Here is a 59,827-nt window from a genome sequence, read left to right as displayed (position 1 = left end):
CATTGTCATTGTAAATTACATTGATAATTTAGCTGAAGAAAAATGCAATGTCATGTATATCTAAATGCATGTATTGCTTCAGTAATCTTTTCCTAGCATGTTTGTTGATGAAATGATATCTCTATACATTGTTTGCCTTAAAGTCAGTAAAATATGACAGTTTTTATCTCAACTGAGCTTTTCTGATCACTTGTTATCCGTCCGTCTATCCATAAACGTCACACATTTTTATACCCCCCCCCCCCCCCGGCAACAAGTTGTGGGGGGGGGGGTATACTGGAATCGGGTTGTCCGTCTGTCTGTCCGTCCGTCTGTAGACGCAATGGTTTCCGGGCTCTAAAGCATTATCCTTTCCACCTACCGTCACCATATCATATATATGGACTACCCATGGGATGAAGATGTTCCCTATCGATTTTGGAGTCAAAGGTCAAGCGCACTGGACATCGAAGTAGCAATATGGTTTCCGGACTCTAAAGCGTTATCCTTTCCACCTACAGTCACCATATCATACATATGGACTGCCCATGGGATGAAGATGTTCCCTATCGATTTTGGGGTCAAAAGGTCAAGTGCACTGGACATTGAAGTAGCAATATGGTTTCTGGGCTCTAAAGCGTTATCCTTTCCACCTACCGTCACCATATCATACATATGGACTACCCATGGGATGAAGATGTTCCCTGTCGATTTTGGGGTCAAAAGGTCAAAGGTCACGCGCACTGGACATCGACATTTCATATGAAGTAGCAATATGGTTTCCATTTAAATTCTTTAATGGCTTTTTTCATCGCATGGAGATGCTGTGTTCCTAGATAATCCATTTCTCCCTACAAACGAGAATACCCAAGGTTTGTCATGCCATTTGTTTTTTACACTCAGAAAAGAGGTAGTTTATACCTATTACCAACACCCTTTGGGAGATTGGGGTAAGCGGGGGTATTCTTAGTGAGCATTGCTCACAGTACCTCTTGTTCACTTCCTCTTCAGAATCACTGAAATAGAGTGCGATGCGTTTCCTTCACGATTGATTTCCTTACTGGTGGGTAAAGGATTGAATGTCAACCTGATGCAATACAAAAATTCATGAGTGTGACCTTGTATTGATGCCCGACACTGCTGAGCAGGCCGGGGCTTACATTTGAGAAAAGTAGTTGCTCTTGCTTTCTAACAGTTCACTTGGCCGTAAATGAAACATTATTTATCTAATTTAACCCTTCACCCCCACATTAGGACTTTGAACATCGGATAAAACATCTTGGTTTGTTTGGGATTTTGTTTTATTTTATTGCTATTTTCGTTCATCTTTTTAAATTATTATTTTAAATGCCAAGAAATTTTGAAGAATCCAATTTTCTATTTTTTTCTTCCTGTTGTACCCCCACCCCCCATGAAAAATGACGATACATGTCAGGTTATTACATGCTTTTCAACACATGCATGCATACTAATTGTATGATGTAGAATTGCACCCTTTACCAAGTTTTCCTTCATTTACACAGTGTAAGGAATGGTAAAACAAAATCACAAAACAAAATGCATAAAGGCCAAGATAGTTTTAAGCGTAGGAACTTCATTCACGAATACATAAATACATGTATTCAGAAAAATCGCATGCATGCATTGCAGCACTATAGCACATGTGTGTTTTAACGTTTCTGTAACATGCCATAATGATTATTTTCATTTCGTAGATCTGGCGCAATGGATATATTCTGAAAATAGACATACATGTACCGCTGTACGTCGAAATTTCAAATTCAAATGTATTCGATAAGATGTTAGTATTCATAAATCAGTAAAATTCGTGTTAAGGTTTTATTTGATATGATACAGTGTCAATCTACTGTAATGCATTAGTAGGATATGCAAAAGGCAAGAGTATAAACATTTTCTAGTATCGATATCTATATGATCACAAAAAACATTATATAATTTATATCCGGATTCATATGCCGATTTAGATATCAATGAAAACAAAGCTGCATAGTTTGGGGGAGGGGTTCTGATGAGTCTGATGAAATTAAAAGAAGGAACCCCACATTTGCATTCAAACTAGATGTACTTCAATATGAATTCATTTCTGCTCTGACTGAATTCTAAATTCGGGAACGAATCTTGCATACAAAATCATTAATAGGGGAACACATCAATTCGAGCTCCTTTGGAATTTGATCTAGATATGCACCTTTCTTTCAACACGAATTGATATGTTGTTTCAGGCACGTATACAGGGGGTTGGGGTGGGCAGGGAGGTTGGGCTGGTCTGCTCTCCCCACTTTTTTGACAATTTACTTTTTTTCCCATGTTTTAACATACAAAGTCAGTATTTTCTACATGCACAGTTTAAACTAATATTTTTTTTTTAAACGTTTGTAATGAATTCAATTATAAGCTTCAACTCCTGTAAGTTATCAATATATTGTCAATCACAAATTTTTGATTAGCTGGAAATTTTTAATGTTTGTAAGCTTACCATTATATCAGTGATCAATTTTCTTTCCTTCTGTGAAATGTTATATTGTACATCGAAGTAGGACAGTCTCTCTCTCTCTCTCTCTCTCTCTCTCTCTCTCCTGTTCAATCAATGAATATGGACATACAGAGACCGTAAATAATTATGTGGTTCCCAAAGAGACAGTAAAACTATATTTTTGTTTATACATTTCCTTTTATATGTGTCTTTGTGTAATCAACTGTTTATTATGGATTGCAAATGTAATACCCGCATTTTCAAACAGATGTATATTTTCGATCAGTATTCCCTTATTTGTATATCCAAGTTTGTATATGATCATCGATAAATTTTGAATTGAGCACGCAATATATCCAACCAGATGCTCAGTGTATATGATTAGATTCCCGATTTCTATAAACTGCAAAACCTCGACCAGACAAGCATTCAATACAAGAAAAATTTTCGACTCTGACATCTCCCCAGATTGAAGACACCCTGTTTGGCACGGGTGAAGTGTGTCACAGTCTGTATAATGGAATGACAACTTGTTGTAAAGTTCTAACGAGATACAAATGGAGCTTATCATTTTGTTTCGTGGATTTATCAGAATAAAGAGAATCTAATATTTTCGGTAAGTGTACATCTCCGATACATGTTGAATTGACGTCCATATTTGATTTTTTTTTTTTTTTTTTTTTTTTTTTTGGCGAATATGGCATGTGCATTACATATCAAGCATATGGCATGGACCTGTATTTTGCAAGAATTGATATAATATATTTTATGCTCTTTGCTTATTCCATTCTATCAGTATGTAATTGGCAAATGATTTCTCCGCATTTATTTCATAAGAAACTTCAAATACTTTCATGCAGTTGCAAGTATGCAAGAAAAGCTTTTTTGCATTTGTTTCTAAATTATCTAAACTTTCGGAATGTTAAATTGGTATACAATAAATATTTTGTAATTTTGAGCAAAGCATAATGTTTTAAAATGTGATTTTATTTGTTTCGCATTCCCTATATATTACCATCGGAGATGTGCACTGGTCGAGTCCACCTAGAAAAATCACCCGGGTGTGACAATCACATTTAGGGTATATACGGGTAGAGTACATTAGGCTATTTGAGAGAAATATCCCGGATAAGATGAGAAAGGTGTACGTATTTATTGATTCATGTCAGCTTTAAGCAAGACGAGCGTGTTCAAACCGCTGCACGTTACAAAATGGTGACAGTGTAGTGACTCTGGTGTTTGGCTGTCCAGAGGTTGGAACTCTGCAACATTGTGCCCATGCACGCACGTGGTTTCGTCCTGGGACGACGGCGGTTATCGTCGTGAACGGCAGATGATTTTGCTGAAGATGTGCCAAAAATCAGAGAGGACCCAAGCTAAGCTTCGCATGACGCTTCCCTGAGCGGGGGATGTGTAGCAGACAGAATGTAGGGAATTTTTACTACATCGCTAGTGAGCTAGCTTTTCTAGTGATAAGGTATAGTCTCTCTCAAAGCAACGGCGTGCGTATCCAGATCGCTGCACGTTACAATACTATTACAGTAGGCCTGTTAAAGAAGCTGTCAAAATATAAAAACACAAGGCTATTGATTCATTTCATTTATGCATGCATACCTGGGTACAAAATTTTAACTTGCACAGATACCTTGATTCATTGTTTAAACTTGCCAAAAAAATCACTGCATCATGATAAATCGAATGCAAGTTTATTATGCAGGAGTTTTGCGTTTTATTTAATCATAAAAATATATGAAGTTGTTACAAAAAATGTATACAGCTTTATTCAATCAAACACACACAGGTACAACACCGAACATGATGAACGTACCTACAATTGGGAATTACGTGTGCTTCTGCACTAATGCAGATCTGTAGCCCTCTGGGGGAAATATTTAGACATACCAGAGAGCTACAAATCCACGCCTTATAAGAACCTTCGATTTACGGCGCAGGTCGCTGTATTCTTGCATCATAATATAAAAAAAAATCCTACCATATATTCCCAATATATTTCTGTCCAAACACTTATTAAAGCCGCATGTGAACGGAAAACTCGCATTTCGTTTGTAGAAATAGCCATTCAAACCCCGTTGATTTTTATCTCTATTCTATCCAATATGAAGTACGTAAATATTGAAAAGTAATCCTAGTACGTTATGAAAGCCATAAGTCTTGTCCCAGTCTCCGATTAATCGTTCATTACTGACATATAAAAACAGAGCTTGGCGGAGATGGAACTGGAATTATTTCATCTAAAATATTTAACAAACAAGAGGCCCACAGCATAGCATTGAAGAAGATATGTGGTATTCAAATGGTTTACACATAAATATTAGTACCCAGTTTGGCCCCGTCCTGGAGTCAGAACGTCTACCCCGGATATAATGAAATTTACAATTTCAGTAGAGGCCTTCTAGCTCCACATGACCAGATCTATGTTTTCAGTTTTTCTTACAGATGTAAGGAAGTTTTTTTAACATTGGTCAATGTTTGCTCCATCCTTAAGGTCCCGGGGGTGCAGAAGTCCTGAAATTTATACTTTATACCCCCTTGTCCCGTAGATGCTTCATACCAAATTTGAAAAAAATAAAATAAATGGCAGTTATTGGGAAGAAGTTAAGAATGGTCAAGCGTTCACGCACGGTGCACGACGACGGATGCTGACCAATTGCAATGGGTCAGGTAACCTAAAAAATATTTAAAGGGTTATTAGGTCACATATATACTTTACTGTTTTAGAAAGTGTATGAGTATGGAAATGAATTGGAACAACTCTATAATGTTTGGACAACTTGACCATTTCTGTACATTGCATCGGTTCATACAGATATGTCACGAAAGGTTTCCATATTATATGCTCGTGTCAAAGTCAGCCCATCTCGCAAAAGTCCAGTACTAGAAGATGAAAAATCATGTAAGCTGCCATATCGAAAGATTCCACAAGATATGTATGACTAGGTACGTCAACATGTCAAAGAAAAAGCTAGACTCTGGAGTTATCAGGTAATCAGACAGTCCATATTCATCGAATGTAGTTCTTGTTAGAAATAAAGCTGGAAGTTTGAGATTTTGTATTGATTATAGGATTCTCAATTCCAAGACACGAAAAAATGCCTACATGCTCCCAAGTTTGATGATGTAGTAGACACATTAGCAGGTTCAAAATTCTTTTCCAAACTCGATCTACGGTCAAGATACAGGCAAGTTGCAGTTGCTTAAGAGGATAAGCATAAGACAGCTTTTTCTGTTGGACATTTAGGGTTCTTTGAGTGTAATCGAATGAGTTTTGGGTTAACGAATGCACCAGATACGTTCCAGCGCTTAATGGAAAAATGTATGGGTGACATGTTTAATTTTCTTAGATGATATTTTCTAAAAGTTTTGAGGAGCATATCAACAGGTCAGAGTCTGTTTTCAGGAAATTAGCAGATCGTGGTTTAAAACTGAAACCGTCTAAGAGCGAATTTTTTTCAGGTCTCCCGTTAATTATTTAGGACATGTCGTTGGGGAGAAAGGAATATCTGCTTATCCAGAAAAACTTTCAGCAGTCAAAGACTTGAGAAGACCAGAGAACATTAGAAAACTTCGACAATTCCTGGGATTCTCAGGATATTACCGTAGGTTCATAAAGAATTATTCCCAAGTTGTTCAATCAGTAAATTCATTACTACAGGGACATTACCATAAAGAAATTAAGAAAACAGAAAAAGGAACATGTTTGGCATTGGGATGAAATACACGAGAAAGCATTCAACACCACCAAAGAACTTCTGATAAAGCATATGCAGATTACAGCAAACCTTGCATTGTACATATAGATTCTAGCAGCTATGGGCTTGGTGCAGTTCTGTATCAAAACCAGGATGGTTTAGAAAAGGTAGTGGCTTATGTCAGCAGAGGGCTACGGCCAGCAGAGGAATTATCCAGCACACAGGTTGGAATTTCTTGCATTGAAATGGTCTGTAACTGACAAATTTCTTGACTATTTATACAACAGTAGGTTTGAGGTGGTGACTAATAACAATCCATTGACGTATATCTTGACTAAAGCAAAGTTAGATGCCACAAGTCATCGTTGGGTCTCATCCTTAGCAAATTATGAATTTAGTAATACTTACTAGCCAGGAAAATACAATGCAGATGCTGACGCATTATCCTGGAAACTCCAAGAGATTTCGGATGCCATCAAGGCCATATGTATGTCTGCCACCATAACAGGTATACCAGCTGTAAAAACTTTGTCTACAACAGCTACAGTTAATGATATTGAAGCAACCAGAGATGACCAACATTGATTGGAGAAAAGAGCAGACATTGGCTAGGGATATAGAGATCTTGGAGAAGAGAAAGGATAGTAAGAAGGAAACAACCCTGGTTCAGAAGTATTTAAGGGAACGCAAGAAACTACTGTTTCTTAATGGCATCCTTTATCGAAACTCAGTTCTGGATGGAGGAAAGGTATTTCCGTTATGTCTGCCAGATCATTTTAAGGATGTTGTATTTGTAGGGATTCATTCAGAAGTTGGACACTTTTTGACATTGTAATTATTTTCATACATTAGTCGAATACTAATGACTTACTTTTTTAACCATAGTTCATGCTACCTTTTGGCCTTTTCCCATCAGTATATGAAATAAAAGTAGCCATTTTCTCCAGGCAGGGGAATATGTGACCAGGTTCATATATTGTTTGGTAGCTAGTGTCTATCATAGTTTCTGGTTTGTATGTCATGTGATTGAGAGAGAGATGTATGAGATAGATAGAGAGAGAGCTGTATTCACTAACTCGCACATGCATGCCATCCCATAATATCCAGTCATTCTCTACACGACCGTCAAAGTGTTAGCAGTATTTATAGAGATTCATTTATTGATCAGACTTATTACATTTACTATAGACTGGTAAGCATTTTTATACATATATTAATTATGCGTGAATTTAAGTAATAGTTATATTATACTTTACATATTATGCTGTAAAGTTATAACATTGTACTTTGTGAATTACAGCTAGGGTAAATGTTATGTTCAAATGTGTATGTATGTTGCAGGTTTGGGTTTAGATTTAAATACATATATCAACAAACCAACCCCAGAATTCTAGTTTTACCTACATGGGTTACATAAATTTTAAATACATCGGCAATTGGTTTGACGTTAATATTTGGTCACGACGCGTGAGGTATATCCGCCATTTTTATAGATTTTGTTTAATATTTACTAAATTAGTTTTGTATAATCATAAATGACTTGAAACGTTTGTTCATCGAGGTTGTTTATTCAAGTGGCGGAAAAAATAATATGTACAATGTATATACGGTTTGACTATTTCACTAAAGAGCAAAATAATGGCGACGCCCATACGGTTCACAAAAAAATTCATATAGAGATGTATATTTCCTGTTGGCGATTTCGACTTTTACATGCGCGTTAGCTTTAGAGCCTTGCTTTGTTGATGGGCCTGTGGTTCGTCTGAGCTTTGTTCGGTGTGTAATGCAGAATAGGGAAGAAGCAGGTGAATTCAGAATTCGAGGCGGGTCAAGTTGAGCGCTGTAGGCGTGATTATGCTTTAATATAAGGTATATTAAATCTGGTAACAAATGTGCAGAAGACACCGGAGATGATGCTTAATTCTAAAACATTTTATAAATTGTATAGTGGTTTATTGAAGCTAACTTGAGACATTGTGATATTAAAGTTTTATGAAAGCCATACATAAAATGTAACTACATTGGATATCATAGATATGATCAAATATATTAATGATTTATCAAAATTTTTATTGTTCTTCATAATTGAATTTTTTCAAAAAGAAAGTGACAGCTTCTTACTTAACCCCTAACTTACACCTCCTTGCAAAATATTGATGCTTGAGATGGCTGAACGTGTTTCTCTATTTACATCCATAACGTCTATCATTCAGAATACAACGGATGTAAATCCATGCGTAAAGCAACCATACATATGTATGGCAAGCATTTGTTTATAATAGAACTAGAAAACCTGCATATGACCCAGAATGAATGTCAGACACTTCACCAAAGATGTTATCTGGGGTTACGCAAAGACACCTGACAAACTGCACAGTGTTTGTTCAACAAACGGCACGTATAGCCAGGTTTACAATGTACTTTAATAGTACCGATTATACATAGTTACAACAGTCACATAATCGTAATGAGGAAATAAAAGAAAAGAAAAGAAAGGAATCGGTTGATGTTGTGTCGTTATTTTATAATTTTAACTGTCAGTGACAATAATGTACTTGTACTGTAAATTTGCTGAAACGCAAAATATTTATATGAAAGAAGGCCCCCAAAAAATTGCTCAAAGTGTCTCGGGCCAAAAGTTGGTCAAATGTCTTTGGACCGAAGCGTCTCAAAATGTTAGACCGAAACGTCTGACTACCGCCAGAATAGCATAGGATTTCATTGATTAAATAAACAACAAGTGATTTGATTAGAACATATCTTAATCTATTGTTATAGTGTGATTGACAACCATATTGTGCATCACGTTAGGGGAAATTTTTCAGTCAGTGATTTCAGTCGTTCAAAGCAGCAACATTTCGCTGGGTGCCAGTGCTTATTGAAAACCCTGAGAATGTATAAAATGGTAGATTCATTAAATGCTATTGTTCTTCTTTATTGATTAAATGATCTGTAGGACTGAATGATAGTTGAGAATCATATGCTTGATACACAATGCACTTGTTTAAAACACATATTACCCCAATAGAGTAGATATTCAAGGATCAAGTCAAATTTGCAGGACAAGGAAATCAGTGACTGATCAATGTGTTGAATACCGTTTGCTTGACTGGAATTAAACGTGTTACATTAGTGCCCTCATAGAGCCAATGAACTCTTTAGGCTTTGGGATATAATGACAAACATAAAACTTCTTGCATATAGGATCAGTTGAGGGCCTATTCTCGAGGAGGAGAGAAGGAACTAAACATATATGATCAGTTAAGCTTGGGTAACTTTAACATAGATTTTTCAAATACCATGGATATTTGAAATTGGTATATTTTAAACTTGATATGTTGAACCATCAGATATCGCAAAGTTTTTTCTTGAGTTCAAGATAACAAGGTTGTCTTTATATGCCAGAACAAAAATTTTGTGAGTAGAAATCTTCATATAATTACTTGAAATTGTTTGTAAATAAAATTTTGATTTACAGTAGCTGAACAATAGCAAAATGGAAAATTGAATGGTGTAAATATCAAAGTGGTATTCAAGTTTACATGTTTGAAAATACTTGTTTTGAAATGTCATATAGAATCTTACAACCCCTTGCTACAAATGTTTTCATAAATGATCAAAATGGATACTAAATTTACGTTTATAATTAATAGTAAAATGGATAGATTTCATTGCATGGAGTTTCTCAATTAAAATGGAAAGACTTTGTACAACAGTGTTACAGAAAGAAAGGGGTGATATATCATAATTATTTTTATTATACCTCAGAATGATTTTGTTATATAAATGTTAGGTGAATAAATTTGCTATTTCTTCTGGATATCTTTAGTCATGAAATAGTTTCTGAACTATCTGCCCTAGGGAAATAGTCTCGAAACTATTTACCTGATACTATATTTTCTCGCGTTTTCTTTTCTGTGACGTCAAAGTCTGATAACTCTAATTAGTTTACTTCACTTTGGTGTGTCTGATACAAAAAAGTCTACTTTGGTATAATAAAACACCTTTTTACTGACTATTCGGACAATAGCAAATTTATTGTTCCCCAAGACAGCAACTATTTCCCAATTAGTTTACTTCACTTTGGTATGTCTGACACAAATAAAGTCTAATTTGGTATAATAAAACACCTTTTTACTGACTATTCGGACAATAGCAAATTTATTGTTCCCCAAGACAGCAACTATTTCCCAATTAGTTTACTTCACTTTGGTATGTCTGACACAAATAAAGTCTAATTTGGTATAATAAAACACCTTTTTACTGACTATTCGGACAATAGCAAATTTATTGTTCCCCAAGACAGCAACTATTTCCCGAGGCCGCGCCTCTGGAAATAGTTGCTGTCATGGGGGACAATAAACTTGTTATTGTCCTTATAGCCAGTAGATAGGTGTATATCATACGCCCGCATAAAAATGGGGGCGTATTATGCTATACCGCTCTATGTCAGTCTGTCCCATTAACTTTTTGTCTCCGCAACTCTCCCTAAACACTTTAGGGGATTTTGATGAACCTTGGTACATAGAAAGATCACAATGTGGAACTGTGCATATTGCAAGGGGAATGCTATCCAATGTTTTTAAAGGAGTTGTGGCCCTTGTACTTAATTTTTTTCTATTCAAAATACTTCTTCACAACTTCTAAACCCTTTGGGGAATTTTAATGAAACTTGGTACAAAGAAAAATCACAATGTGAAGATGTGCATACATGTATTACAAGGGGAATGCTGCACCACTATTTTTGAAGGAGTAAGGGCCCTTGGACTTAGATTTATTCTATGCAAGTACTTTGTCTTCGTAACTCATCTTAAACCCTTTGGGGGATTTCAATGACACTTAATACAAACGAACATCACAATGTGTAGATGTGCATATTACAAGGGGAATGCTGTCCCACTATTTTTGAAAGAGTTACAGCCCTTGGACTTGGATTTATTTAATGCAAAATACATTGTAATTGACCTGTCATACTCGTGAATCCTGGCCACGTAAAAATCAGCAACAGAGATCTGGGGGAAACTACCTCCTTCGCAACATCCAGAGTACAGAATTTGCCTTTGGGCGCTATGAATATTGCAGATATGCCTTCGGGCGCTAGAAACATTGCAGATTTGCTTTCGTGCGCTAGAAACATTGCAGATTTGCCTTCGGGTGCTATAAACATTGAAAATTTGCCTTCGGGCACTATGAACATTATAAATTTGCCATTTTGGAAATTTGCCTTCGGGTGCCAAGACATCTCATTGCACTGATAAACAGAGTGCTGATTTACCTCCATGCTCAAGTAATGCTGCAAGTTTTCATTCAAATGAATCAAATGACTGTATAAAACCAAGAGAGCGTCCAAATTTAAAACTGCAAGAATCTTTGAAAATTGTGTTTGCTTCTTAAGTCAATCTAATGAAAGGTTTCCAGAATTTTTCCGAGGTGTTCAATGTACATGCAATGCTTTAATGTCGATCATTCAAGGAAATGCATTCACAACTTATGAACTTGATGAAGTACTTTATGGAAAAGATGATTCATATATGCTTAGGGTTGGAGAATTACAATCAATCATTTGTCCAGTTTACTTAAAAAATGCTTAGTTTTGAAGAACTTCCAAAGGAAGTTTCAATAGATTATTTGAAATACAATACTATGAAATGATTTATGGAACAGTGACACATGTTCATTGTTAGGGTTCCAAAAAAGTGATGAAATTAAGTCAAGGCATCAAAATGATGTTTTCTAGCTACAAACAAGGATTAATTATAGTTGGAGGACTCTGTTTGGCAATATTTAAAGATGGAAAAAATTGTTTAGTTTTCTTTGAGACTGGGTGGTCTCTCTAGTGCTGATGGAAGAGCAGTTTAAATTGCATTTGAAGAGATTGAAAGCTTGTAAGTTTCAGTTTGTAGCATGCAAATTGGAGACATCTATGGAATGTACTGGCACTCTTAGTAAAGAAATTCATTTAATGGACAAGTATTTCCAATATCAAGAAATCATGTCAAAAAGATGTACAAATTCCAATGCCAGAGCATCAAATATACCTAGAAATGAATATATGAGAGATTACATGAGGATAAGGAGAGAATACTTGGAGAAACAAAAACAGAAAGACACACACACACACACACACACAGAGAGAGAGAGAGAGAGAGAGAGAGTACAAGTAAAAGCATGAGCAGGGCTAGACAGAGTAAAGACTTTCAAAAGAAAGAATTAGCTGCAAAAAGAAATTCTAAACAGAAACCCGAAACCAAACAAAAGAATAGAGAAAGTATTTTGAAAAGCATGAACAAAGCTAGGCAGTAGGGTTTTTTGTTTGAAAGAAGGAGAAGCTAAAACCTAAAAGAGAGATAATGTTGAACAAGTGCAGAAAGAAAGGATTGCTGAACAGGAAAGTAGACGCAAAAAAAAAAAAAGAGATAGTGAAAAAGAAACCGATAGAGTTTGTAGAGCAAAGAAAAGGTTATGTATCTATTGAAAACAAGAAAAATTTATGGCATTTCTATTGAAAACTGCATCAAAACTTTTCATGAACAAATTCAGAGAGGTCCTATATGTGTTTGTTCCTGTTGTCATCAGACTTGGTTTTTAAAGAGTGTAGTGAAGTTGGAGTCAATTAACTTGAGTTTAAGTAATAGAAATCTATACACTGGGTTGAAATCTGAAGGTCTTGAATGGTTGTGCTTATCCTGTTATCGTATGCATTGAAATATGGGGAAAATCCCATATTATCTGTTAGAAATGGAATGAAATAGCCAGCAAAGCCACAGGTTTTAAATTTGCATCCACTTGAAGAGAGATTAATATCCCAAAAGAATATCTTTCATGCAGATAAGAGAACTGCCAAGAGGTGGACAGATGTCAGTTAAAGGAAATGTAGTTAATGTTCCTGTTGATATTCAACAGTAAATGCACTCCCAAGGCAATCTCACAACTCCTATAAGCAATACAAAATAGATAGTTGGGCAAACATGTTTTACATAAAATGCTCGTCCTAACAGAGTTGTTTGTGCCTTACAATGGCTTGTGGAATACAGTAAGTTGTATAAAACCTCAGGTATTGAAATAGATCAGTCATGGCAAACTACTATTGAAAACAACAACCATGAAATATTGCAAGAGCTCAATGGAACTTCTTTGAATAGTGATGATCGTGAATTGGATGCAAATGATGATGGATTCTGTAAAATTGCATTAGATGATAATGTGCAAGGGAACACAGATACACTTGGTTGATGAAGCAGACATTGATGCAAACAAAACATATATCTTTGCACCAGGTGAAAATGCGGCCGTTAGGTTTGTGTGAAGATAAAAGATGCTGAATATTTATGTTTTCCAACCATATTTTGTGGATAGGTATAGAAAATAATGAGAGAACAATTTCAGTTTATTATAGTGATATTACAAAGTGGGAATTGCATTGTGTTGACAGGTGAGCTGCAAAATCTGTTCCAAACATTTTTTTAGATTAAAAAATAATCAAATAAAACAAGTTACTGATAAGGTTAATTTGGCCTTGAGAAGGTGCAAAACAGATGGAAAGAAAATCACTGTAGAACAAGCTCGAAATCCAACTACTGCAAAGATTGTTAGGCTTAATGAAGGGTATTACATATCCGAACTTTGAGAAATTCTCCTGCTTACCTGTCTTCAAAAAAGAAAGATGTGTTTGCAATGATCAGACAACTAGGTCTTCCAACAAGGTTTATTTCGCTTTCACCAGCTGATACCAGATGGATTCATTTGCTGAAAACATTGTCCGCTCTCAATGGCAAAACACTCTCTGATGAAGAAATAGAAAATCTAGATTGGAATGCAAAATCAACATTGGTTAAAGAAGATCAAAGCTGATGGAATGAAACAAAGATATGAAAGGACACCAAAGCAACTATAACACTGGTGTTTAGCAGATGTTGTTTCTGAATTGGTTGGAAGTTACTTTTCCTAATAGGATGGAAAAAGAATGTCATGATGAAGAAAATATTGATAATCCAATAGAAACTTATGAAACTCTTGTCTCCGATTCAGACAATTCTGACCAAAATACTTTTTCTGATGCTGACATTGTAGTCCATTTGAAAAATGGTATAAAGATCCGAAGGAGAAGGAACAAACGTGTCATCAGATATGTTGGATACAGCCGTAGAACAAATTCTGAGGAGCATTACAGAGAGAGGATTTTTTTGTATTTGCCTTAGAGAAATGAGAAATTTGACCTTCTGGAAGGTTTTCAAACTTTTGAAGAACATTATTGACAGAAAGTCAATATCATACAAATGAAACGGAGACAATATGAACATTTTGTTGAAGAATTGGAACAAACAAGGCTTCAAGCTGAAGAAGATCTTGATAGTCTAGAACCATTAGCACCAATACAGAACATGTAGAGGCAAACGATTTAGAGATAGATCCAATTCCATCGGAGAAACTTGCTCACTTTGATCCAGATAGAGTACAACACAAAAATTATGATGTAGGACAAGATTTAGGTTTATCATCAAGGGTTTCAGAAGTAGAAATGAGTGCAGTACGCGTCCCAGATAAAGAATATCATCAATTATTACAGTGTTAATTCAATACAAAGCAAAAAGAATTTTATAACGATGTTGTATCCTGGATTCAACACAAGAATGAACCATTGTATGTTATTTTTACTGGTGGTGCAGTTGCAGAAAAATCTGTGGTCATTGATGCTATTTTTCAGTCATTACATGGAATACTACATTCCCAAGATGATGAAAATCCAGATCATATCAGAATATTGCTATGTGCATCCACAGGAAAAGCTGCATGAAAGGTGAAGATAACGAACAGTGATCAATCTCATAACTCCTATAAGCAATACAAAATTGATAGTGGGGCAAACACGGACCCCTGGACACACTAGAGTTGGGATCAGGTGCCTAGGAGGAGTAAGCATCCCCTGTCACCCGGTCACACCCGCCTTGAGCCCTATATCCTGATATGGTAAATGGAGTTATCCGTAGTCAAAATCAGTGTGCCAAGAACGGTTTAACAATCGGTAAGAAACACGTTAGACAGTATTTGACCCAATGATAGGTTGTATTGACGAACTAGATCGTTATAACAACTATAAAATTTGCGATATGCTGACTTCAATCGAGACTTGAAACCCCTGTACCATCAACTTGTTTGTCAGTAGCTTGCCTCGATTTAAAAACTGACCATAAGCAGAACACGCTCTAGTGTATCGAATCAGTTGAGATATATAAACACCATATGCAGGTGATAATGGAATATTGCTACATAAATATGGGAAGTTGACGATGGAGAAGCTGAAATCATCCCGTTTGTCATACAATTGAGTTGTCAGTTTGCCATTAATGTCTACTTTCAATAAAATATCTATAACATTAAGGGGGCTACTATTTCACAGCATTTCACATAAAAATGTACTAAAAGCAATACGATATGTGTGCTGATGAATTGAACTGTTTCAGAACAAACTACAGAAAGCTTCAAGTTGTAATTATTGATGAAATTTCAATGGTTTGAATAACATGATGACCTTGAATGAAGACTCCAGCAACTCACTGGCAGAAAACAAGATTTTGGTAGAATTAGTATCATAGCTGTAGGGGATTTATATCAGTTGGTCCCAGTGTGTGACAAATGGATATTTATCTTGCAAATCCTGGTCAAGGGTCAGCAAATAATTTATGGAAAGAACATTTTGAGATGCACGAGTTAACAGAAATAGTGAGACAGAAAGGCGATCTCAGATTCACTGAATTGTTGAATAGACTCCACGAAAACAAGTTAACATCAGAGGACTTGGAACTCATTTCTCAAAGAGTTGTAACACCAGTGTCTCCAGCATATCTCCAGTACATGTATATCCTAAAGAGCCACCACATATTTTCATCGAAAACAAATTTGTTGATGCTTTTAATACAAATCTACTCAAAAATCAGTTATCAAAGCTGACACAGACATTTTGTCTCAGATTAAACTTTCCCCAGAGATAAAATTGAAACTTATTCAAAACTTGCCTGAAAACTAATATAGGACAACTTATATCTCAACTTATATACTCATCTTGTAATTTCTGTAAACTTAGATGTTTTCCCTGTAATAGCTCTAAAGCTTCATTGTCATTTCGGATTTCAAACATTTCGGTTGAGCATCACTGAAGAGACATTATTTGTCGAAATGCGCATCTGGTGCATCAAAATTGATACCGTATAAGTTTTACATTATGACCCCTGGGTCGAGGCCTCTGCTGGTGGACTGTTAGTCCCCGAGGATCTCTACAGCCCAGTAGCTAAGTACTTCGTTACTAGCTTGAAAATACGGATGTATATTTAATTGCTGTTATAAAATTTAGAAATTCATTTCAAAATTAAGGATTGTCTCCCTCACGCATAGCTCTTATCCTTAGACGAATTTGACTCCCTTTTTTGGCACACTATTTTCCCCTGTAATAGCTCTAAAACTTCATTGTCATTTCGGATTTCAAACATTTCGGTTGAGCATCACTGAAGAGACATTATTTGTCGAAATGCGCATCTGGTGCATCAAAATTGATACCGTATAAGTTTTACATGTTGCAGATGGACTAACAAATGGAGCTACATATGTAGTAAAACACATTGAATACAGAACATCCAAGTGTAGACCTGCTATAATTTGGGTACTCCTTCAAGGTGCAAAAATTGGAATATCAAGGAGACACCAATATCGTCATTTGGTGAGCAGTGATATTGATGGGACTTGGACCCCAATATTTGAAGTGAAGAGAACATATGAGAGAGTCCAATTTCCATTACAAGCATCTGCTTTGAAAACAATTCACAACACTTAAATGCAGACACCAGCTTATCACAGGCAAAGCAACGTAAAATTCCGCACATTCAGTATGTTGCTCTATCAAGAGCAAGATCACTAGATGGTCTCTTCATTTTAGATTTCAATCAAAAGAGTCTTGACAAAGATGACAGTGTTGACCAGGAAATGGAAAGACTTACGGCAGCAAAAGATGAAGCTCTTTTACCAACCATTGTACACAGTTACCAAAGATGCCAAATTTTTATTCAATAATGCAAGATCTCTTCATAAACATTTCTGTGATGTCAAAGCAGACCCTAATGTAAAGAGTGCAGATGTCGTTGGTATTGCTGAATCTTGGCTTTGTGACTCGGACTTGGATGAAACATATTTCTTGCATGGCTTCAAAATATTTCGCAATGATGGGAAATCTTACCATTGCACAAGGTCTCACCTCGGCATTGTTTTATATTTAAAGCATGACTTGACAGTTTTGGCATATAACTCATTTTCTTCTTAACCTGTTGAATTTTCAGAAGTGTCTATTAAGATTGGCAATTGTGAGGTACAGTTTGCAGTTCTGTACAAGAAACCCTCTTGTAATCTTCAGGTACTTTGTAGTACAAAATTTTTACTACCATTAATGAACAAAGATGCAAAGTCAGTCATTATGGGGGATTTTAATTTGGATATGACCAATAAGTACCATGGAAGTTTCTTAAACTTCATGAAAGAAAAATTTCTTTGTAATCAGGTCATGAAAATAATGACAACAAAAAATAAAACTCAACTGGACCTTGTGTTTACTAATTTTCCAGATGTTCAAACAGAAGTTCTAGAAGCATATTGGTCTGACCATAACATGATTTATTGTGCAACAAACTTAAGTGAACTCTGAACTGTTAAACCCGCCAAGATGCTTTAACTGGTTATTTGTAATTATTCAGTTTCCTGTCTGGAAACTGAATATTTACAAATTGCCATGAGTGGTTTTAGAAATTCTGGGTTGCCACTCATCATTGTATTGTGTGATATTAAAGGGTGCCTTGTGTTGAGGATCACAACCCTCTTGACATGCTTGATGATTTCTCTAGTTTTTGAAAAAAGAACAGGCCCACTGTGAGCCGCTAAGACTCGAAAATTCTTTGAAACCAACCTTGAACAATATTAAACCCAAAACAATCAATTAATAATGGCGCTTGCTAATTTTAATCAATTATCTCAGTTATAAACTTTCATCTTTTTCTGAAAACTTTATACAACTTAAATGCAAAATAGCATTATTTTGTTTCCTCTTTTTGACAGCATTTAATCATTTAATCATGTCGCTACCAAAAAATTAGGAAATTAGTACATACAAGTATAATATATTGCAACAAAATGATGTAGCATTGTGTTTTCAGAACTGTTGTAACTTTTAAAGTTTTGTCGTTTTGTTATGAATGTAGTATTAAGATATACTGGTATTTCCTACCCCCATACTGTTTGGAAGTGTAGTTTGTTTAATCAAGTAATAATGATATTGAATATATTCAACTTTCACAGTGCTCGGTATTATGATATTCATTTGCATTATGATAAGTATGTAAAGTTTAGTAGTACTAGTATTTATATTACTTTGAGTATATGCATGTTGATTCTGAATTTGTCAAATCAATATTCATCCATTATATCGTATATTACCGACTGCTGATGTGATATTAATTCCAAGTGGAAACTCTGAACAGTTAACATTTTAACCTCTGTGCCAACTTCAGTGGGAACCAAAAAAGAAAGAACATAGTGAAAATGAAATAATATTGCCTGTTTAAGATGAACAGATTATTTCTTTTTTTTAAAATGAAGGAAGGATTCTTGCACAGTTTTGAATACATTAATGCTCTTTAATGTTACAAAGAAATGTACAGAGTGATACCAAAAAACTATTGCATGCATTGAAGTAGTTTTATCCTCTCAACAATAGGAAAAGTAAATGTTGAAAATATTTCTAATGTTCTCAGTATTGCTCTGGGTCTTTGCTCAAATGTACTGGCCTTGCATCTGGCTTGTATGCCAGTATCAATGTAGATTTTACTTGCTTACTTGTGCATGCAATTTCAAATGCAAATCTTTCTCCTTTTTTTGTGAACCATATATAACTATATGTCTTGGATTTTCATAATGTCTGCATCAGTTAAATTATATGAAGTTGTGTTTTAATGAAAATTTCATTTGAATGAATGTGTATTGTAATTAGTATTAGACATGTTTGTCACTTAGAATACACAATTATATAATCTCGCTTCCATCCATAGAAATTGTACATACTAGCTAGCCATGTAAACTATTTGTACAAACACTTTCACTCTTTTCTTTTCGCTTTCGGTATTGAAGAGTGAAACTATGTTGCTTCTTTTATTATATGTGTACCCTTATCTGTTCATTGTCTCCCCCATTTATATAATACTTGTTGTATATAGAAGATATGTCTTTGAATTTGCAAAGAGTTAAATTCACCTTTCATTTACTATGTACATTGAAAATTGATCGATCTATGATTAGTTTAAGCCACTGAAATCATCTTTATAAGGATTTTGAAGTGTATGTCAAAATCTACATAGGTCTAGTAAAGTAGTTAATACAATGTGCATGCATACTTTCCTAACTTTTCATAATAATGAAATTATAAATGAAATAATTGCTTCCCGTATGAATTATACAATTATCAATATCATTTTTTAAAACACACACACACACACACACACACACATGTACATTTTGATTTGTCAGTTGCTTGCCACCCCTATAAATACTGGATATTTATCATATAATAATAGAAAGAGGAGGTCACTGGCCAGCCCATAAAGGGAGGTAAACCTTGCTTCTTTCAAAATCAAAGGTACTAATGACAATCCCTATAAAACATTGTACCTATATACATGGTAACAAAGCAATTCTTGAAAAGGGATGGTGAAAAATTCACTGTCACATCATTTCATTATTGAAACACCACAAATTAAAAACCACAATTCATAAATATTACCATGTACTCCTTTCATTCATGTGATGTGTGTGTGTGTTATGATTTTATTGTTATAGAAAATGTTATCTGATTTAGTATGTACATATCTTTCTCATTTCACTGACATAATAAATTAAATGCTTTGATGAATAACTTAATTTCAGATCTTTTATCATTATACATTATGAAAATTATGTTCAATCAAAATGAAGTTGAATCTTTGCAAAAATGTGTTATTTATGCATTCATTACATTCATATAAATTGGTTATGCAGTGAACAGAATTCTACCAGTATAGTTACTACTGTTAATGGGGACTTGTTAAATTAATCAATATGTATTATGTTATATTCACGGCACTCGTTAAATCAATAAATGTACAAACTCTTTTATTGAGCAACCAGGCATAAGTATCTGAACAGGACATGTGGAGAACTAACGTAAAAGTGAAACAACATCTTAATCGTCCGAGTGGACTACCAACGGAGTGTTCAGTTACATGTAAGCCGTTGTAACACTTTGTAGACCACGTCTAATCCAAATGCTCAAATGACTTTTCCCCTAAAATCTACGTTTCTTAGCCGATCAGATTCAAGTATTTTACATGACAAATAAAATATACGAACATCACTTTTTGATGTCTTATTGATAGTCCTTTTAATATCCCTGCCTTATTATTTTTATGTTATATATATAAACAATTTGTTTGATATAGATGAAGTAATGTATCTCCTAGTCTAAATAGATGATAAAAAAAAATTAGTCAATTATAACATCAAATATGGTGAGCATACAAAAAAAGCATGCTTGTATTTTATTTTCCATCAAATGCAATTTACCTTAATATCAAAGAAAACCATAGTCGCTAACAGCAAATCGATCATTGGAGGAGCATTATGGTTTTAAAAATCTAGATTATACACGTGTGGGAGCACATGGGGATCGTGTTGGGTTACGTAGATAATTCAACTCATTGTCTTTATCCTTGATCAAATAGGTTTTGTTTATGATCGAGTCTCCCAATATATTGTAAGTTCTCATGAATGCCTTTGAATGTAATTGCATGTTACAAAGAATATATTTATACAGAGTGTTGAATGTTAGAACTGTGTTTTGATGTTGAATGTTAGAACTGTATGTTGTGATGAACTGGTGCCTTCCTCTACCCTCTAACGTCTATTTTTGTACGTGTAGTTTGTGTAATCATCTTTGTACAGTGTAATTACTAAATTGGTATGCAGTTTCGTATGTACACGTACATTCATTTGCTTTACTGAGTGGGTTATATCAGATGCGTTGAACGTTATATATTGAAGGCTAACCTTACGATACCAAGTTCTTTATTATGCTGAGTTTTAGCAGGTCGTATAAAATCTATGATATCTTTCCTTCGATTTTATGGAGAAAACTTTTTTAAACGTGCACTTCTTCAAATTAGGTTGGGGATGGGGGTGTTACAGCCGTATTTGACGTTTATTTCTGTCCAAGCTACGATACAATTGATACTGAGAATTGCAGAAGTAATCTATTAAAAATAACTACAGACACCTGGAAATAAAAGCAGTTAAAGCAAGTGATATAATCAGGCACGTATATTACAACGCTCCTCAAAAAATTACGCACTTTGAAAAATATGTTCAAAATTGTAATATTTCTGAATTTTGACCATTTCATTTAATTTCTTTTTTACATATATTTCTCTGATATATTTTTTCTAATTGATATGTTTTTTGAAGATTTTATCCATAGGTTTAAGAAATATTAGCAAATAACGTTTTCAATTTTCATGAATATTTTTTTTATTTAAAAAAACATTCGAACGTCTAAATGAGTCGTTTAGGCATGTTTTCTTAGATATTCATATTACGTCAAAATTTGAACTCTATAGTATTTTATTTGCAAACAAAGTACCTGTTTTATCAATCCGGAATAAATCACAATAAAATCATATAAAAAATCTTAAAAGACTGTATCCTTTATCAAATCATACTTCATAAGACGTGTTTTAATGAGCCATTAGTGTCATGAGCTACCTTAAGTGTCTCCATGAAAAACAAAAAATGTTTGTAAAACATGTATCCCCCTGGTGCAAAATTGAAAAGAGTTATACACCTGCATCATTTGATTGATAGTAGTGTCAAACCAATTCAAAATATTGAGCAGACATGCTATGTCCAGACTGGATTGACCATGTGACCACAACATCAATAGGGGTCATCTTCCCCTGAAGATATACCAGTGTACCAAGTTTGATGTCTGTCAAGCAAAGGGTTCTCTAAACATTGAGCGGTCAGTATATTCCTATGTCCATTTTTTACCTTTGACCATGTCTTCTAAAAATCAATAGGGGTCATCTACTCCTCATAATGTATCAGTGTACCAAGTTTAATGTCTGTCAAGGAAAGGATTCTCAAGATATTGAGCGGACTGTGTCTTCCTTTGTCCAGAATGGATTGACCTTTGACCTAAAAACAATAGGGATAATCTTCTACTCATAACCAACCCACATATGAAATATCATTATCATCAAGTGAATGGTTCTCAAGATCTACCAACCGACATACCGACCGACCGACAGGTGCAAAGCAATATGCCCCTCTTCTTTGAAAGGGGGTGGGGTGGCATAAAAATGCTGATGTACATTCCCAACGCACTTTGAAAAAAAAAATCGAAGTGCGTTGACTTGGTCCCAAATTCAACGCACTTTGAATTTTGTTTCAAGGTGCGTTGATTTGATCCTAAATTTTACGCACTTTGAATTTTTTTTCAAAGTGCGTTAAAATACAATTAGCATCGGGGTTTTTTAAAAAGAAGTTAACTTCACAATATTGCATGAAAACTCTTGACAAGCATAATAAAAGATCCAAAGCTCTAAATCTTGAAGGAGAGGGACAAAGTTTGATCTTTCAGTTCAATTCACCGGTTAAATTTTATATTTCCACTACAATTTTAGAAGAAAAATAAAAGGGAGGGAACCAGTCTATCTATAGATGGAATATGCGCGTTAAAATAGCCAACTTTGCGTGTAATAACAAAAGGGGCAGACATTTTGTGCACATTTGAGTCATTGCAGTGTAAGAAGAGATGTGCATTGTAAGTTGATTTACACAAAATTAAATTTTCAAAAGATTGAATCACACACGAAAAAACATAAGTAGTTTTGTCCTCAGTGTAAAATGGTAAGCTAATAATGTTCATGTACACATGTAATTTTGTGTTTTGGTTGTCGGAAATATTTACTTGAGTTTATAATGAAGAATTACTGACATGCTAATGAGATCCTGATCTCAAAATGTCGAGGACTAATATTTACATACGGTTTTTTTTTTACATCATGAGTTCATAACCAGGTATTGCTTGCAGAAAAAAATCACATCAGGGACACATGAATGTAATAAGTGACTAAATTATTGTTTAGTCATACTAGTTATGAATGTTGGACAACTCGCCCCCTCTAAGGACAACTCGCCCTCTCTCAGGACAAGTCGCCCCTTCTCTTGAGACAACTCGCCCCCAATATCATATATAAATATATTATCACATTTTATTTTCATTGTGTGTGTGTGTGTGTGTAATTGTACAAAAATTTACACTTAAAACCCTATAAAATTACGCTTTTTATTTCATACTTTAACACGAATGGTAAATTCTGATAGAAATTATACACATATTTAATTATTGCATTTCAGAAAACATGATATTTTTCATAATTCATTTGGCAAGGAAAATTATATTTACTGATTTTTAGTGTGTGTGTGTGTGTGTGTTTTATCGATACACTATATATACATAAGTGTAAATGTGAAGCATGGATATTCTGATATATGTAATTATCTTTTAATGCGTTTCTAAACTAATTGCCGTTGAAAAATCATAACATTCCCATGTTAGAAATTTTATAAGGGCTTTGCTATACTTATTTTTTTTTACGCAGCAATTTCAAAGTGTAAAGTACTCTGATGATGAGTACCTTAACGTTGGAAGTAAATTGATAACAGCTTGGAGGAAATCAAAAAACATTTAGATTTAACAACAGACGCAGATAATAGATAATTGTACTACGTCAGCCGTAGACCAAGCTCCCTAAATACCAAACGCTTTCTTGCTTCCGCTGAAATTATATATTTTACATGTACATATAAGTGATGATGAATTTGAACCCAAACACTGGATTTTCTCTAAAATATTTCGTTTTGCATAAAAAGACACGAAGTTTGTGTTTATGTGAACATTTCTTTTTGTCTGTGATGTATAATTACTATCTATAAGAAATTTATTAATTTTTGCTAATACATCTTGAGAGAGGGGGCGAGTTGTCCCAAAGAGGGGGCGAGTTGTGCCAAAGATGGGGCGAGTTTTCCTAATACCCTAATTCTTAGTCATTACACTTAGTTCTTTAAAAATAATTACAATCAGAAATAGTAAATTTTCTATCTATTCTGTATATTGACGCCATCAAATGAGGACCACAATGTGCTGTGCGCCCTCTCTATTCAGGGGGAAATAACTCGCGCTGCATTGTGAAAAATCTATTCCATTGAACATCTTCCTTATAACGGGTACCTGTAAAGTGCGAAACCAAATCGAATCGAAACGAAACCAAATCTACCGAAACGAAACCCACCGAAACGAAACCTACCGAAACGAAGCGGAACAGATTGTATAACCTAACACTTTTAATTAGAATAATTAAAAATGGTATATCATGCCCCTGTGAAAGTTACCACATATAAATAAAATTCGCCTCCCCTTTGATGTATGCTTTTGGATTGACTGATACAAAGTTTAAAATGTTGCATTGATTGATTGATTGTATCTTGCTTAATTAACGCCTTGCTCGAGAATTTTTCACTCATATGGAGAGGTCACTAAGACCGCTCAAAAGGGCTTCAAATTTAGGCCTATGCTCGGCGCTTACGGCCATTGAGCAGTGAGGGTTCTTTAGCGTGCCACATCTACTGTGACACAGAACATCCGTTTTTAAGGTCATCTCCGAGGACCCGTGACATTCTCACCTGATGTCGAGCGTTTGGCGATGGAACTGTCACTACCTGATTTAACGACTTAGGTCTGTTGCGGCCGGGATTCGAATCCCGGACCTTCCGCATGCGGGGCGAACGCTCTAACTTAAATGTTGGAAAGGGGGTCAGTAAACACAAAGTACATATCCGAAGTTGATTAAATCATCAATACCATGTCAATTAGTTTTGGATCCAGAAATTTCATAACGGAGGGTTACAGTCTCACAGGTCGGAGTCTGGGGAAATATACTAAACGGCGTTGGATCCGCCTTTGGCCATAAATTCATGTTTCAGTATTTTTTGCTCGAAAGACAAATCTATACATGTGGATATTGTGTATCTGTATGTAGTATATCAAACGGTGGATTCTGAGTCATCTTCACAAGTCAAGGGTTATTGATTCGTTACCTCGCACAAACATCTTCACAAGTCAAGGGTTATTGATTCGTTACCTCGCACTAACCAGTAACCCTTGACATGTGAAGATGACTCTGAGTATGTTTTCCCGTTTTCTTTGTAATTTCTGCTTCCCTTGTTCAAAATGTTGACCTCCTCCTGATACCATTGCATTAAATAATTTCCGTTTTCCGTTCCGTTTTCCATTCCCCATTTTAGCAACACCCCAAATATATAGAGTTATCTTTAGACTTACTGCATATCAATGATAATTTTGAATAATACATGTAGTTTATATATCTTGCCGAATTGCATAATTGTTTCCATTATTGAAAGTACTCGCACCTAAGCAATTAGAGATAAAATAAGAGGTTAAACGTCTTCCTGCTTTCATCTTTCTCAGACACCAGCTTCTTCAAACAATGTTTGATGCTAACTAATGGACCACTTAAAAATGTATCAGTCAACCTGAAAGACCACATCAACAGGAAAGAGAATTTAATTTATATGTGGTAATTTTCACGGGTACCCGAGATACCATTTTTGGCCGGGTTGCACGAAGTGCAAATCTGGTCTATAGTTTGTGAAATCAACTCCTCCTACAGTTTTTTATGTACAACCTTGAAACTTTGCAGAAAGTAAGTATATATATTGAAGTTATGCACTAGGTTTTTTGAAGTCTGACCTTTGTCGAATATGGGCGCTACAGCAAAAAGTTGTTACTAAAAATAGAGTTCAACTTGAAAAAGGTAAATGAGATTATCTTTTGTGGTTAAATTTAGTTGCACTACCTCTGAGGAAAAATTCAATTATATATGAATGTCAAATTTTCTGGGCATGAGTTGTAAATTTGCAATATAAATAGAGAAATTCTGTTTCTTTATCATATAATCATATACAATTCAAGTACCTGAAGTTATTGTTGATTTTAGTTATTATTACTTAATATTACATATATCAGCAGTGCTCCAAGTTGCGAGTAAATCGGTCGCATTTGCGACCAGAAAATCAATTTTGCGACTAGAGATTATAATCAAGTCGCATTTTCGCGAGTGAAGAAAATTTGGGCAACCAGTAAAATTTTAGAATCGGGATCGGAAGTCTGAATAAATATTTTTAGTCTCGGTCAAAACAATCAAGATGGCGGGAAAACGAGGTTTAGAGCACTTTGGATTTATCAATAGTAAAAAACAGAAGCCTCAGCCTTGTACATGTAACAAAGAAATTCAAGAATCACACGGGGAAAGTTCTGCATCAAAAGATGGTGTAGCAATGTCTAAAGAGAAATGCAAAAGTAAAGGAAGAACCCCAGTCCTGAAATGGCGGAGGAAATTTTCGTGATGGCAAAATGTTTTGCAGAATTTGTGAGGCCAATAACCCAGCAACGTCCACAATTTCTAGACATCCATTGTCCTATTTCGCCACGACCGAGTGTACATCTTTCAAACGTGGAAATGTGACTATTCACGGTAACAGTAAAAGACATGTCGTCCGTTATTAGCAGTAAGTCGAGCGGAGCAACAGATAACTACCACCAAATAAATCCCTACCCAAATTATTTACTCTAAATATTGCAACCCGGCCAATTGAGTCTTTGACCCATTTTTATTATAATGATTTATGATTACACAGTTCGGTTCTACAATCTGTTTCGTTTCGGTAGGTTTCGTTTCGTTTCAGCAGATTTCGTTTCGTTTCGCACTTTACAGGTACCCCTTGATAACTACCATTCCAGTTCATTTCAAATTTGGTATGAAGCATCTTTGCGACAAGGGGAACATAAATTGTAAACTTTCCTGCACACCTGAGGCCTTAGGGGCGGGACAAAAACTGCCAAAAATTTACCAGTTTTCAAAACTCTTCATCTCTATAACTGCACATCTGTAAGAAAATCTAAATGCATAGCGATGTAGATCAGGAACATCTCTACCAAACTTGCAATTCATAATCCCGGAGTAGAGGTTCTGAATCTAGGTTAGGGCAAAAATAGATGATCCCAGGAGTAAGGGTTTTGATCCCAGGGTGGGGCCAAAATTGTTATTGACTTCTGTTTTAATTAGCGGATACAGTATAAAAACCAAAGCATATTTAAGTAAAACAGAAAAGGAATTTCACAGCCCCAAGGTTTTGACTCTAGGACGGGTCCAACTTAGACAGTAATATCGTGTTAAAGTTACATAAAATGTTATGTAAAGTATTTCATCAGTGAAGGCACTTTCAGGGGAATTTAAGGTTTAAGAACACATCTTGTTTCATACTTTTGATGAATACTAGAAGATTATGGAGAACATGACATTTTTTGGTGGATTGCACACCCCTGAATTTTCAAGTCGAGCCTATATTGTATTGTTTCATGTAATTATGTCTTCTAGAACAGTCATTCAGTCAAATCTATTTTTGGATGACTCGCTTTAAGGAGGTACTCTACATCGTCATAATGGCTGACTTCCTTTTAAAACATGGATGACCATATAAATATCAGCAACATTTGTCTATTCATTTAAAACATTTTCACCTAACTGAGTGGCTCAGTATGTTAGCATGTCGACTGCTAAACTGTATATTGCGTGTTCGAGCCCAGCAGATGTTTTAATTTTTTTTTCAGATTGCTTTTAACTAAAACTGTATTTTTTTTAATTTTATTTTTTAGTGAATAAAGAAAATTTGAAATTTTTCAATTTCAAAATATTGTTGTACATGTCCTCCACTTTTCATCCATATCAAATTTCTCTGGTGTAGCATACCTCCTTAATTGAATTTGCTTTGCCCAGTTCAAAATATGAACTAATTTAACGTACGACTTACCTGGCTCACGGTGAGTGTGACCGGTCAACAGGAGATGCTTACTTCCCCTAAGTGTTTCCTACGGTTCGTGATTGTCCTTTTCTTAATTTTGTATCCTTTTTAGAATTCATGAGATCGATCACCGTTCGTTGTCGTCGCTTGTTTATTGATTAAGGACAGAGCGAGCATTACTATAAATGAAGAGAAAGACGGCATTACGCGTGGTATTCCTGTATAAATTTACACATTTTAAAGGTATGCTGCAGTGTATTGTGATGTAGACGAATTTAGTTTCGAAAACTTCATGTGGTCATGAATTTGCACTATTAGACATAATTGTACTTTTAGCAATCAGATAAAAACATCGCAGAGGATAGCATGGGAGATCCGCCGGGTTTCTCTGTAATGGCAGCGATGTGTCGAGGACGGGGTATCGGATATAAGAACAAACTCTCCTGGTGGCAGTATCCTCTCAAGTAAGATCGGTATATGTTTTGCATTGATTGAAAACCCATGGCAATATTATAAATGCAATATCGTGTATAATTAAATATATGGAAACATGCGATCATGGTCATATCGAATACATTATTGTAGAGAAAATTGAGAACAAAGATATACAGTGTATAAATTTCAATCTCCGCTTTAACGCCATGCGGGATTTTTAACCCGTCTGATAACTAATTATTCAACTGCAGTGGTAACACTATTTCAATGGCTGTTGACATTATCAAACCAATATATACTGGGTGTAATGGTAAGCTGCTTTTCTGTGGATATATCTCCAAATATGGATAACAATACAATTTAAAAATGTGGCTGTAACGATAAGATTCCGCGTCACATTGAAACATAACATGCACACTTAAAATATATATTTATGCTTCATACGTATAAACAAAAAAATGTATTATAGAAAATAGCATTATATGGAACGAAGCAAATTCTTAACCACATTATATGATGTAAAATGGATAAGAACTATGGTTCAATATTTCTTGCAAGATTCCTAATCTACTGCGTTTGTATACCGGAGATTGTTCCGGCCACTCCACAGTATTTAATTTAGAACATATTTTTCTAATATGAACCTGCAAAATATCAAACCGGTTGATTCTGTGTGAATTTTCTAAAGGTTCAAGAGGCCATCCATGACCTAATCACATGTCGTATCAATACCTTCATGTAAAATAACTACTTCATGTAAAGTGGGTAAGCAGGATTAAAAGATGCAAAATTGATAACTATTTCTCGCGTATTTACATATCAAAGTACCAAAATGCTGCACCTTTCTCGTCTTTATAGGTGGACTAGTAGTTGAGATTCTAACCAGATCGATGTTTCACGCTAAACTTTCAATTTTAAATTCTAACTTTGAAAATCGTGCTCATTCGATTTTTTTAAAAGGACCGATATTTCTTCCTCCGCAGTGTGTCCAAACATTTCTTCCCATAAAGCGGGTTTTGAACATTCTTTAATTTTTACAACAAAAAATAGTATTATTGATAACTCTTTATTTAAAGATGGCTATAAGTTAGTGTAATTTATATTGTAAATAATATATTCTGAATCAAATGTTTCTTCCCGTTTATATAGTAATTAGTCCTAATGTATAATCGCAATTCTAGATAATCTTTTTCCCAAACAAATGATAGAAAATATAAAACATTGTTAAAGAGTTCACTGGAATATGAATGATAGAAAATATAAAACATTGTTAAAGTGTTCACTGGAACATGAATGATAGAAAATATAAAACATTGTTAAAGTGTTCACTGGAACATGAATGATAGAAAATATAAAACATTGTTAAAGAGTTCACTGGAATAAGAATGATAGAAAATATAAAACATTGTTAAAGAGTTCACTGGAATATGAATGATAGAAAATATAAAACATTGTTAAAGAGTTCACTGGAATATGAATGATAGAAAATATAAAACATTGTTAAAGAGTTCACTGGAATAAGAATGATAGAAAATATAAAACATTGTTAAAGAGTTCACTGGAATATGAATGATAAAAAATATAAAAAATTGTTAAAGAGTTCACTGGAATAAGAATTATCAACCACGTTCATAACCCAGTGAACCTTTTTTTAAAGTGTTCTTTATTTCTAGAAGTACCATTGTTTATATGATGGAGTTCATTACTTACTCTCAATTACGATGTCATTTAGAGTGATGAACTATTTTATACCCAAGGACTCGCTTTTGAAATGATTCATTCCGTAGTGGATTCGAACTAGGTAGTTGTAAATATCGCCACAGAAGGCATGTTGTCCTTTCAATCGGACGTTTTAACACAATCTTGACTGGTAATCAACAACCATATCAGAGTTTAGAGATCGTTGTGGTTTTTGTGTTAAACCGCTTACATTTTTATTTTGACAATTCGTACGTTTCCTACACATGGTCTTTTTAAACTTTATTTCAGAGGAGACTACGATTATTATATGGATTGGACGTCAAGAGTGACGTCACCAGGTAAATCTTATATACTTCTCACCATTGTGTGCTTATATAACTTACACTGAAGGCTTCCTACTGTTCTCACGCTTATATAACTTACACTGAAGGTATCCTACTGTTCTCACGTTTATATAACTTACACTGAAGGCTTCCTACTGTTCTCACGCTTATATAACTTACACTGAAGGTATCCTACTGTTACCACGCTTATATAACTTACACTGAAGGCTTACTACTGTTACCACGCTTATATAACTTACACTGAAGGCTTACTACTGTTACCACGCTTATATAACTTACACTGAAGGCTTACTACTGTTCTCACGCTTATATAACTTACACTGAAGGTATCCTACTGTTCTCACGCTTATATAACTTACACTGAAGGCCTCGTACTGTTCTCACGTTTATATAACTTACACTGAAGGCTTCCTACTGTTCTCACGCTTATATAACATACACTGAAGGCTTCCTACTGTCCCAACGCTTATATAACTTACACTGAAGGCTTACTACTGTTCTCACGCTTATATAACTTACACTGAAGGCTTACTACTGTTCTCACACTTATATAACTTACACTGAAGGACTCCTACTGTTCTCACACTTATATAACTTACACTGAAGGCTTCCTACTGTTACCACACTTATATAACTTACACTGAAGGCTTACTACTGTTCTCATGCTTATATAACTTGCACTGAAGGTATCCTACTGTTCTCACGCTTATATAACTTACACTGAAGGACTCCTACTGTTCTCACGCTTATATATCTTACACTGAAGGCTTCCTACTGTTACCACACTTATATAACTTACACTGAAGGTTTCCTACTGTTCTCACGCTTATATAACTTACACTGAAGGACTCCTACTGTTCTCACGCTTATATAACTTACACTGAAGGCTTCCTACTGTTCTCACGCTTATATAACTTACACTGAAGGCTTCCTACTGTTCTCATGTTTTCGATTACGTATGGTGTCCGTCGTCCCAAAATGTATGTCATGTTCTAAGATTTGGGTCACTTTGAAATGGTTATGGTTAAATTGAACATTTCTCTGTGGAGAACTTTATTTTGGTTGTGATTTTCACTGACATTGCACTTTTCTTATTATCTTATGATTAAATTATGTTAGAACGGGGCGAAGTTGATGAAAATGACCACTTCTTAAATAATTTTACTGTAGAATCGTTGTGTGGTAGGAAGATAGAATTTGATGTACATACTGTAAAATTCTTTTGGATAATAAACGAAGAATTTTATAGTGACAAGTTATAAGTAATAACCAAGCCGTCACACTATATATGAGAGTCTGAGTACACACAAGAAATTGTCTTCAGTGTCAGCCGTGCATTTATGTTTGAATTAATTGGATCATAAATCCTTCCGACTTAACTTTTTTAAGCATTTCAAATAGTAAGCATATGTGCAGGGTCATTAAAACACCAAACAATACAGACTTCAGAAACGGATTTTCCTTCAATACATAGTTTTTGGGACATATTCAGAGTCCATATATCGACATATTCGTTTTTCTTATCAAACATTTTTATTAATGTGCAATATATATCGTGTACATCAAATAGAAATGACACGACTTGTGCTCCTATAATAACTGACCGTTTTTATATTCTGATAAGGCAGAATTTATTCCAAGAAGGAAAAGAAATATCTTGCTGTGGCCTTTATACTGACATTAAGATATATCGAGACGCTTTATTTATTAACAATACTTCTTTCAAATACGTTGATTTTACAAGGGTTTGAACAGTCTCGTTTAACCATTTCTCAGATTTTGTGGTCGTTTTAATGATCTAGCTTGTTATTGATTCGAATGCTCTAATGTATTTCATACCACTTGTTAGGCCGTTCCTTAAGTATATGTTGGTAAGCTTTTCTCGAGTACCAAGAGATATGGTGCCACGTGAAGCGAGGAACCAAATCGAGTGGCGAGAGAAAAGTTTAACAACATACCTAGTACATGTTTCACACGAGAAATGTAAACTCGGTGGTCACTATTTAATTTATCATAACCCTTCCGTACTCTTTATCCTTTAATCAAGATCATCGGCATTTATCTTGATTGGTGCAATTTTGTATTGGCTGGCTTTGATAATTTGTGCCATCAAGGGGAGTTTACCTGTATTCAACAGCCAGGTGAGGGTGCACAGTGAGTAGTTTTCAAGTATTATTAGGTTTTTTGTACACATTCAATATATTTTCATCCATGTTTCAAAAGTGTCTGTCATGCCTTTTCAAATGGATTTAAGTTAAAAACTTATTAAACTATTGATATGGACATTTTCGGGCATGATAGAAAATACTTCCATGCGTTTCCTATATATCATTTCTGAAAATGAACTTGAAAACAGACTACTTGGGTGTCCAACAAAAACCAAATAGAGAGAGAGAGAGAGATTATCTTAACTAGAATTACATCGCTCTGATCTCTTCTTTCTGTTGATCGCCCAAGCCACCCATATTTTTTTTAATATTCAAATTTCCATAACAATTCTTGTAATTGAAACACCGTATTCAGAAAGCGCGACGCCCTTCCTTGATTGTTACCAACCATTGATAATTGTTGGCCTGGGTTAATAAGTATAAATACAAGTGCACGGTTACTCAACCATGAAACTTGGACAGGGTGTACCAAGTTAGTTGCTGTAGCAGGAATGAATTTATTTGCATATCATTGATGTTTTATTTTGTATATTTACCTGTCTTTAATATTGTACAGTGTACTCCCTTCGTTTTAGTTGTTTATTTACACGTAAGTCTTATTTGACAGTTCCTGCATATGCCCACGTGTTCAATCATCAAACCAATCTTTCAACTTTCGTAACCTTGATTTTCATTGGATAATTATCCGGAAGTACATGATTTAACCTCTATGGATGGTACTAAAATACGGGTAAAGTTCAAACCCTCAATATTCTATTCAATATATTCAAAGTTGTGATTTTCTATTGTCCCAATTTCGTATAAATATCCTGATTTTCGTAAGTTGGTTGAGGGACTTAGAAAACATTAACTTGCTGTAAGTATCTCACTTTAGATTAAGGTTTATTAGGTATTTACCAGGTTGCACCAGTCTTTCTCTGATGACTCCTGTTAAATTATTTTGGACGCCAAAACCTAAACATTAGGAGGTAAATAAATAAATACAGTAAAATAGCTGTATCTCGAATATGGTTTATCTCGAATACCCCGCCTGAGTCGAAGTCGACCGCCGTTTTCCCTATATAAATTATTTTAAAAACTTCTGATATTTCGAACACGGTAATCTCGAATACTACGCTTATGTCGAAGTATTTTCAAGGTCCGATACCCTAAATCGTAATAACGATAATGAATTTAATAATACACGCTTCATCATTAAATCTAGTACAGAGAAAACACAAAAATTTATTTAATAAACATTTAAAAGTTTGGTTTTTCTTTTAATCCGTCTTTTTTGTTTCTTACGTGATAGGTTATTTCATTACAATGCAATAACTACATCCCAGTCCAGCCTGGACATCAGTAAACTTAAAGCAACCAGGCACGATCATCTTAATTTTGAAACACATTGTGAATTTAATTGGATGTTTATATATATTTAAAAAAACCGAAATGTTTGTCTTTGAAATTCCACAATATTAATTTATCAACTTGTATTAAACTATAAGAAACAGCAACGGGGTTTTTGTTTATAATCCAAATCCCATACTATGCATCAAATATCCTCCTTCAAAAAAAAATATCCAAGATCGATTTTGGATATCTCGAACCCCCGGATATCTCGAAGTTTTTTCGTGGTCCCTCGGACTTCGAGATAGAGATATTTTACTGTATACATAATTTGAATAGAAGTTTTTTTTATTTTTCTTAGACCTTTCCCCCTGTCTAAGTTAGGTATGTTAACTTGTCCCTACCATGGGTTGGGGGTTGGTTTATTATTAATATCATATTGTATAAAAAATTAAAACACTACGGTATACATGTACAAGGGAAGCTGCTTATTATTGTTCGCTCCATGTATGGTAGGATTAGAACTTGTGTAAAATCCTCTGGTCACTTTCACAATTTTTTGAAAATCACATTGGTCTATTACAAGGAGAAGTGTTGTCTCCCCTGTGTTTTTTTGTATTGTATGTGAATGACCTTGAAATTAAATTTATCAAAAAAGGTAATCATCTGACTGATTTACAGTTATAAGTCTTTATATTTTGATGTATGCTGATGACATGGTGTTGCTTGCAGAATCGGTTATTGAACTACAAAATATGTTAAATACACTGCAAAGTTATACAGATGAATGGGATTTAGTTGTTAATGTAGCAAAAACTAAAATTGTTGTATTTAGAAATGGTGGGAAGATTCGCGCAGATGAGAAATGGGTGTATAACGATGAAAGTATAGAAGTATTAGATCAATTTGTTTACTTGGGCGTTTTATTTAATTTTAATGGTAAAATTTTGGTAACGCAGAAACAGTTAGCATCACGAGGTCGCAACGCATTATTTGCCCTTAAATCAACCATAAAACAATTGTATTTAAATCATTGTACCTTATTCTCCCTTTTCGATACCTATGTCTGTAGTATTTTGAATTACGGATGTGAAGTGTGGGGATTACATAAAGGACCTGACATTGAAAAGGTTCACCTGGATTTTTTAAAATTTGCACTTGGTGTTCGTAAAAGCACTAATACAACCATGGTATATTTTGAAACAGGGCGTTTACCATTGTATCAGGTTCGTATTTTGAGAATGTTCAAGTTTTGGTTTAAACTATTGTAGTCTGAAAATTGTATACTTAATGCTGCATATAAATGTTTATACAATATCTGTGAAAATACAAAGCATACAAGTAGTAACTGGGCTACTTTTATCAAGGAACAACTTGATTGTTTGGGACTTAGTTATATGTGGCATGATCAAAATAACTTAAATAGTCATGTTTGTTTGCCAATAATACAACAAAGATTAAAGGATCATTTTATTCAAAATTTACATAGCAACATGCAGTATGAATTAAAATGCACTATTTACAAACATTTGGTTGATAATTTTTGCTTGCAATATTACCTAGAAAAATTTATCCCTAAATTGTACAAAAAGGGTATCTCCAAAATAAGGTTATCATCACATAATTTATCCGTAGAAACTGGCAGACATACAAATGTACCACATGAACAAAGGTTTTGTAAAACATGTATCACTGAAATTGAGGATGAATACCACTTTTTGTTAGTCTGTCCTGTATATTGTCAGATTAGAGCTAAATTAGTGAAAAAGTATTCCTGGAGTAAACCCTCCATGTTCAAATTTATACAAATATTAAGTGTGAACAGTGTTAAAGAAGTTTGTAACTTAGGAAAATTTATTTGTAAAGCTCAGTCCATAATATGCAATTTGTATCGTCATTCTTTTTTTTTTTAACTATCATTATACTATTGTATTTACATATGCTAGATGTCTTTGTAGGAATTGGCCGTTTATTTTCAACTTTGTTATTATTATCCATGTTCAATTTTGTTGTAATGCTATAAGATGTATGTCTTTCGCAATAAAGAATTGTATCATTATAGACTTCATAGTCAGAGACAGGATTTTTCATTATCATTTTTGTATCATTATTGAATCTTTTATTTATTTCTTCTCCTTTTTGTGTGTTGTTAAATAAACGTCTTTGTCTGTTGAACTGTGCTGTCATTACAGCTGACTCAAAGTGTGAAAACGTACTCAAAATAAGACCAAACAGAATTCGAATCCAAAAGAACCTGGAAAATAATCAAAATTAAGGTGCGGGTGACCAATTATATAAAAAATAGTGTCAAAACGGTCAAACTACCACGAGAGTTAGGTACCGAGGATTTTAATCCTATTACAGGTGGTATATGCAAAAATCTTTTGTTCGAGGTGTGAAACATGTACAAGATACTGTTTTTAACTACGGAGTACTTTGTTTACTTGATCAAGATATAGGGATCACGGAGGGTGTGATTACTGTAATATTGTAACTAAACTTCAGGTATTTGATTTTTTCGTTTTGAATTATGGCAGTGAAATTTGGGGTTTTAACCCAGGTAACGATGTTGAAAAGGTACATGCAGACTTTTGTAAGCGAATTTTACATGTAAGGAAATGCACTCCAAATTATATGTTTTACGGGGAACTTACCGTACCGTTGTTGTATAGTAGCCTTTCCCCCTAGCCATCGGAAAAATGGTCATATACGTATTTAGAATGTAAAATCAGAATAGTTCGTGCTTTTAAAACAGCACCTATTAGGCAACTCAGAATTTGTTAATTAAACGGATAAGTATTTATCGTTCGAGGAATCAAAATTGTCTCTCTCCAATTGATAAACACAAAAACTTTTCATACAGATAGTGGAGTAAACTTAAATTGTACAATTCTGATGGTTGCCTACCCCTGATTCCAAATTCCCGCTACTAAGGAATCAACTCGGGTCTTTCGTTAGACATGATTCTTTACACCTCATTAGGGGGGGGGTAGAATTTTTCAATTGAATGAGATGTTTTTGAGAGGAAACTTTACCCCCAACTGTTCTCAGGTCATTGGTGGATTAATAGATGTGAGTATGTTATCGATATAATCGTAATTATTCCAGGCGGTGCAACTCAGTTCCAACTGTACTGTCAGTACTTTGATTTATACATATTCGTTTACATAATTTCTCCATAGATGAATTTATTTGGAATCTGACAGATGGACAACGTCATCACATTTCATTCCTATACGCAGAATCTGGAAAACTTTTGCTTTTTAGTATGCATTCCTAAAACGATTTTACCTCGCTCAACTGAGCTTTTCTGATCACCTCTTGTCCGTCGTCTGTCTGTCTGTAACCTTTCCACATTTTCGTCTTCTTCTCCAGAACCACTGTTCCAATTTCAACCAAACTTGGCACAAAGCTACCTGGGGTAATGGGGATTCAAGGTTATTTAAATGAAGGGCCATAATAACAGCAATATAGGAAAAATGCATTGACGACTTTTCAAAATCTTCTTCTCCAAAACCACTGGGCCAATTTCAACTAAACTTGGCACAAAGCATTATTTATTTAGATTAAGTCTGTTTAAATGAAGGGTTATAGGGCCTCTACAGGGGGATACGATAATCAAATAATGAATTTTGTGTTACCTTTGAATTTTTTATCTGAATCAAAGTACTAGTATAATGATAGTTTTGCTCAAGCTTGTTTATTGCTAGGACCTGCTGCTCTGGTGAGCAATGTTGCTTATGGGCCTCTTGTTACTTTTTAAGTTTCATATAACAATTTTATGAAATTGTAGGATAGAATTATTCAAGTTTTAAAACTGCAGTCCTGCACATACATTCATGTGCGTTTCTCTCTGATTTGTGGATTTTATTTTGTTAATATTCTTTTACAAATAAAATGAAAAGGCGACTATTCTTGAATGTTTCAAACCCATTTCTAGAATGCAACTGGAAATCCTATAAATATTCATTTAAAGCTGAATATACGAGATTCACTAATTTCCTCCCTATTTTGTCTCCTTGTAAAATGCTAATACCTTGATACTTGAGGAACCGTTTTTGGAACATGAATTACCTAACTGTTCTCTGATACAGTTTAAAGTCTTAAATGGACTCAGTATAACATCTTATCAATACCATTTATAATAAACATTTTAGGTCACCTGGGTCACTCTGGTGATCTATTGCTATTGGTCTGCGTCAGTCGTCGTCCCTTGTCCATCGTCCGTCCAGTGTTAACAACTTCTCAAGAACTACTGGACCAATCTTTACCCAATTTGATATGTAACATCTGTAGGAGAAGGAAACCAGAAAATGTAAATTTCATGACCCACTCCTAGGCATATAACAGACTAACTGAATATATAGTAATGATGAGCCAGATAGCCTCTACCAAAATTGTAAATTTCATGACCCCCGGGGCAGGGGTTCCTGTGTTAGGGCGTGGCCATAAAAGTCATATAGTGACAATTCCTTCAAACATCGTCTCTACTACTATGCAAATAACAGACAAACTGAGCATATAGTAATGATGGGCAAGGAAACCTCTAACAAAATTGTAAATTTTATTATCTAACAAAATTGTTTATTTTGTAAACCAGATTGCAGGGTTTCAGGATGGGGGAATGGGGGGTGGTGGTCAAAGAGAGTTAATGTTTATAATGCTTAAAATCTTATGTCTACTTCTTTTGATGTTATATGAAAACTAGATAATTAAAAAGATAAATAATAAATAATAATAATACCATATTTATATAGCACCCTTTTCATACACTATGTAGGCTCAAAAGTGCTTTACAATGCATATATACCTTACAAGAGAATGTTATACACATAATACATAGAAAATAAATAAAACATTAAAAGCTGTACCTATCCTCATTGTACATATAAAACATGAAAACACAAGATAACATAAATATGCTAGAGAAGAATAAACATCAGTTTCAGGGCGTATTAAAATAATAATAATAATGAAATACACACACGCACACACAGCATATAATGTCTCAGGTATAATACATTAAAACATACATTTCCCTTTTTCTTTTATAAAACATCACAAAATGGTACTCGAAAGCTAAGACACACAGTCTTTAGTTTTCACAGTTTTTCACAGAATTTAACCTACACGAATGACTGAAATGATAGAAACTAGTCCTGGAAAACTTGATGGAAAAAAATGTGTTTTCAGTGACTTCTTCAATACACACAGTGTTCTACAGTCCCTTACATGTTCTGGAAGGGCATTCCACAGTTTTGGAGCTATTGTTCTGAAATACCGATCTCCGTGTGTTGCGGTTCGACTTTTTGGAATAACTAAAGTGACTGATGATTGTTTTATAGACCTAAGATTTCGGGTAGGCTTATATACCTCTAGTAATTGTTTGATATAAGTTGGGCACTCATTATGTAAGGCTTTGTAAGTATAAGTAAGTATCTTATATTGTGTCCTATACTGCACAGGTAACCAGTGTAGTTCTCTTAGTTTTGGAGTGATATGGTTGTAACGAGAGGTCCTGGATATGAGACGTGCGGCTCATGATGATGAGGTGATCAAGATGCTTACTACCCGAGTAATACTTTTGAAGAAAGACTTTGCTGAAAGGGGTGGTGGTGTCTGAAATTCCGTCAATTAATCTGCCAAAATATATTGAACACTGAATGCTTTTGTAAAGAAGTTACATAATACAGTCTACCAAATGTTTCGATTGTAAAGGCTTTGGGGGATTGTGCATATAAGAGCCTTTTAAACAGGTCCATGCATGGGCTCAGGTGACCGTCAAGGCCCATTGGCCTCTTGTTAATTCAAGACATTGATACAATTAAGACTGTAGAACATCATTGAACATAAAACAATATTATCAACAGATAATTCAATTTATGCCGCTTTGAGAAATTTGTAAATTTTTACACCGTCGGATAGTACGGATTTTTGAGCCAATCAAATTCTTTGTTTAGATAGCGTCCTTTTTCCAAGCGTCCTTTTCCAAACTTTACAAAGCCTGTTATTGTGCTGTGAAAATAAAACCCACCACCAACCCTTTGGCAATAGTTTCTTTTATATAGAGTTGCATATTGTTACTATCAAGGTTTGCAGGTTTGATTTTGTTTGATTTGCAATCTAAAAAAGGCGCAATTTTTTGGACGCCTCCAAGGATTAACTCATTTATTTATATATTGTATGCATGTTCCATGTACTTTATAACTTGTAATTGTACTTTCACTACATGTATTTTTCTAGTCAGTCTCAAAGGGGGATCACACTTTACCTGACACCTATGTACATGTTTCAGCAGGTATTGTTTATTCAGGTGATCACCCTTAATGGTTTGTTATACATTTTACTTAACAATTTACCTTATGTCATTCAATAAATGACATATTCGACAAAACTGCATTATAGTGTTTGGTTATTTGTGACTGCTTGGACGGGTTCTTCTCATAGGAGGCATAAAGATTTATTCTGATACATTGTAAGTGGGCTTACTCTTTGTTTTTCACAAAATGCTTTTTATGAATTTACATATAATCTCGCATGTTTTATACTTTCACATTAATACCGTTAACTATATCTCTAAAATGTATCTTTATGAAAATACATGTATCTACATTCAAACTATCGGCAACATACACTCTTCGATACTCAGATCTATGCAATATCAATATTAATTTGTTGTACAAAGCCTGATTGACTTTCCATAATCTGTTTTCTAAAATCAAAACCAAAAACGTGAGGGGAAAACCCTGCTATGGGGAAGATCTACTATATAGTCATTTTTCCGGGAGGTAAAGCTACTATGGGGGAAGGCTGCTATACAACACCGTAACCAAATATAATTCTAGTTGTCTCTCAGATGCTTTCTCATCACAAGATCGTGTATTTCTACACAAAGCTTACAAAACTCAAACGTTCAGTCGAATCTTCTACAGTTCCTGTTGTCTAATCTGAGATGGAAATGGAAACGGTTCATAATCAGTGTGTACATTGACTGGAGCCTAAATGTAAATCATAAATTCATCAAGATCATTTATTGTATTGCAGCCTATTTATAGTCCGCATTTTTCTGCTTTAATTTCAGATAAATATTGTGTAAATATTATGGGAAGAAAAACTTGGGAAACCACAGGTGAAGAAGAAAGGAATCGAAAACATGTGTTCAATATTGTAATAAGCAGGGATACTGGGTAATGGTTTATTTATGTGTGGGTCTATCTAAGTCTTAGAGCACGTGTACATGTGTACGAGATAATCATTAAGTACGGAGCTAGCGCTGCATTTAATATTTTATTGCTCGTAATATAAATTTTATCCTTTGCCTATTTATTCTATTCATTCCCTACTTCTCTAGGTTCAAATTACCCTGGAATTTAAAAAACGGGGTTTTCATTTTAATGAAAGACAGATGTACATGTATACATAGAACATAAATCTCCATAATATATGTACATTACAGTATCGCAATTAGAGCAATATCAATGTGGGTATTTTTGTATGTTTTCAGTATCACAATTAGAGCAATATTAATGTGGGTATTTTTGTATGTTTTCTGACACATTTCTAGTTCATTATTTTCCAAACAAATTTCTTTTCTTCAAAATATTGATCTGTATATATTTTAAGAAAAACATTGAAGAAAGACCCGCATGTCCATAAAATTATCAGCTCGTTTGACGATGCAGTCAGGTTCAGCCTTAGTACAGAAAACCGAGAACAATTTGAGAGTGTCTGGATATTAGGAGGCGAGAAGGTGTATGAGGTTTGTCATTTTCTGCAGTCAGATTCCAAATTTAAGACCTTAAACTAGAAACTTGAGGGAAAAAGTTTTTATTCTGAAATATACATTATTGTGTAAAACGCCAAATCTCGAATTATTTCTGGAGAAGGTCAGGTTTCCAGTGATTCCGTCAGAGTTATTATCATCATTACTCTGTTCCTTTTTCTTAATATTGATGAATATGATATTTAAAATTATTTTTCAGAATTTGTATCTATCATTCTATAGTATACATATCTCTCTCTCTCTCTCTCTCTCTCTCTCTCTCTCTCTCTCTCTCTATTATATATATATATATATATATAGGAGGCGGTCCAGCATCCTCTGTGTAGACGTATATTTCTAACCGAGATAATGGAGCACTTTCAGTCAGATACCTTCTTTCCCCAGTTTGAGGAAGAAAAATTTGAAAAAACAAGGTATACAATATTTTAAAATGCTACTATTACGGAAAAAGTACATTGTGTAAATTTTGATCAATAGTTTGCTCATATTGAGACGTCAAGTAGACGTGCCACGAATTTCTTAGTGAGGGTTCCTTATCACAACGCCAGTAACGTCATAAATTTGCGACATTCTAACGTCACTTATTTTTAAACGTAATATTTATTGCAGGACATTTTGGTTGGTTGTATATTGTTTAACGTCCCTTTCGATAATCTTTCACTCATATGGAGACGTCACCATAGCCGGTGAAGGGCTGCAAAATTAAGGCCTATGCTCAGCGCTCAAGCCTTTGAGCAGGGAGGGATTTTTATCGTGCCACACCTGCTGTGACACGGGGCCTCGGTTTTCGTGGTCTCCTCAGAAAGACCGCCCCATTTACAATCTCTACTCAGAGTTTTCTTTCCTTGCTCTCACTTACGAGGTGTCAATGCCTCAAGGGTTTTTCAAGATTTTTGTAAAATGGCACGTATGCTCAAATAAAGTATGGTTTTGACTTCAGTTACAAAAATACACGTAAATAAATAAGTACTGAGCAGATGGCAAGTCTTTCTGTGACACAAAAAGCATTGATTTGGGCATCTTCGCTAGCCAAGGGTGACGATCCATGGTGTTTTTCTATTCAATAAAGAAACACCGTGGATCGTCACCCTTGGCTAGCGAAGATGTGATTTGGGTTGAAACGTGGATATTGGGTTGTTCTATTGCACCAGGCTTATAGATACATTGTAGGTACATGAAGAATATATAGTAAAGCAAAAACATCTGCAAATAGTTTCTTGTCCTACATTTTCCCAATATTTTATAAAGTAGTTCTTAGTTTTATTAGCCGTGAAAAAAGTGGATTTACATGTGGAATAACATTGCTAATTTTGATACGTTAACAGAGGTATGTGTGAGTGTGAGGACCGATAACTCTGGGTAGAGATTGCCCCATTTAAGGTAGTGATTGCAAGGAATCACGTGGTTTATTCATGTAGTATCTAAAGAGAGAATATTTTCGTCTCTGATTCCGGAATAATGTACATCGCGCACGAGCATCAGTAATGACAGACGATGCAAACGAAGACTTGTCAGATATAACTAGACACAAGGCAAAGTGAAAATATGTTAAGGAATATACAAGTAAAAATAAAATACAAATGAAAAATTTCTTACATTTTTATGATCTTTTAAATAATAGTCATAGTTTAACATGAAGTCTCCATGTAACCCCCCTTTCTCTGTTATTTGTCAGTCTTACAAAACGTAGATGTAATTATCAAACCACAAGGCCTATTAAAAGCATAATATATAGTTATGAATTTAATAGCATGTACATACAGCGTTAGCGCTCATAATTTATGCTGCCGCATATATAGGCCTAATATACAAGGGAAGCCGAGGACACACAGCTTACATAAACGCGTGATTTTGCGTAAAAAAAAACATTCAATAATTCTTATCACTTGCTGTTAATATATTTGTCTCTATTAGTTCAGTTAATAATTATAATATCAAAAATAACAAAGGTTTGTTGTTGATAATCGCTTGGTTTGAAGAGAAAAAAAAACTCACAGGTACATGTAATACGACGTCACAATGCACAGTTTACATCGGCTGCGTTACATTTTCCGCGTTTTTAACATACGTTTACAGAGCATGAATATACAAGTAATTTCAAAAATAAAGTAATAAATACATCTCCAAAGCAATAGTACGATCATTCTTTGTGGAATAAATTCAATAATAAACATCAAAACATTTATATAGTTCTAATACGAGTTAATTAAAACAAATACATGTAAGATGCATACTTATCTATATTATCACCCGCAGCATTTATATAAGGAGGGGGGGGGGGGTAACTATAGTGCTCACAGCGCCATAGTAAACCTGAAAACCAATATTGATACTTTCAGGAAATATTCCTACTAACCTATGTTAGAACTTATGTAAAAATAAAAAAATTCATTAATCATTTATTTCTCAGGGAGTGAAAATACCCCTGCTGTGGTAAATAATTGCCATCTAAAAATAGCAAAACTGCTGATAAGCAGCCGTGCTTCTACTTCGTATGAAAGTAAATGGACATCTTAATGCAAATTATATATTAATTAAAGCTTTAACTTCAAATTGATATAAAATTTGTATCACTTACTCTTTTTGTTTCAATTTTAAACACCGTCTGAAACACCTGTGTCATTAATTACTTAAAGACTACTAAAGGGGTTACTATGACAACCGTAGCATCAAAATTCCCGTGAAAACCATATATGAGACTCTTATAATGAGTTTACAATACTGTTAACTACAAAGTATGTAAAAATAAAAAAAATCATAGATTCATTAATTTTCAGTGACCCATGCTATCACTACCTTAATTGTCTCCTACAAATAGGGTGTTGTTGGATTGTGTGCTTACATGTTTCTATAGGAACTCGTACATTTTCAGAAAGTGGCTTTCTTAGTTTAGATGGTTATTCAGAGCATAAAAGTCTTGAATATTTTATGGTGCAAAATATGATTGCAATGAATAAATGTCTAGTGTGGTAGATACAATGGGGACAATTTACATAAGAACTGAAATTAATACGAAGATTACCAAATTGTTATTGCTATAAATATTTTCAAAACTTTTTCAGCGAATCAGATGTTCACGAAGAAAATGGAATAAGATATGTGTTTAAAGTTTATAGCAGGAAGTCTGAATAAACCGATAGAAAATTGGTGTTTTCCATTTCCATCACGATTACCTGATGAGGTATAATTACGCAATCTTTGATTAACTTGCACACGTAATCACCGAATTATGTACTGGTAATTACCCGATTATTTAATTAACCGGTGTGTTATTGTGATTTTTGCTTGTTGTCCCCCTCTACTTTTAGCGAAAGCGAGGGATATTTGTTCTGTCTGTTCGTCATTCTATTTGTCTGTACAGTTTCCAGACTTTATCCTTGAAAGTCCTTATAAGCTTTTACACAACTTGAGGAAGACCCCTGTTGATTTGTAGGTCAAAACCGCGGTCAAATATCCATATTACATACAATGGTTTCCATCAATCGTCTTCTTTGTGCTCTTAAGTGAAATTATAAAATCTGAACTTTTTGAGAAAATTTCCACATCACACACATGAACTCCTGAAGAGAGCGACTTTCTGTTTGTTGGTTTTTGTTAACTCTTTCACTAATTTAACTTTTCATTAATTTCGTAAAGAATTTCCGATTAGTAGGTTCACATTATTTACTTCGTCCATTTCATTACAATGTCTATTGGCAGACTCAAACTTGTATGCTTAAATTTTAAAATTCTTTTAAAAACTTAAAGACCATCTCATGACCGTAGGGTTAGTGACAATGTAGGCGGATCCTAATCTAAACAGATGTTATTTACCTGGAGTGGCCAGGGTCTACCAAGGTGCTAATTGCTATATCCCATGGCTCTCACAGAAATACACAGAGACAGAACATGGTAGAAATCTACCTGTCCATGCTTTTTTATATATATAGTTTTGATATACACAGGACCTGTCTCAGGGACCTCTGCAGAGTTTCTGTGGTCATAGTGTTTGAATAATGGTTGTATTCCTAAGGGTAACCGACACACATTTTACACCCACCCCCTCTTTTTCTCTCTCTTTCTCTCAGTCATTGACTCAATGAATAATTTCTGTTATAAATATAGAAGTATCATAAATTGATGACATAAATTATTTCAATAAGTAACAAGTTTTAGAAATTATAGTGCAAATTATTATTTGATTTCTGATTGTGTTTGATTGTTCTGATGTTTTCCGCCACACTCAATAATTTTTCAGTTATCTGGTGGCGCCCAGTTTTTTATTGGTGGAAGAGAGAACCCAGTTACAATGTACCTGGGAAGAGACCACCGACCTTCCGAAAGTAAACTGGGAAACTTTTTTTAATATATGTATATAGAGGGGGAAAAAATTACAATTATATTGAAATTGTATTGTTCAGGGGTCTTTTTAAAAACAATTGAATTATGAGAAAAGAGCAGCTGTGGACAGGTCAATGCTATCAAAACTTAGGTATACTGGACTTCCTCAAGATCTAAAGAATGCCTGTAGGTACTGACTGTTATTGTTATCAAAACACCTCTTTGGAGTAGCTCCAGACCACAGTGTCTGCAGATGTCACTCCACCTGAGATCTATTGTTAAATGTTTGATTGACAGGCAGTTTACAATTTGGGGGTGTTAACTTAAAATTGGGTCTTTAAACCCTTGTTCGTAAAAGTAAACAGTTAGTCAGCGGATGTAATGGGGGACTACATCTAGTTTTACATTATAAAACTATTTTAGAAACACCTCATACCAATTGTTGAGGAGATTCTTGAGTGTCATTATACGAGCTTGGATAAAACTAAAGTTATCATCTGGAGTCCTGGGGATTAAAATTTACATCCCCTTGCCCCAAAGATGCTTCACACAATTCTGTTGGAGGTTTGCATGTTCTACATAACTGTGCATCTAGTTTTTCTTACAGATATGCGATTGTAGAGAAGCAGTTATTGAAAATTTGTTAACTTTTTGTGGTTTCTGTCCCATCCCTAGGGCCCTGCTTGGGGTGTAGGAGTCCTGAAATTTATAATTTATGATCTCTTGTCCCAACATGTTTCATACGAAGTTTGAAAAGAATTGGAAGGGTAGTCAGCAAAAAGACGTTAAAAATGTTGAATTGTTAAACGCATGACGCACGACAACAGACGCAGCCCAATAGAAAAAGGACACCTGAGTGATTTAATCCCCCCTATTACATTAATAAACATTTTCATCAAGTTTTAATGAAATGATGTCTACTTTATATGCATTTGTACAGGGGTGACCATGTATAGTGCTCAGGTGTGTTTTTCTGATCACACTTTATCCGTCGTCGGTCTGTCTGTCCGTCCGTCTGTAAATTTAACCATTGGACCAATTTCAATCAAATTTGGTACAAAGCATCTTTGGGTAAAGGGGATCCAACTTTGTTGTTTGTTCAAATGAAGGGCCATACGGACCCCTGGATATACCAGATGTGGGATCAGGTGCCTATGAGGAGTAACCATCCCCTGTCGACCAATCACACCCACCGTGAGCCCAATATGTTGATCAGGTAAACAGAGTTATCTGTTGTCAAAATCAGTTTGCCAAGAACAGCCTAACAATCGGCATGAAACACGTAAGACAGCATTTGACCCAATGATGGATTGTATTGGCAAACCAAATCGTTATAACGACTATAGAATTTGCGAAATGCTGATTTTAAACGAGACTGTTGGAACCACTGCACCATCAACATGTTTGTCAGTAGCCTGCTTCGATTTAAAAACTGACCATAAGCAGAGAAGCTCTTTTGTATCGAATCAGTTGAGAGGTGAAAACACCATATGCAGGTGATAATGGAATATTGCTACATAGATATGGGAAGTTGACGATGGAGAAGTTGCAATCATCCCGTTTGTTATAAAGTTGGGTTTTTAGTTTGCCGTTAATATAAAAATAACTAAGTATGAAGCAGAAGTGGACGACTCTGTAGTGTCTTTTATTTCGAGTTCACTGGGATATATTGAATCGACATATGAATGAAAATTATTGTAACGTGTATGCCCGGGTTCTTACAAGGGATGTAATATATATATATATATATATATATATATATATATATATATATATATATATATATATATATGACTCTAAAGTGCGATGGTCGCTCCAAAGTGCGATGGTCACGCCAAAGTGCGATGGTCTGCGCCAAAGTGCAATGGTTTGTTAACGTTACGGACCCCAAAGACCGATGGTGCCGAGTTCAATTACGTTTGGAGCCCCTCGATAGTAAACGTGTAGATGAACGGTGCATTCGTTTTATGCTTCGAATACGTACTTACAGACATCAGATATTCAACAGAATAGGTATTTCAACACTTTGTAGCACCAGTTTAGTGTGTACATTTTCAAGTTAAGAAAATAAGTGCAACTTTTGCTACTTTAAGGCACTTCCGGTCAAACATTTTTGTTTACCTTTATATGATCATTCAAGTGTGACAAAAACGTGTCTTGGAAAAGGCGTCACGCTCGATGGTTTGACAAATACAGGGTGTTTCCAAAGTTGATGTCAGCATGTGTTTCATCCTTTGTTCATAAATATGACTTCTTCCAAAGACTGTGAGAACGAATGTGATGAAGATAACATCTATTGTACACAAGATGTAGATGAGGTTGACAATGAAATCTTTGAAGAAATAAAAACACAATTCGGTCAATATGATAAGGAGGCTTTCATTCTTAACATAGTGGGGAAATATTGTGAAGAACCCGAACAACTAAATGATATAAGACAAAGTTTGTATGACTATGCGAAATCCAAAATAGAAGATTTCCCTCAAGGTTTTCTAACAGAAAGGCGCCAACGAGGCACCGGAAAATCAGTGACCGAAAAATACGCAAGTGATGTATACTATATATTTGCTTTTGTGGAGGGCATTGTGTCGACCTCTGAGTTCCAGAGGGAAGTCATCAGCAAGCACAAATTGAAACACGCTATGTCACAAGACTTGTCGCAGAGTATTGTTGGTAACACAAACGAAGAAAGTATGGATACATATAGTCTACCCCTACATATCATGGAAGACCTTATGCGCAAAGAACTCCTCCCTATCAGGGAATCTCTAACAGAACTGAAAGCGACCTTTGCTTGTGAACTACGGTCAAAAACTAACGACATTCGTCAATTACGTGCAGAAAACAATCGTCTACAAACAGAAATTTCAACTTGTGCGGAAGAAAAAAACAGACTGGCAGATAGTACAGCACAACTAAAATCCGAAATCAAATTCCTACGGCAAAGGCTAAAGTCCTGCGAGGACGCCAATGAATCCAACGAAGAAATATTGAGGGAATTAAGGAAAATCCAAAGGGGTCATCAGAATACAAAGGGATCTCCCAAAATGCATTCTGCTGATAAACAAACTCAAATTGTGCAGCAACAAAAGACTACACGACACAGTGAAAATGAGAACACTAACAGCACGAAAAGCGATGGGGAAGTGACGCGGATTCACAAACAAACTGATGAAAGAATATTAATGGATCGAGGTGTTCTAACTACTTTTCCGGAAGTAAATGCCTCTACGTCACGTGACAGAAAAGAATCAGAGAAAGTAGAAAACCAGAAAGAAAACTTCAATATGACAAAAACCTACGCAAATGCTCTAGCATCTTTGGAGGGGAATAGTGATAACCTTGCTGGAACCACAACATCTTTTACAAGCTATACGTTTGTTAGAAACAAGCGCCGAACCAAACGCATTGTTTTAGCAAACATTAAGGCAAGGGACACAACATACGAGGACGTCAAGGCAGACATTGAAGAATGGTGCGAAAATAAAGATGTCAACGTATCGAGCATATTTCTCCTCGCTCATCATTCAGCAAGAAGGTTCCCTACATTTGTAATTCGTGCAAACATCGCTGAAGATGACTACGAGAAAACCCAAGATCCAGATTTCTGGCCAGATACCATCTCTGACAGGGATTGGATTATCCGGAATGACAGAAACACTAAACCGGACCGCTCAGAAAAACTGTAATGTCAGTATCGCCTCTTTGTATAACCTTTATGATCCTCTCATGTTGGAACGTACATGGAGTGTTCAGCTGCCTTTCAGAGTTATCTGATGTGCTTGAATTTTCTGATGTCGTTTTCATATCTGAACACTGGCTTCCGAAAAACTGCTTATCAGTATTACGTACGTCATTCCCAGAAAATATAACATGTTTTGCTACTCCAGGAATATCCAAACATAACATCACAAGAGGAGGGATAGCATTCCTTGTTCGAAATTCTAGTGATTTTAATGTTCGAGAGGTACATATAAAGACAAATGAAAGAATCATGGCAATAGAAATCGAATATCATTCACAGAAAATGTTCATTATAGGATGTCTTCTTCCTTCAACAAACCTTAACTATGAAGAATACAAAGTCGTGATGCAAGATGTATTCGATTTGTTTGATGAATTAACTGAAATTGGTCCTGTAGGACTGTGTGGTGATTTTAACACAGACGTTCAAAATAAGTACGAAAGTCCGAAATCAAAACTTCTCATTTAAAATATACAGGATAGAAATATGTGTAGTCTATTTACATCTGGGAATCAATTTAGTTTCCAAACTAAAGATAAACAATTCAAGTCTCTACTTGACTACATCTTTGTCCCTGAATATATTTCACAAGAAGTTAAATATAAAGAAATATTTCAAGACTTTGAATATTAAGTCTCTGACCATTGTCCACTACTATGTGAAATCGATGTTCCTAATGTTTTCTCCAACCTCCCTCCAGACTTTTCAAGAAACGTTATCAAATGGAAATCTGCCGACAGTACCGACTTAACAGCATTCCAGAATACATGTACTAACGTTCTGAACTCAGTAAAAACAGAACTGTTATCGAAGGAAAACATTGATATGTTCCTTGTCAACATTACCGCATCACTTCTATCAGCTGCTGATGAACATATACCGTATGGAAAATTCAATCCACATCTTAAACCATACTGGAAAAAATCAGAACTGCAGAATGCCCATTACGAAATGCGGAACTCAAGAAGGATCTGGAAATCTGACGGATCACCAAGAGATAAACACAGGGAATCATACATAAACTACAAAAATACAAAACGTAAATTTAGAAAGCTGCATCGGCTCGCACAAACAGATTGGAATCGTACAATATTTGATGAAATTGAAAAAGCCGCCGAAATTGATATAGGAACTTTTTATAAAACTGAGTGGAAAAACAAAAAGCGTTCTAGTACAAGATTACCTACTAAATTGAAATATAAAGATCTCATCGCAGAAAACATCACGGATATGTGCAATCTATGGCAGACATACTATTCTGATCTTGCCAACGAAGAGTATCATCCTAAAAAGTTTGATGAGGAATTCAAAACCCACATAGACAAAACCGTAGAGAACATCAATAGGAATTTGAACCACCACGATACTGTTTTCGAACAACGAGACGCCATAACCGTTCAGGAGATCAAACACCAAATTGAACTACTCTCTAAAGGAAAAGCTCCTGGTCCGGATTTTCTCACAAATGAACATCTTATACACAGTGGAAAAATACTTACTGAAAAATTGTGTCTACTATTTAACGCTATAATTAAAGAAAAATACGTACCTGAAATCTTCAAAGTTGGAAAAATTATATCTATATACAAAGGTAAAAATAAGGATAAGCGTAACCCTACGAACTATAGAGGGATTACGTTGACATCTGTTGTGAGCAAATTGTTTGAAAAAATAATACTATCAAGAATTGAAGATGGTTTCATAAATAGTGGTATATCATTTCCTCATGAATTACAATTTGGATTTAGGAATGATCATGGTGCCGTTCCAGCATGTTATGTTTTAAGAGAAATCATTAGTTACTATGTAGACAAAGGTTCTCCAGTGTTTTGTGCATTTTTAAATAACGAGAAAGCCTTTGATAGAATTTGGCATAATGGTCTTTTATATAAATTGTATCACCTTAATATTGACACAAGACTATGGCAACTTATAAAAAACTGGTATGATGACAGTAAATGTTTTGTATCATGCGGTGGTATAAACTCCAAACTTTTCAAAATATCACAAGGTGTAGGACAAGGTAGAGTCCTCAGTGCATTTATGTTTCTTGTGTATATAAATGATTTGTTACACGAAATATGCAAAACTAACGATGGTCTTATATTAGGTGATATGCATATCCCAGGTATTTTATTAGCAGATGACACTGCTTTATTAAGCAATTCACCAAGGTCCTTACAATGTTTACTAAACCAGGTAGAAAAGTATACATTTACTTGGAGACTTCATTATAATCCATGTAAGAGTGTATCAATTGTATTTAACAAAACGTACAAATGTTCTGTATTTTATAGCATTACTCTTTTTGGTAATGAAATCCCTCGGTCTGATAGTACTGTTTATGCTGGTTGCCTTCTACAAGGAAATATGAAAAGTGATAAACTAGCTGAACGAGTGTGTAAAGCAGCAAGATCAAAAATTCACTCATTATATTCTATTGGTGTTAATAACTCTGACATCCATCCAGCTGTTTCATCAAAAATATGGAAACGTGTCGTGTTACCCTCTGTCCTCTACTCTTGTGAGATCTGGCCTTCATTAACACTTACGGACACACAACATCTTGAATATATACAAAGGCATTTTTCAAGAATCATTCAAGGATTTTCTAAATTTTCCCCATCACTGTCCAGCATCTCAAATATTGAACTGTGGACCATACAGGGTTATATAGACAAGTGTCGCCTATTGTTTCTAGGCAGACTTCACAGATCAGACAAAACGTCTGTACATTATAAAGTTTATAAATATCTAGTCGATGCTCAGATATCTGAAAAATATTTTTCAACCAAAATTATGTTACAAACGGCAGAAAAATATCAAGTTATTGACTTATTCAAAAACAACAGTGCCGAAGTTTTTAACAAATGTGATTTTTCCAAACTTGTTATTAAAGCAATATGGGCAACAGAAGAAAGGCAATGGCTTGCTTCTCTTTCTGTGGACACTGATATGTACTTTTTCAGGAAAATACACACAAAGCTGAGGCCTAATAGATTATGGCAAATTGTTAAGGACGACCCGTCCAAAAGATTGTTGATTAACTTTTTAGTACAAGTGTCTTCAATGAAAATTGTTTGTAAATTGTGTCCATTATGTAATAGGAATATGCATAATCTTAATATGCATCTTATGCTAAATTGTTTTAACCTCTTGGAAGACAGAGAAACTATGCTTGAAAATATTCTACAAATACTCAGTGTAGAAGAGTATGCTTTGTTTGAATATCAAGATCATGAATGGCAATTTTTATCTTTAATCGGTTGTGTTCAAGGTACAAGCTTTGAAAATATTTCTTATGCAAAATGGAAGCAAATCATGCTAACTGTTGCAAATACATTGTATAAAAATAGAGGTTTTTTTGTCATAGACTGCCGTAATCTGTAGATTATAATCATTAGTTTCAAATATGTACATACTATAAATATGTTTTTTTTCCTGTTCTGTTCAAATAAGTTTATAATTTGATTATGATATACTCTCCATTAATTTGGAGGAAATAAAGAATATCTTATCTTATCTTATCTTATATATATATATATATATATATATATATATATATATATATATATATATATATATATGTGACTCTAAAGTGCGATGGTCGCTCCAAAGTGCGATGGTCACGCCAAAGTGCGATGGTCTGCGCCAAAGTGCAATGGTTTGTTAACGTTACGGACCCCAAAGACCGATGGTGCCGAGTTCAATTACGTTTGTGACGTCACGTCATTGTGACGTCATTCTTAACATCTTTCAAAATAAAACCAAAGAAATGCAACATGGACGACAGTAATGACGAGGTTTACACTGTTGAGGATAGTGAAAACGGCAAAGTACATTCGTTGTCGAACTCTCTACTTCGCCCAGACATTCTTTAATTCATGATCATTTAAATACTTTGACGTACACGTATTAAATTCCTTGGGGTATGTTAGAATGCTAAATATTCTATACGATTTCGCGTTGGAAAATTGTGTTTAAAAACATGACAACTAAATGGTAATAAAATAAGTTCATATTCTTATTTTTTGTGCATGGATTTTGCACGGATATTTTGGTGAAAGAACATTTGGTTGGTTCAGTCTGTACCAAAACACTGTGTCGTTTACAAACCAATGGATTTCGGCGTGTCACACCATCGCACTTTGACGTATCAGACCATCGCACTTTGGCGCATGAGTGTGGACCCCTAGGTTCCTATTTATAGAGATGAGCTGGGTGTCTCAATCGTCTTCAGATTTACTACACCCAGACCTTAACATCAATTCCCTAAGATTACTTGACACTGATGCTTATAACTGTTTTGACTTTATTCTACTCTTACCCTCGACTTCTTCCTTTCTGATTCATCCGCCGACTTCTTCAGTTAGCTTCTAAATAACTGACTTCCCCCAAGCTTCGCTTTACATACCTTTTGAGTAATCCATACCAAGAGTTGTCAGGTCAATTCCACTATATGAGGTCTTCAATGTGTTTTACACACATGCCCCTTAACTATTACATTACCCACGCCTCTGATATCATGTGTCCCGCATGCGATTCAATACTAAAGATTGTTTTGGGTGTATATATAAGTGTGAAAAAATGTCTCAGTGTCCGGTAATCAATAATATATATATATATATATATATATATATATATATATATATATATATGTATGTATGTATACATATACATATATATATATATATATATATATATATATATATACAAAACACTAAATTGACCAACGACACGAACAACCACATTGTCGTTGGTCATTTTAGTGCTTTGTATAATATTTTGTATTTGACCTTGTATCCATGTTGTGGATCCGACACTCTGAGGTATCGGGTGTTGTTGGAACTTTAGTGCTTATATATATATATATATATATATATATATATATATATATATATATATATATATATATATATATCCTGAAACTATTTTGGTATACAACACACACACACACAAAATAAAAAATAAGTTCAAAAAGGTTCTTTTGAAACATGCAACAGAATCAGGTCACCATAAAATCATAGCATAATGGCTGTTTAGTCGAACCAAATATCTTCTTCCAGTTTCTCTACTATTTCACCATCCTTTTGATAATTTTTCAGAACGCGTATTGTTTTCTGATGGATTTTGGCCCTGGTTGCATTAACCTTAAGTTCTGTCTGTGTTCCAAACATCCGCAGTTATACGCTTCATTTTACAACAAGGGCAGTGCTCAGTATCCTAGGGTGCCTCTTGAGTATCTGTCGTGTTGCTCCTTTGTTTGTCTTCTGTTTTAACTTCAAACAAATCGCTGGCGACTGTTTCAACTCCTCGTCTTTTCCCGCTTGGTAAACAGGGAGCAGTCTTCTTTCTTTGTGTACGTACAACTTCAGAATCTTTCACCTCAAAAATAAGCTCTCCAGGATCCTCCTGCCGATCCTCATCTGCACAGTCCGGGGACTTCAACGGAGATTTTTCCACTGGCACTGACGCCATTGCTTCATCTTGCTCTTTCAAATAATGTACTCTACTTATGTGTCTTGTTAGGACTGTCTTCTTGCTCACACAGCTCACACTCAATTTTTCCTTTGTTGATATCAGCCATGCCACAAGCCAAAAGATGGCTACGCCACTCGTCCTGAGATGGAAGACGAAGTAAGCATATTGAACACAAGAATCCTGGTTCCCAGGGTGTAGTCTTAGTCAACGGCATCTTGATCTTTCTGGATCTTAGTAAAGGTCTTTCAACTTTTTCTGCTTGTTCTGTTAAACCCTTGACTGCAGCATTATACAATTCTTTAAAATGTTCTGGGATGTTTTCATCATTAGGTCCAAGTTCCACAGAGTTTACAACTCTTTCACCTTGATGCTCAATCACATTAGTCACTGGCAATGTCAAACCCACTACTGGGTTCTTGACTACAGTGTGAATTTGGTCAGAGGGGTTCATCAATCGCAAAGCTACATTATTATTTGGGTTGACAAGACATCTGGCCACCAAGGCCTTTCCACAGGTCTGAAATATACCACTTGGTTCTATCATCAATGACCCCGGTACCGCCATCCCCGGTGGTGTTAACAAGTGACCCGAACATACCATCTCACTTCTGGGGGAAATGGATATTGTTTCTCTAAGATTTACACGAAAACAACCAATGTGCCCTTGTAATTGCAATTTATGCTCTACAACATGAATATACAGTTTTGCTTGCGAAATGTCCACCAAACATTTGCTTGAGTTTTAGAAGTCAAGAATTCCATCAGCTTTAATATTTGCTACAACAGCAGTGGCATCCAAATTCACCATCACCAAGTTGAAGTGAAAAATGCCCTCTTTTTCAAACATTTAAGGGCGTTCCGTCTGCACCAAATCAGGGTTCGAAATTACCTCATGTCCGTAAGTACGAGACTAGTAAAAAAAATGTGTCGGACTAGTAAATTCTCTATAGCACTAGTCCGTACGGACTAGTGAAAATCCGGAAATCAATCTTGAATTGGTTAAGATTTTAGCAAGATTTGTCTGAGTCTCTTAGATGTTTGAGCTTATGGTCGATTACCTGCATGACTATGACAGTCTGATCTTCCAAACACATGGAGTGCGTTCGAGACCGTCGTTCTTCGCATGAGCACAAATTCCTGTCGATTCTGAACTCCGAGTACGAGAACGGGTTCGAGGTGCAAGAACTGCAAGTAGTGTGATCTAAGAACAAGCACGTTTGTGCGCACATGTTCTCGTCATTCGTGACTCTAACACAGGAGTTTGTAACACTATAGCTCATGGCTTGGTCAATCGAGTGAATTTTATTGAATTTATTGATAAAATTTCGAACTCCTGGGACTCTAAGAACTGAGCACGAAAACAAGGGGAACGTCGATCTCGAACGCAGTTATGGACGTTTATAGAAGGATTAACTCGGAGGTTACTGTATGCTTCTGAAGATCTTGAACAGTTGAATGCAAAATAAAGTACGGTGGTCTTTTTCTTCTGTAGGTGTCGGAAACTGAATTGCTTGCAACTGTGATGTGTTTGATTTCATTAAATACTATTGAATACAATGAAGATCATTAAATATGATATACTTGTTTGCCCAACTATCTATTTCTTGAAATACACTTGATTTACTGGTTCTAATCTACAATCCCCAGTGTCCTCTATTTCATCATATAGAATATCTGCTAAAATGGTCAAGGTTGCTCCAGTATCGACCAACAAATTGCATGGCACGTGGTTCAACGAAGCGCTTTTTGAACTGATTTGATATGATGACGCACGCCTGACAACGAGACATGATCCGATTTTCGAATCACTGTAGACGATGATAAATTTATCATAAACTATGTTCCTAATTTTGATGATAAATTTATTACGAATTTATTACTTCAAACAGGCAAAAGTACATTAAATTTCTACAACCGATTTCTAAAATAATATCCAAGTACATTACCAGATGACTGTAAAAGATATGATAACGGATAATGAACATTCTTTTTGTACATGTGCAAGCAATATCGTGTACATATTGTTAGCAAAATTTGTTACCAAAATATGACCATACGCTTCCAGTATAAAATGGTATAGAAATAAAATGCATTTTCCAATGGTAACAAAGTAATATTCTTATAGTAATTGACAATAAAAAAGTCCTAAGTACATTTTTAGTAACAGACATATATGATAAATTCATCAGCATGTAAACAACGTCCCAGATGAAACCCAAGGTTTCTCGCACATAAAACTTTCGGGATGCTTCTTTTTCCATTCGGAACTGTAGCTCCAGTCACCGTTACAATTATACATAGGCGTCTCATGAGATTTGCAAAGTTTTCTTACAGGGAATGAGATTCCCGTGTCAACATTCCTGAAGATAAAATGATCAATAAAAGAAACGATATTAGTGCGATCATGTGATTTAATTAAAACAGGTATAACTGTAAGGTATCACTTTCATAGAAGAACGAGAACTTTCAATGATATCTGAATACTTGCATTTTCCTAATTTTTTGGTCCAAAATGACGATATGTTGACACGAAATCGTATTAGCCGGATTTACTGTTATTGGAGCATGCGTACTGGGTGGATAGAAGTGAGTTTGTGAGCAGTACATCACTGTGTAGTTGTCAATAATGACTTCATATAATCCGAGCTCTCCATTAAACTGAGCATATGGTGCTGAAATAATCAAAGTGTATCCCTCAAGCTCTTGATTTTTATATTTTTTCCCAAAAACTCCCTTTGTATCGTCTAGTACAAACTGGCGACATTCGACCTTGATCCTAGTTTTTAGGTCCCGCAACATCATTTCTGAAGATTCCAAGTCTCTATCAGTCATGGTTCTAACCTTATAGAAGTTTTTATGGTCAAAGGTCATGGAGTCACTTGACCTTGATACTAGTTTGTAAGTCCCAGTCTAACAATCGGTATGAAACACGTTAGATAACACTCGACCTATTAGTGATGACGTGTATTTGTAAGTCGACGATGGAGAAACTGAGGTTTTTATTTCTTTTTTTGTTTTACGTCCCAACGAGAATTTTCACTCATATTGAGACGTCACTCATCATTTCTGAAAATCCTAGGACTCTATCAGAATTGATTCTTAAGTTATATCAGTTTTTATGCTCAATGTAAGAGGTCAAGGTCACTGGACCTTGACACTAATTTGTGGGTCACAACATCCTTTTATCATTTCTGAAGATTTCACGTCTCTATCGGTACAGTGTATATACAGGGATGGAACCTAAAATCTGATATCATCAAATTTGTCTTGTAATCATCTCCTTTTTTGTTTTACAACGTTTAAAAAATGTTTAGAGGTGATTAAGATAAAATGTTTAGAGGTGATTAAGATAAAATGTTTAGAGGTGATTAAGATAAAATGTTTAGAGGTGATTAAGGTAAAATGTTTAGAGGTGATTAATGTAAAATGTTTAGAGGTGATTAAGGTAAAATGTTTAGAGGTGATTAAGATAAAATGTTTAGAGGTGATTAAGATATTAACCCCGCAATTCCTAAAAAAGGGTCGCAAGAAAGGAAATGAAGATGACATATTGTTTAGAATAACATAGCAATTTATGTTCAATGATGCGTTACAAAATGGTTTTTTCCTTGCATTTAAGAGATAAAAAGCATGAAAGTTGCATATATTATTCCCCTAGATGTCCATTATTACGTAATTATTGATCATTTTGCTGACATAAGCAGTTGCAAAACGTTATTTAAAACAAACAACGTTCTCTCAATAATGGTTAACAAATTCTTTTTAGTTTTTGAGATATTTAACAACAAAAATTGACCCCTTTCGCCCCCCCCCCTCTTTTTTTAGGAGCTTGTCCATAAAACTTGCCATCATCAAATACGTCTCGTCATTATCTACAAATTTTCTTCTACATGTGTATATGTCTTTTCAAATCATTTTTATTTTAAAAGATATTTACAAAATTGAAGGAACAAATTGTAGTGCTTTTTCGAGCCCTACCGAGCTTGGCGCTTTTTACATGAAAGAAATTCGAATGTGACTAGGCATAGTTATGAAGTCTCCTCTACAATCGTTTAAAATCTAAGTTGATATCTTGAACAATTTCCGAGAACTTTCCTGGACAAATTGACTTCCAAATTTAAGAAAAACGTCAATATCTTGGTAAAATCTTATGGAGTTGAATTTTGATATCTATCGTATAGCTACAGTATGTCCCCAATATCCACCATCCCAGAAAACTCGATCCACGAATTGGAGAGAAATCGTGTCAACAAAAAGTGTAAGAAAAACAAGAGGCCCAAGGGCCTAGAATCGCTCTTCTGATAAATTGTACAACCCCACCATTTTATTCTTAGCC

General features: G+C 34.9%; 3 protein-coding genes across 3 annotated transcripts in view; 2 read left to right on the top strand and 1 right to left on the bottom strand.

Moving 5' to 3' along the window:
* The first annotated feature begins 7,294 nt into the window (after positions 1-7,294).
* On the top strand, positions 7,295-45,091 carry LOC125661926 (dihydrofolate reductase-like). The gene is made up of 7 exons (XM_048894091.2): positions 7,295-7,375; positions 28,522-28,649; positions 30,610-30,659; positions 41,244-41,349; positions 41,786-41,921; positions 42,246-42,358; positions 45,008-45,091. The coding sequence occupies exons 2-7, from the start codon at positions 28,552-28,554 to the stop codon at positions 45,075-45,077; spliced, it is 573 nt and encodes a 190-aa protein (XP_048750048.1). The 5' UTR covers positions 7,295-7,375; positions 28,522-28,551; the 3' UTR covers positions 45,078-45,091.
* A 3,420-nt stretch (positions 45,092-48,511) lies between these two features.
* Positions 48,512-49,954, top strand: LOC130049621 (paramyosin-like). Its single transcript, XM_056147476.1, has one exon. The coding sequence runs from the start codon at positions 48,512-48,514 to the stop codon at positions 49,952-49,954; it is 1,443 nt and encodes a 480-aa protein (XP_056003451.1).
* A 7,382-nt stretch (positions 49,955-57,336) lies between these two features.
* LOC125661922 (neurotrypsin-like) overlaps positions 57,337-59,827 on the bottom strand; it is a 20,883-nt gene continuing 18,392 nt past the window's right edge. Inside the window, exons 5-6 of the mRNA XM_048894085.2 lie at positions 57,980-58,163; positions 57,337-57,851 (exon numbers count right to left, since the gene is read on the bottom strand). Coding sequence (XP_048750042.2) covers positions 57,677-57,851; positions 57,980-58,163 — 359 coding nt within the window. The 3' untranslated portion in view covers positions 57,337-57,676. The remainder of the gene's footprint in view (positions 57,852-57,979; positions 58,164-59,827) is intronic.

This window comes from Ostrea edulis, chromosome 8, assembly GCF_947568905.1.
Source record: "Ostrea edulis chromosome 8, xbOstEdul1.1, whole genome shotgun sequence".
Classification (NCBI taxonomy): Eukaryota; Metazoa; Mollusca; class Bivalvia; order Ostreida; family Ostreidae; genus Ostrea; species Ostrea edulis.
This window is presented reverse-complemented; position numbering and strand designations above follow the sequence as displayed.

Bases quoted from the DNA above. Each gene is read 5' to 3' on its own strand.
- LOC125661926 (XM_048894091.2), top strand. From the start codon at position 28,552: ATGGGAGATCCGCCGGGTTTCTCTGTAATGGCAGCGATGTGTCGAGGA. The intron at 28,650-30,609 runs GTAAGATCGGTA...ACTTTATTTCAG, and splicing joins TGGTGGCAGTATCCTCTCAA to AGGAGACTACGATTATTATA. The intron at 42,359-45,007 runs GTATACAATATT...AAACTTTTTCAG, and splicing joins GAAAAATTTGAAAAAACAAG to CGAATCAGATGTTCACGAAG.
- LOC130049621 (XM_056147476.1), top strand. From the start codon at position 48,512: ATGACTTCTTCCAAAGACTGTGAGAACGAATGTGATGAAGATAACATC.